The sequence below is a fragment of the Lagenorhynchus albirostris genome, chromosome 18, assembly GCF_949774975.1.
Source record: "Lagenorhynchus albirostris chromosome 18, mLagAlb1.1, whole genome shotgun sequence".
In the NCBI taxonomy this organism is placed as follows: domain Eukaryota; kingdom Metazoa; phylum Chordata; class Mammalia; order Artiodactyla; family Delphinidae; genus Lagenorhynchus; species Lagenorhynchus albirostris.
The window spans coordinates 56,652,345-56,724,433 of NC_083112.1; the positions used below are offsets into that span (position 1 = coordinate 56,652,345).

Here is a 72,089-nt window from a genome sequence, read left to right on the forward strand (position 1 = left end):
TTCATGTGGAATATAGCCATTTTCGGAAAATACATTCTGCCGCAGCTGCCTTCCTACTAAATGGGACGACAGACACCCTTATTAATTACACCTGATCTCTAAGTGTTGTTTTCTTGTTTTCCTTTTTTTGTTTCTCTGGGTTTTTTTAGTATGGTTCTTAGTTCCTAGCAGTTGGGCCATAGTATATTTTCTTCATTTGCTCTCTCCTAGCATTTTCATTTCTGTAGGCCTGTGATTTTCAAACCTGTATCCTAGTGAATTAAATTACTACATATTTGAAAGTTCAATATGACTATTTTAAAAACATTTTCAATCAGAGTATAATTCCCACGATTTTACTGTTCCATGTGATTTAATCAATTTTCAAGGATTTTTCCATATTTAGTATAATCCATAATCCACTAAAAATTGTTTTCTTAAAATTGCTATCTGTGGTTTGACAAATGTGTGTACATTATATACAAAAAGTGTATGATTATTGATGGTAAATATATCTGAATGTATCATCTAACCAATCCCTTAAATCAACAGGTTATTAAAATAAAATATTAATATACTAAACTAGTTGCAAAATGTTGCCTAGCTAGTTAATAGAAGAAAAAGAAAGCATTAATTAAGCACCTATTTTTGTTAAAGGGTCTGTGCTGTAAGCTGTGAACATAAATAACGCATAAATACTATTTATTCCCTTCCTTCCTTCCTTCTGTCCTTCCTTCCTTCTGTCCTTCCTTTCTTCTTTCCTTCCTTCTTCCCTCCCTCCCTCTTTTCTCCTCTTTCTTTCTTTTCTTTCTTTCTCTCATTCCTTCTTTCTTCATTCATTCATTCATTCAACAAGTATTTCTCTACTGCGTACTATTTGCCAGGTGCTCTCCTGGACACTCAGAATATAGCAATGGATAATATACACAATATTCTCTGTTCAAAGGGAGTGTATACATTTTAATAAATTAGAAAAAATACATATATACAGATTTTTTCATGATAAGTGCCATGAGGTAAATGGAGTAATATAAAACAGAAGATAAGGGGAAGCAATAGGGTGTGGGGGGACAATAGAGATTTTTATCCCTATGAACCTTATGTTCTTATGGGAACAAACACATGATCAATAATTTTTGTGTAGTATGGTTGGTGTAGGTATATTTGGTTTGTCACAGAAGCATACGAAACACAAAGAGCTAATTATGCTGTTTTATATGTTAACTTTTGTCAGCTTCAATGTATTTATCTGTAAAATAATATATCTGTCCTAACTTTCCATAATAATATTCCATCTCAAATATATATGTGACTAATTATAAAATAATTATTTGTTATTTAAGTTCTTAAAATGCAAAGTCTTAAGTACCAATGTCTTTGATACCAGGGTTTTTTGCAAGGTAGCTTAAAATAATCAGCACTTTACAGTTTTTAAAAATGCTAGATTATATTTTATTTAGTAGCAAGGAATTGTATCACAATACAACATTTTCTATTGCTTACTAGAAATAAAGTCATTCTGAATTTCCAATTGCACTTAATACTAACATCTAAAATCATTTTCTGAATATTAAACCAGTTCTTTTCTAAAGGCAGTAGTATACTATGTACTAGAAAAAAATGAATTTTTATTCTGTCACCCCTCTTTGGAAGATTTTCTTATACTAGAAAAAACAAGCAATCATAAATATAATTTTCTATGAGCATAATGTAGGTGATAATTTGTAAGCACCTTTGAAATTTTTCTTCAAATTTGTCTGTTGATTATACTCTCATTTGTATGACATTGCTATGTGAAATTATTTTTATATATACTTTTATAATAATAAAACTTTAAACAAAAGTAGTAAATTAACATAAGTACTGATATATAAAAAGGTAATTCTCAGTCTGTGCATACATGAGAAAAATTGTTTATTAATGCTTTCTTTGCAGATTATAGTTGAATAGATAATAATTAATAATATATTTCCTTCTAGTTCTGCTGGTGAAACAAAGTATTTATAATGAATCTACTGTGATGCATTAAATGTGCAGCACTGGTGCTATTTTAGATAAGTTAGCCTAGATCTATTTTGATAATTTATATTAAACATCTATTTATTCTCGGTTCTCTTCATTGTGTTATACATAATTGACTAAAGAGAAGGACTAGTTCACTGCTTGCAGAAGGAAAAACTATTGTTTGGAAACTTGAATCATGAAAGGAAAAATATTTGGACAAACGATAAATGCATATAGTGACTTTACAAAATTTATGTACACGATTCATTTATCTAATAATTCCATACACGCTTTTTTATTTATAAAAATTCCAAACCAATATATTTTGAGGCAAAGCCTTTTGAACAGTCACAAATAGTTGTTTCATGTTCTCTATGTTTAAGCCCTGAGGGAAATACAGAAAGATACATATTTTTTTCCTTTTAAGATATGAATTCTCCAGTTAAGGTAAGGCATAGTACAATTTTTAGCAAGGCTTTTAAAGTTAGCAGGATCTGCAAAGAGTCAAATTTTGGGAAAGTCACTTCACTTCTCTGAATTTTTGTTTTCTCATCTATAAAATGGGGATAATAATCATAACTATTTTACAGTGCAATGGAAGTAAATTGATAATCACTATGCCTAATACTTAATAATAGCTTAAAAAGTGTTTTATGTTATAAGCCATTGTTGTTGTTAGTAACACTGGATGCTCTACGGTCCAAAACAAATTTAAATTTAGCATAACAATGCAATTTTTCTATAAGAGGCAGAGAAGATGGCTATCAAATATTGAGTGTTAACTGTGTTTTAAAATATAACCCACTGAGGAGTCAATTGGAAATGTCATTTTACATTAAGCACAAGTATTTGCAGTGATGATGATTGTGATTATTTGGCCTAAGAATCAAACCAAAGATGGCTTTTAATCTAGAAAGAAATGAAACATTTTTGGAGATTATTCTCTTTAGCCATTATTGCTCCTTGACCATATTGTATGTATTTGCATGTTGGAGGATAAAAAGAAAAGAAAAATGGTTGAAAAGGGACAGAGTAAAGATGATTGTTCTTACATATATTTAGAAAACACTGGTTCAGGAAGGAACAGACTGATATACAGAGATGTAAGTAGTATGGACTCAATGACTTTTCACTTCAGGAAAATCAGTAGTTAAACCATTTTTTTTTTCTCTCTGTATGGAAAGGCATTTTTCAACTTGTCTAATTGATTAACATCCTGAAAATAATGGAACTACAGCTTTTCTGTAGAAAAGCTGGCTAAAGTTACTATGGCATAAACATTTTTTGCCTGGCAGTTTATTGCACTCCATGGGCCCTTTGAAACAATGAAATCATGACAAAGATGTAAAATAATGGAAGGACAGTTTGTTCAGTTTATAAATCTATGTAAATTACATAAATAGCAATGCTTTTCAAACCTTGTATTTATGAATCAACTGGAGAGGATGCTCAAATGCACTAGGGGTAAAATGTACTTCCCTGGTGGCACAGTGGTTGAGACTCGATGCTCCCAATGTAGGGGGCCCAGGTTCGATCCCTGGTCTAGGGAACTAGATCCCACATGCATGCCACAACTAAGAGTTCTCATGCCACAACTAAGGAGACCATGTGCTGCAACTAAGGGGCCCATCTGCCACAACTAAGACCTGGCACAACCAAATAAATAAATATTAAAATAAATAAAATGCAGTAGGTATGGTTTGGGACCTGAAAAATGTGCATTTCTTACAAGTTCCCAGTTGGTGTGGATGCTGCAGGTCTGTGAACCAATATTTTGATCAGCAAAACTTAGAAGATACCATCAAGAAGTAGAATCAGATTAGTCTGAGCCCCAGTATTCTTTTCATGTTTAAATACTTAGAATAAATATATTCTTACTTTATTCTCATATTCTCTTTTTTTAATCATTTACATTGTTTTTTTTTTTAGTTTTTGTATTTCTTAATTAAAAAAAAAAAGTAACCTAAAGTTGGTAACCTCCTGGGTTGCTAAAGATAATGGTAAGTGAACCACGTTACCAAGCACATTAACCAAGCACATCAACCAAGTGTATTTTAGAGTAAAAGTTATATGTAGCTGCCTCAAACACATTTTGGAATAAGCAGAACCTTATGTAATAAATAGAGTTACTTGCTGCATTTTTAAATAATTCAAATACACGTTTCCACTCTATTTTAAGAAAATCTGTGGTGATGTTTTAAATCCTACTAATTGACAGAGTTTGGAAGAACCAATGATACAGCTGAGCTGGAATTTGAGGAAAGACCATAAAAATAAGCTGTTATGTCCAGAAGAAGCTAATCTATAAAATGAATGCTTGGTCATGGTTTCCAGACATTTCAGTTCTAGGTCTTCTGCCAAATAGGCAATTGACAGTAGGGTTGTTTAGGTGGTATTTTTTCTTATTTTAGGACAAGGAAGCCTAGGCTTAAATACATTAAATTGTTTTTCCAAGTTCCCAAAGCTAGAAAGAACAAAGTTAGGATTCAAATCCAGGTTGCCTAATTCCAAGTCCCTCATTCTTTTGACAAATGTACCTGAGTTTATTAGAGAGACTTCCGATACGCTGATGCATTGAATTAGGCATTGGTAGCTTCCAATCTGATTTCTGTGAATAATTTGGGGCCAAAGTTTGTGCTTGTTTTAGGTATATTTCCTAAAGTTCCGCCTTCTGACACAACTCTTTATTTCTCTTAATTTGTGACCATTTGAATAATATAATTTATTTTTTACCAAAGCATTTTAATTTTATAGCCCTTTTATTGCATCCCACATCAAATCTTGGTAAATTTAATATTGGTTAGTAAATATTTGTTTTCAATTTTGTCTTCACAAGCAATGTATATAATAATACGTTTCCCTGAATTCTTGATCTCCTTTTGTACTATCCATAACAAATCAGTATTAACAAAGATAACTTTTAACTTCAAATGAAGTGAAAATTTAAAATAAATTCATTTTCTTTATATTTCATAATGCATCAGAACATTTTTGGAGTATTTAAAGACAATAACAATTCTAAGAATATTTTATCCCCCTTAGGTAATATATATGTATTTCATATATCTCAAAGTAACATAATAGTTTGCCTTCTCCTTTTATATCACATTAACAGTAATTGAATCAGAAATATGAATATTAAAATTCCACCCATTTATCAGTGTTCACAGTGATGGATTTTCCCCTTCCTCTCACAATGTAGAAACTTAGTGAAAAAGAAACTTTGCTGCAATGCAACAGAGCTCTACTTTTTTTTTTTCCATTTGTTCAAAAGGATTTTATTCAAAGATCTCATTTTCTAATGAGGAAAGGAAGAATATAATAGTCATTTCCCACATATCTGACCCAGAGGATTAAAAAGTTGATCTTTAGTGCGCAGTCAGGAAAAGAAAAAAAAAAATCTGTAGTCATTAGCAAAGCCAAAACCATTCGTAATTCATGCGTTTTTACATTGTAATTGGAGTCGTGACCTTAGCAAAAATTCAGAGATAAATTATTGACTTTCATCCATGGAAAATGTTGGCTTCTAATACAGAAATTTCTAAGTAAGTATCGGCTATCCTCAAATGCCCATTTTCTCTAGCAGCGGCATTAGCCCTGCTAGAAGTGTGCCTTAATATGGTCTAATTGACAGTCTGAATGTGAGGCCGGGAAACCTCATCGCCCCTTATGCTAACCATCAGGGCCGCTGTCCCTGGACAGAGAATAGTTGACGGTTTCAATTACACCAGGATCATAAGATCATTGGCTGGTTACTTTTCAAATGATCACGATCACGTTTCCAAAGGTTCATTCTTGTCACTTTATATGGGAAGTCATCACTTACATATGAGAATAAGACAAGAAAGAACTTAGTATTTTTATGAAGCTAAAATATCTCTAGAGAAATTAAGAACTTGATGAACTTATATAATGTGAGAAAACAGGAATCACATAAGTTATCGTTGTCTGTTTGGGGCAGCCCACAATTATATTTGATTAGGAAAACATATTTTAACCATAGTAAAATTTTCATTTTTACTGTATCCACCCTATTTGTATATCTACGTATGAATAAAAAAATTAGTTTTTAAGAAGGCAGCTTTTTCAAAGGTAAGTAATCTCTTTATACATAAATTAAGATACTTTAAAATTTTCTATATTATTGGATATATACACATAAATTAAACCCTAAAATTAAAAATTTAAACATAAGGTTTGAAAAATTTATGAGAAACATTTTAAAATAACCTTCATATTCTCTTTTTAGTTCAGTCTTTTTATCATATTATATTGGCAAAATTTTTTATATTGTTTTAATTAAGTATTGCAGGTTTTCTTAGTCATCACCAACAGGTAGTAGGGGAAATCTCACTTTGTATATGGGGAGAGGGGTCGATAATTTGTTTATTTCATATGATGAATTTCTTTATAAAATACAAGTAATGTACTTCTACTTGAAAAAACATATATCACAGTCTAAATTTAGAGTGCCATCTAGTGATGAATAAGAGTTCCATCAGCTATAGAATTTAGGAGATATTACTGCTTGTATAATGTTAACTTTAGTATAGATTTCTGTTTTAACCTGGGCAATATGGCTTAGCATATTCAATATTAATCTAGTGGACAACATGATAATTTAATGAACTCTATTTAAATTGGGAGACATTTTAATTTAAAAATGATTTAAAACGCATGCAATATGTTTAAACTTAGCAATAGAGAAATTATTTTCATGTAGATTAAGAATGAAATAGATTGCACTGGCATTTACACTAAAATATTTGCAGTTAATTAACACTCACTGATCATACTCAAGGTTACAAAAGGTCCCCCAAAAATGTTTGTTGATGGATTAAATCAGAGAACAAATAAAGAATGTTTTAGAACATATTATTTCAAATGTCTGTATAAAGCAGTAACAACGACAATTTTAAAAATAAAACTCCTATTTTACAAAATTGGTCAGCTTTGAGTATTTTCTCCTTTTACTGAGTGATTGATTTTTTTCTAGAGTATTAAGTCTTTGAAATTAAACATAATAATTTATGAAAAGGAAAGCAAGGAACATAAAAGTTGGCAAAGGAAAGGAAAGGTAAGGAAAGGAAAGCGGAAATAAGAATGAAATAAAGACTAAGGAAGAGAGAGCAGGAAAAGGCAGGGAAGGCAATACAGCTTTATTATCTGCTCTGTGACAGCTATTGTAACAGATGCTATAACACATATAACTCTATTTCTTTCCACCTCTTTTAGTAGGAGGGCAACTGAGACTTAGTTAGGTCAAGTAACCTACTCAACTGCTTCAAAATTTTATTTTTTATATTAATCTGATTATTCTTTGCAAGTGTTAAATATTGTTCACCTTCAAAATCTACACCATAAATGTTTTAACAAAGCAGTTGTAACAACGCTTTGCAAGTTTTACTTATTTAAAGATCTAGATTAGTTTCCAGAAGATCTACATTCAGATCATAAGCTTATTATTTATTTACTTTTCATGGGATTTTGGCAATTTACTAAAGCATTTGGGAAAAATAACAAAGGTGAGAATTTTCAATGAGGTTTACTTCAGATCTAGTTTACTATATTAAATTAGTATTTAAGCTCATTCATTGTGGTATGGCTGGCCTCATGTTGCTTGCTTATGATATTTATCCACAAACAAAATGATTCTTTTGCTATAGATTAAAATCAATGAACAAACCAAAGAAACCAAAAAGCAGGTAAATTACCCCGAAAGAGTCAGGACTGGTTTGCCTTTAAGCTATAGCATCCTCCAGTAACCAGTGTCTTCCCTTTATAATCGCTCAAGTTATTATGGGGAAAAGAACAGCAGGTTTCAGAGGACTTCTATGGTTCTAAGGGACTCTGGGGCCCCTTGATCCCACTTGACCCAGTAGCTGTGTTCTAAATCAGTATTCTGCCATAATCACTGAATTTAATGCTCCCCAATTATACTCATTCATGGATTCTGTTCAATGTAGAAGGCATTCTTCTTAACCAAATTAACATTTTTTAAATGACATGGATTCACATTATGTCCTAAATGAAAAAATAATCTTCTCTTTTATTTTTAAAGAGTTCCTTTATCTGACCAAGTTTCTGAAAGAATAATATAGTTGATGCTTTCAGGGCAGTTTCTTGAAGGGTACTGATATGGGATCTATTATATGACAGAAAAATGGCTTCAACTCCTATCAAGCCAAATAGCATTGTTCTAATTTAGTATCAACTTCAATGTGACGATATTTCTCTGGAGATTTGCCAATAACCTGCTGTCATCATAGGAAGCGACTTTGGCTCAGGCATTTAGTCAGGAAGCAAGTCACAGGGGACATTCCCAAATGAGCAAGGCAGTCTCTGCCTTCAAGGATATGGAGAATTTTCTGTAGACTATTAGTTTGTTCATTTCACATTGAGAAAAGGAAAAAGGAAGGTCATGCTAAATATGTTTTGTCTTAGAATGCACTGTTTTCAGTAAATGAATCAGGGATAACTTGTAATTGTCAGTAAAAATTGGCCTTGAGCAAATTTTATTCCATAGCAATAGTTGATATTTGCTGTCTTTCAGTTCTCATTTCTAACTCTAATTTCCTTTTGGAAAATCACTGCTTCCCAATTTCTGTAACCCTGATAGATTTGTAAATCTTGATGCCTATCCTTACAGTACAGAACCTTAGGGGAGTCCCCAGAAGGTTCTTCTATTGGATCAACGTTTTTCCAACCTTTTCCTCCACTTCCAGGACATAATTAACACTTAGTCAATCAGATGCTCTAGCTAAGGATCTTAAACGTCTACCATGTAACTGTGAACAGAAAAAAGGAAATGGCTTTGACTTCATTCTTTGCAAACAAGAAACTCTGAACAAGCTTTCCCTCTCAACTGCATGATCATGACTCCTTACTAATCACACAGTTGGGGTTTTTTAAATTAATTATTTATTTATTTTTGGCTGTATTGTGTCTTCATTGCAGTGCATGGGCTTCTCATCACGGTGGCTTCTCTATTTATGGAGCACTGGCTCTAGGAGCATGCGCTTCAGTAGTTGTGGCTTGAAAGCTGTAGGGCACCGGCTCAGCAGTTGTGGCACATGGGCTTAGTTGCTCCACAGCATGTGGGATCTTCCTGGCCCAGGGCTCGAACCTGTGTCCTCTGCATTGTCAGGCAGATTCTTAACCACTGCGCCACCAGAGAAGTCCCAGTAATCACACAGTTTTAACATGAGCATTGAGACTTGGGAATGAATATTTAATCAGAAAATAACTCACTAGAACCTATGGAACCTCACTTTGAATAATTTGTAGAATTCCTGGAAGCAGGCGATACACCTTCTAAGGGAAGGGAATGGATATTAACAAGAAAGCTATTTTCAGAGAGGTAGGTTTAACAATTGCCTGCCAAATATTTCTGACTTCCAGACTCCAGAAATATGATATTATTATTGTACTCCTTGGCCCCTTTAGAGTTGAATGGAGCCTTGTGACTAAGTAAGACTGAGTGTGAGCAGAAGAGATAAGTGCCATTTCTGGGCCACAGTATTTAATTGCTAATGCAAGATCCTCCAGGACATACTTTGCCTGTCACTTAGTAACCAGCAAAGCTAAAATGGTAGCTCTTCTGTCAATTCAGGTCCCTCAGGGACTGTGTTGAGCAGTGATCTGACACCCCATGAAGGATGTGTTAACTGGGTGAGGAGTAATCTTTTGCTGTTTTGGCTACTGAGATTTAGGGGTTGGTATTTCAATATAAAACATCATAACATAAAACAGCATATCCTGACAAAAACAATCAGCTATATTCACTAATAACGTATGTCAGGGCCTCAGCCGAGCTGGAGAGAAAGACATGAGTTGTCAGCTGTCAATTAAAACAACAAGCCAAAATGAGAGTAACAGTCAAGCCTTTAATCACTTACTGTGATATTTTAAGCAGGAGGTTAAACCAAAGAAAGCACGACTCCTCCTCTTCCATTTTCCCCCTGCTGGAGGTCCGTTGGATCAGCCCAGTCATGGGCATGACATCACCAGTGAGGGAGCCTGGAACAAAAGGTTCCTATAGTTTTATGAACCCAGGGGCCAGGGGCGAGGGAGAGGGAATGTCTAAGAGTGGAAAAGTACTGAGAACTGAGTCAGAATGGAGAAAAGTGTCTTCAAGTTTTCCCTCCCCTCTCCCCTTGTTAGAAGGCCTCAGCAGAGGCACCTGAGGAAGTTGTTGGCCAAAGGCCCCAGATAAAGAGGCTTCTGATTAATGCAACTGGGTTAAGAATGCAGATATGCATGAGTGTACGGCCCCCCAGGAGGTCTGAGTCCTTGACTGCACCTGCCTTCAGAGACTGCAGTGCACTGACTGTGCAACAAGCCAGTGTGGGGAGGGCAGCTTTCCTCTATGATGCTGCCGGGTGAAGACTTTGTAATGATCTATAGTTAGGTCTGAAAAATCACTCACAGGATTTTTGGCCAGGAGCCAAACTCTTCAATATATACTTACAAGACCAAGAATGTATCTGCTTTGACGGTAGAATTGGGGAATTGATAATCATTATTATTTTTTAATGATCAGAAATTTTTTTTAACTGATCAACTTATTTCAGTTATCTATGGCTGTGTAACAAAGTGCCCCAAAATCTAGTGGCATAAACAGTCATTTTAATTTGCTCACAGTTTGAGGTTAAGGAATTTGGAAAGGGCTAACCTGAGTAGTTTATCTGTGATCCTTTTGGTATCAGCTGGAGTAGTTGTGACTGAAGGATGCCTTCCAAGACGGCTTCTCCATTCACATATCTGTTGCCTCAGTATTTGTTAGTCTCTCCTCTCTCTGTAAATTAAATCCCATAGTTATGACGTCTCATCTTCCAGGGTCTTTGTATATGCTGGGATTTCTAAGTTTTCTCACAACTTGGTGATCCCAGGGTAGTTACATTTCTTTTATGGTGGCTGGCTTCCAAGAGAGAGGAAGTAGAAGTTAACAGGTCAGTTAAGGAGGACACCTAGAACTAACACAGAATCACGCCTGCCCTTTTTTTTTTTTTCTTTTTTTTTTGTCAGTACAGTCACAGAACCCACCCAGTTTTAAGTGGTTAGAAAATTAAGCTCTATCTCTTCCTGGAGGAATGGCAAATCACATTGTAGCAGCACATATGGAATGAGAGATACTGTTGTGGTTACCTTTGGAAATCAAATCTGCCGTGCATCCCATGTTGGTGGGTTTAGGAAGACTGGAATACTAAGTAGCTCAAAGAACATCTGTAGCAAAGCATTTATATTTCCTAAGAGCAAAAATATATACAAATTACCATAATGCAACATATACATATAATATGTTGTGTAAGAAAAAGTAGGATGAAATATTTCTTTTAAGGGATAATGTTTATTTCAAAGGGAGGCTTTATTTTAGTTTTCTATTGCTGCTATAACAAATTCCCACAAACTCAGGGACCAATAACATCTCCTATTTTTTATCTCACAGGTCTACAGCTCAGAAGTCCAGGTGGGTTTAGTTGGTTTCTCTGCTCCAGGTATTATAAAGCCAAAACCAAATTAACCACAGGTCGGGGTTTCCTATTAGAGGTTGAGGAAGGATCTGTTTCTAAGCTCATGCAGGTTTTTCACTGAATTCAGTTTTTTTGTAGTTGTCAGATTGAAGTCCCTGTTTCCTTGCAGGCTGTTATTTGGGACCAAGTTTTGCTCCTAGAGGCCACACATGTTCCTTATACTTTCTATGTGGATCCCTCCAGCAAAAGGAATTGAGTCATTGTGATTTCAATCCCTCTGACTTATTCTTGTGCCATCTCTCTCCAATTCCAGGTGGAGACGTGCTTATCTTTTAAGGGCTCATGTTATCATAGTGTACCCACCCAAATAATCCAGAATAATCTATTTTAAGGTCTGTAAACATTAAGTGCATTTGTAAAACCCTTTTGCCATGTAGCATAACATATTCTTAGGTTGCAGGGATTAGGGCATGGATATATTGGGCTGGCCAAAAAGTTCGTTTGGGTTTTTCCATAACATCTTACGGAAAAGCCTGAACGAAATTTTTGGCCAACCCAATACTTAGGGGGATATTCTATCTATCACAGAAATAACAAAAACACATTTGATTGTGTTTTGACAGATGAAGAGGATATTTTAGTGCTATAGAAGTTGAAGATATGGCAGAATGTGGACTGTCTTGAATTTATGTAAGGAAATTTGAACTAAATCTGTTTTTACTAGAGTTATAAGAATGGTATTGGAGCAGAAAATAATATGATTTTCTTTGTATTTTTCACAGATAAATTTACTGCAGATGTGGAAGAATCTTTAGAGGAAACTGATTCAAGGTTTAAATATCAGGAAGAAATAATAATATTATATATTTTGGCTTACTCCTAAGATTGAGAACAGAAAAAGAGAACAATTTCAAGGGGGTAGGAATGAAAGTATTTGGTGATCAACTTTTTCTTAGTTATAAAAGGATCTTGATTGACATATGTTTTGCAAGTTTACCTAAAAAGATGGGGAGGACATGGAAAAATTTGGTTTGAAATTTTTATAATATTATAATTTCAATTTGGTTGAAATTATGATTTTGAGATGTGGTTAGGCTATCTTTAAAGAAATATCCTTGAGGTAACCAGATGTATTAATAGGTCATAAGTTCAAGAGAGAGATAAAATATGCAGAGGTACTTGTGGTTTTCTATTGCCTTTTAAATAATATAAATAATAATTATATTTAGAAGACCCATGTCTTCTAGAAGTTTACAAGGACACCTTGGAAAGCATTTTCCACCTTGTCTTAGTCCATTTGGGTTACTATAAAGAAATACCACAGACTGGATAGCTTATAAACCACGGGAATTATTTTCTCACAGTTCTAGAGGGTGAAAAATCCAAGATCAAGGTGGCAGATTGGCAGGGTGAGGGCCCTCTTCCTGGTTCATAGCCAGCACATTTCCACTGAGTCCTCACAAGGTGGAAGGGGCAAGGGAAATCTGTAGGATATTTTTATTTAAAGCACTAATCCCATTTATGAGAGCTCCACCCTCATGACCTAATAGGCTCCCAAGGGCCTCACCTACCATTACCATCACCTTTGGGGGTTAGGATTTCAAGGAATGAATTTTCAGGAGCCCTGAATATTCAGACCTTAGCACATCTTTCCCCATAACATCCCCTCAGTGGCATATTATATACTTTTTCTTACTATAATAATTGTTTTTCTTCCAATTGGCTGTTGTTAATAATGCTTGAGCAAAAGCATATCTTCATGTTTTTATAATTTATCTTTTTAGCATTTAAATCCTCTTCTTAACTGGCAACTAAGATTTAGGTTACCAAATCAACGATGTCTCTAGATGTCTTATTTTGCAGCATAAATGGAACTTGTTGTCTATTGGAACTTATTCCAAAATGGAAATAGCACTGTTAAGTGGGATGAGGCTAGATCTGAAATAAATTTTGATATCTATACTTAGGAACACACACACACACACACACACACACAGACACACACACCTTACTTGAGTTTAAAATTATGAAGAGGTAGTAAAAAGAAGTCACAGAAGTAATGAAAAGCCAAATATATTTATGTGGTCAATAGAATTTTGCAGAGGGGAAATTATTTTAACCCTTTTAGCCTACTCAAACTGTCCTCTGACATCAAGGTTATTCTGGCATAGATGCTCAAAAGGAAATGTCCTAAAGGAGGCTGTTGCACTTTTATAACTAATACCATTGTATCCATGTCCCGTTATTCTTCTTGCTTGTTTCCATATTTGTGGAACAATTATTTTACGACTTTGTTAAACTTTTCCACAAGACTTTCTTTTAGAAAAGAGTATACTGAATAGAAATATGGTCTATGTTCTAAGACCTGATATATATATATATATATATATCTACATAAATAAAGATCTAAGCCATTATTGTATAGTTTTATGCCAGATAACAGATAAATTAAAGCATGGATTATTATGGTAATGAATTGTATAGTGGGACATTTGATTTCTTTTTATCATTGTTTAGGTTTGGTGAATTCTAGTTTTATTTTGATTTGTTTTATTTCTGGTTTTTGTATGTTTTTGTTTTTGAGAATTACTATTTTGCAATGTGAAGAATTTCAGAAAGACTTATGAAGTTTATAAATAACAATAAATAACTTGAATTAATATTAGAATTAATAAAGTTAATATTTGTAAAACTGGGACTTAATAGATAAAGTCTCTAGGGGCCCAGAAAAAAAACAATGTGGGCATCATCTACTGATAAACCCATTATTGTTTACACTGCTATTTGCTAAATGTCTCCAAATCTTAGGGACACCTAGAACAGACCTTGGCCTTGGTATACAGCCTGGTAATTGCATGAAAACTGTTGTAATATGCTTATATTGATTAATAACAATTATATAGCATAGAATAATATCAATTTTTGACACATTGCATGGCCTTCCTATTGGTTTTCACATAATGCCATCTAATTTTGACTGCAGATTTGCAATTATTGATCAAATGTTGACTGATTCTGTATCCACCTCCAAAATTTTCTTATATTTTTTTTCTATAATAGTAGGGTCTATTTTTGCATTTTTGCTCCCATTTCCTTAAAAAAAAAAAAAGGTTAAAAACCAGGTACCTTATTTTTGTTAACCAGGTAATCCTGCTTCCTGTCCTCATTCTTTGAATGAACTCCATTTATTTAATGAAGTAGTTTCTTAATCTCCTGCAAAAAAGAAAGAACAGAGGCAGAACTTGAATTATATTGATGTATTAATGTCACACTTGACATATGACAGTTTATTTGGTTTACAAATGGATACAAACAAAAATATCAAAATGCAGAGTATGGGCTTCCCTGGTAGCGCAGTGGTTGAGAGTCTGCCTGCCGATGCAGAGGACACGGGTTCGTGCCCCAGTCCGGGAAGATCCCACATGCTGTGGAGCGGCTGGGCCCGTGAGCCATGGCCACTGAGCCTGTGTGTCCGGAGCCTGTGCTCCGCAATGGGAGAGGCCACAGCAGTGAGAGGCCCGCGTACCAAAAAAAAAAGCAGAATTGGCTATTATTTATACTGAACAACAATGTTATTTAGAAGTTACGAAAAAAATCAATATGTTACTTGGAATTCAGTAGAATACATTAAATCTCTTTTTGTTTATTTTGGCAATAAAAGGTAGATCGCAGAAGATAAAAAACCCTGCAGTCAAACACTAATCCACTTCCTATCTAAACTTATACATATGCATTTACATAGGCACACAAATCAGTCACACATGTAAGATATCTAATGATTTTCTGTTGCTGAAAAGCTAGAATCTTATTTATTTCATAGAACATCAGAGCTGAGGGAACCTTAAACATTACATCACTGGAGCGGGTCTTTTCATTGCCAAGATCATAGAGTGAAAGCGATTTAAAGTAGAGTCAATTCATCTTCCAAGCCCAGTTTCCATTTTATAAGAACAGTTTGTCCCATCTATCTAGAAAACTCAAAGAGTATAATAAAAGCACATTTCTAAAATCCCAAGATCATTTTAAGGGATAATGCCCTCTCCCACCTTCACGTTCCAGAAGCTTGTTATCCTATTTTTGATCCTCAACATATTAGAGGCTTTGCTAATGGCTCTTTCTGGTGTTGAATCATCCAACACAAGAAAGTTTCTCCCTTTAGTGTGTGAAGAACCTAGAATGAGTTTGGAAACTTAAATTCATTTGATAAAAGTAACACTTATATTTTTAATATTTTTAGTATAGACAAATATATCTATATTTAATTTAGAGGGATATGGTTAGAAGAAAAACGTCCTTATTTTCTATCTATATTCCTAGAATGGAAACCACCAATACAAATCGCTGAATCATGTAGTACTATAGGAAAACAAATGATGAATGAACTCAGGCTCTATTTAAGAGTATTATACTTAAAACAAATCTAAGTCCACAACATTTTTAAATTCCTTCATAATATATTTTGAAGTTAAGAAAATTTTGTCAGATGAGCTCTATTTTCAATCACTCTAGAATTTATTACTCCTTAATTTATTAGTTTATTCAACACATATTTTTTAGTGCCTTCTATGTGCCTGACACTTTTATAGGTTATTTTATCTATTGAACAGAACAAATAATCTCTTTCCCACTGAGGATTCTGTTTCTATGTCTTGGAAACTCAAACCTACAGTCTTTGTAAACTAAGCAAGAGCTAGGTAAATCTGCAAATAAAATATCTTTTTAGTCAATTTACTTATTTTCTTTTCCAAAAGAGTATTCCATCTGGTGTAGACAGGGAATTAAATGAGCGTGTTTTACAAGTCAACGTAGAGTTGAGGGGATGCAGAGTGGAGCAATTAGAAATGAAGACTCTGGGGCCAATCTACTTGGGTTCAAATTCAAGGTCTGCCATTCCAGCTGTGGGCAAGAGATGATGTTGGGCATGAAGGAAGAGACCATATGACTTAGAGTATTATACCTTTATGGAATCATAAATTTATTTGACTATTACACAAATGAAGCACTTTAACTTGTAGCATTTCATAAATAGAACTGAATATTTGATCTAATATAACTGTGTGGAAACTGTTTTTTCAGAGGGGAGCACATTTTAGGCAGAGAAATTAGTCAAGAGTTCCTAATAGCCTAAGATAAAAATTCATGAGACTTTGCATAAAAATTTTAAAAATTATAATTGGAAAACACCAACAATTTTTGAGCCAGTTTTACTAAAACTTTATATGTATAGCGTCACTGAATCTACCCTATGAGCTATGAATTATTATTATTTCCCATAAAGATGAATTAGGGGGCTTCCCTGGTGGCGCAGTGGTTGAGAGTCCGCCTGCTGATGTAGGGGATGTGGATTCGAGCCCTGGTCCGGGAAGATCCCACATGCCACAAAGCGGCTGGGCCCGTGAGCCTGCGCGTCCGGAGCCTGTGCTCCGCAACGGGAGAGGCCACAACAGTGAGAGGCCCGCGTACCGCAAAAAAAAAAAAAAAAAAAAAAAAGATGAATTAGGGTTCTCCAGTCAATGGTAGTGGGATTGGGGGGGAGAAACAAACTGAGTTAACCCAACATTGAAAGAGATAGTTGATTCATTTTGGCATATAGTAATTCTTTGCTAGGTAGCTAGGTACCTAAGAGCTAGGTAGCTCCTGGATGCCCATGAGAGGATGTCAAGAATATAGTTGAATACATATGTGTAAAGCACATGGTGAGGTGAGAACAAGAAATAAAGATTATGAGTTTATGATGCACACAGAGTAAAAGCAGAAAAGAAAATGATACAAAATTGTCTAAGAGGCACCAGGATAATCTGAGCAAATAAAGGGAGTGTAGCCCTCCAAGGGGCTAGAGCTCAGCAGCATTGATGGCACCATAGAGTGATACAGTCTTACAAGGCCAGAAATGATTTTCATTAAATTTCGTACCTTGGAGACTTTTAATTTCTTTAGAGATAACATTTTTAATTCAGGCATGGAGGAACTGTTGGATTTAAAATGTCAGTAGCAAATGAGATCCAGGAAACTGGACTCATAAAATATAGAATATATTTTCTATAATTTGAATGAGAGGTAAAAGAGAAAGGCAGTTTGAGGGTCAGTAGCATAGAGAAATTTGTTCTATGTAGTTTTGGTTGTTATTGAAATGGATACATACACAAGAAATTGAAAGAGGATGAGTATCTAATAGACATAGGAAGGATCCTTTTCCTGGAGCAAATCCACGAGGAGAGAGGTGGTGAGATTATCAAGAACACTCGCATCTGGAATAAGTAGTAGACTAAGGGACCAATATCCCAAAGCAGGTAAATTCCTAAATTCTGGATCTGTTCTTTTCCATGCTTAACATAATTATCATTTCATAGATAAAATTCAATTCCCATCAGACTATAAATCCTTCAGATTTTCACTCTCCTTCTCATGACACTGAATGACTTGTCCAGAGCAGAGCCTTGCTTGTGTATTTAAATTCCACTTACCTTTTAAGAAAGTATTGCCCTAACCTTCTAGGCAATTAAAAAAATTCTTTTACATAATCATAATTTCCCTATCTTAATATCATGCATTTTAAATAAGTTTTCCTGTTTTATCTCTCTATAACAAAGGAAAAATAACTGGACATTATTCAATGCTCTAAATAAAAATATGAAAGTGATCTTAAGTCTTCTAAAGATGATAGGGGATAGACATTGAACACATTCTCACTGAAAGCATTTTTGAAATAATTTCTAATAAACAAAATGGCTAAGTATGCTCTCTCTGTCTTTCAATTAAAAAACAATTTCAGACGACAAACCATATGACAAGTCTGCAGTGTCCAAAGGATCAATCAGTCTAAGGACCTCTTCCTCTCTATCAACATTCATTTTAGTTAAGGTACTGCTACCTGCCTTAACAAATAAATCTTGATTTCTCAGACATTTCACAAGAGATCTTGTTGGAGACTTGGAAGGTAAAAATAGAGTAGAGGCCATGTAGTAGCTCACACATATTGTCGCTTATCTGCTGGCTTCATTGGCATGAGGCAGTGGATGGGCCTGGAATGCCTTCACTTTCCTCGGGATCCTTTCTTAGCTTCTCATAGTCCTGGGTTCAGTAGGAGTGTTTATCAGTACCACAAAGGAGTCAATTTCTACACTCCTCCATCAAGGTCAGAGGCAACAAGAACTGACAAGTTTCAGTCCATCTGCATGGGAATCCAGCTTATCCTTATAGGTTCCAGCTTGATCTTGCATGCCCTCCCCCACTGTACATCCAGCTTCCCTTCTTGACTTACCTGTCCTGTTTACTTTTACTTCCAGCATCACACTTGATTAGAAGAGCCTTAAGGAGACTATTTAACTAGTTCCTAAATTGCTTAAAGTCAAATTCCTGTAACCAAAAACAAACGAATGAATGTGTTATGTGTATACATACAATATAAATTATGCTGATTGTTCTGCTTCTCTAATTAAACCTTGAGAGATATACCCAGTTTTTATCTTTAACATGAACTCTCCTCTGTAATCTTCACTGATATACAACCAGCCTACTCCAATCAACACTTTAAATTTATCATATTCAGGTCAAAACTTCTAAATTTTACTCCAAAACTACTGTTTCACATACATGTTCATGTCAATAAAGGGATATTTCAACCTCTTTAGTTCCTCAGGTTTGGGAACATCTTTGATTTTGCTCTTTATCTCGCACTCACCATCCACCTATGACTTCTCTAGCAAATAAAATTTCAAGCTCATCCACGTATTTATTTCACTTTACATACTAATGAAACAATAGATTAATTAATGTGCTCCACAATGTTTCTTGACTACCAAAGGATCTTACAAGTTTACAATTATATTTTTAAAACTATAGGATATAATATTTCTCTTCAGCAGCTTAAAATCTAATTGTGGAAGAAAAAAATCCAAACAATAACAGTAGCAACATCTAGATTTTGAGTAAGTTTAATTAAAGATGAAGAAGAGGGAGGAAGAGGAGGATGAGGAGGGGTAAAGAAGAAAAGAGGAAGAAAAGGAGAAGATTTCAGACACAAAGCTATGTAAATAGAAACAGGCTGGAGTTTTAAAGGAGCATATTGTGGATTGTGAGCTAAACCTTGACCAACAAATATGGTTTGGGTGAAAAGAAAGACAGGGAAAAGGCATGCCAATCTGAAGCACTAAGGATAAAAGTGCAAGAATAGCAAGGATTGCCAAAGGACTGAACACATGGACAATGTGCAAGGTTAAATGATCAAGTTAACATAATACAGTTAATACAATCATGGTGCTAACAAGTACTTCAGTTAAAGATGACCTTTACCTACCACCACATATACCATTAAGTTGATCTTATCTTAGAAGCAATTATATACTAAAGGTCATTTTATTCTTTATTTTAAATGAACTTCTAATGATCAGTATATCTTAGTTTTATTTCTAGCAGCGCTTCTTTTCAGCGTATTATGGAGTATGCTAGTACTCTTAAAATAATCCTTACCTTGGTCATTCTAAATAGAGTCAACATGCTTATTTTGCTGTTTTGATATATTTTAGATGTTGGGGAATTGGATATTGAAACAAAATAGAAAGTTTATAAATGAATGCACTAGGCCTTTGTAAGCATAGGGGGTGGGTAAAACTGATAAGTTTGCTGATAAAAAAAGTAGTTATATGTAAAGTTGACTTCCAGAATGTTCACAGAATTATTTTTAAGTATCATAATAAAAGTTCATGAACTTGTGCCTCTATAAGTTAGAAAGCTGAATACAAGCAGCAAGGTATTCAAACAAACTTCTTTCAAACATAGTTTCATTAACTCAAATTTCACTTCACAAGTTTACAAGATAAGTTTTCCCAAGTCTTTTATTCAAAAAAATGAAAGCAATGACTTGGGATTGTTCCATTGGAGGAAAGAAAGCCAATATAGAAAACTTCTGGGAAGTAGCCTGTGCTTCCTATGAGCAAATGTGAAATTTGTACTTTTACATTACTTTATGATTTTGGATTTCATTAAATGCTTCGTTTTCTGACCAGGGCTAGTAAAGATTCTGATTCTGTGTAAGGCTGTGTAAAGCTGATTTAGTACACCTGGCAGGTGGTGTTCTAAGTTGGGCTAGCAAAACTGGCAGACTTTATGGCTGAATATTCAGAGCCTTCTTGACTTGAGAAAGTTGGGCTTTCATAAAAAATATACTGTTAAGTATTTCTCAGGAATTATATTTTCTTTGTGTATACAGTTTTTGTGAGAAATATATTATCCATTCAAAATTTGATTTGTGAACTTCTGCTCCAGTGATCAGTAAAAATTTTAAATTCTTAAAAAAAGTTTTTTCTTCGTCAATAAATGGATCTTTATAACAGAGATGAGGATGAGACAAGAGAGACGTATAAGTTAACATTAATTTATAATCAAATGAATTACAGTAAAGGAATTAGAGAAAGTCTCTTAATAATCCAAATAAGATATCAGACTACAGCTTTTCATGTTAGTAAATGGGGGATGGTGAGAAGGAAGAAAACAATAGTTGAGTTGTGACATAGAAAGAGAGAAGTCCTATACTTCTGAGTCCTTGATATGTGCCAGACACTTTACACATAATTTCTCATTGTTTGTTACATTGATCTTAATTGTATAAATAATTATAAAGTGGGAATTCTAAGTCATTATGACAAAAAGCCTAGATAAGAGTAGAGCCTTAAATCTACTTGTTTGATAATATTCTGAAGGGTACTCAATGAAAATACTGGAGGGTGCTTAAGAAGAAATGGAAACAGAAAATATATTCTCAACAAATTAGGAAAGCAGAATCAAAATCATAAAGGGAGAAGAAAAGAACAACTCCCTTCATTCTGTCCCATACAAAATATTTATCGCACATGGACTGGGCTAAAAAACATTAAAATATCAAATATATACCATATATAGATATACATATATAAAATGTGTGTATGGATGCATGTGCACGTGTGTGTGCATGTGCCCGTGTGAGAATTTAGGCAGGATGGCTGATATGTTTAATATTTCTACATTTTCTAATCATTTGGAATCAACTTAACATTATGATATTTGCAAAGCATAAGCTGAATTCTTTAAACTAGTGATTAGCATGTTTTCTGTTTTACTAGGCAGCAGAATATAAATGAGCAATTAATATAGTGTTGATATATAGCTAAACACATTATCTGGAATCGTTTCAACTAGGTGCTTCATGCACAATAATGAAGGCTATAGGCCTGACTCAGTCACTTCAAACAGAAAATGTTTTGCCCCAAAACACAAAATAGTATTTTGTAAAATGAATTTCTCTCCCTTTTTTTTTTTTTCTGCAATATCTCCTGTGCTTTGATATTTTGGGCTCACACATTTAAAACTGCACTTAAGCAATAGTGAAAGCTTTTGGAAAATTAGGAATTCAGTAATAGCCACTTGAAATATTTTCCACAGTATAAAAATATTTACAAAAATTTTACTAGTTCTACTTAAACTCTTTAAATACACACTTCTGGATTTTTATATAACTTTTAAGAGGGGGGAAAAAGAAAATTGCACTTTGGTACCTTTAGCTACAGTCAGATTTGGGGTATGATATAATCACTACAGAATTACTATCAGAAAAAACCTGACCAAAAATTTTGACTTAGATCTGAAGGTGTCTGTCAAGGGCACATATCCGAGAGATGCTGAGCCATGACAATATTAGCACATTTATTGAGTGTTTACTATGTTCTAGCTAGCTACCCACACACTCTACACATTTAACTTATATTACCTTGATTTTGGAAATACAGAAATGGAGGCAAAGTTGAGTTTGTAACTTCTTCAAACCAAAGTCACAAAGCTAATAAATGTTGGAAACTGGGTTAAAATCCAATCTCCAACATATTACATATGCTGCAGTGGTTGCCTTTCAAAAGGGATGTGGGGACCACACATAGATACAGTTTTAGCCAGGTTGAAGATGATACTGTCTTCTTTGTATTTCTTTTCCCAGTCTCTGCTTCCTGTTTTTATCCTGTCTTCCCAATTCACTCTAGGTAGATTTGCAACTAAAAACACACTGTAGGATAGCATCTTCAGAGTTCTGTTTTCATAGTAACTAGAATTGTGAAAGTTACCATTCCAATGAATACTTTAGTAGAAGTCGGGATGAAAAGAAATGAAAAACAGAAGTTCTGTAAAGATATTAATTTCTCCCAATGAACATAAACTGTGGCAGGAAATAACAGGAGATTCCCATTCTCTATATTGTCAATATCTGAATGGGGAGGAGTTTAAGTAAAAACAAGGCCATTCATTGTCAGACCTTCAATATGGCAAACTACCAGTACTTTTAGGATCTTAAAGTTCAGACATTTAACAACCTGCTCTCCATTTAGGCAATTTAGTCCTTGTGAAAGGAAGATTGGCAGGAAGGAAAGAAAGCAAAACCCTCTGTTAATCCAAAGAAAAATAGATCCTGGGCACTAAGTGCACAATCTTCTATCATGTTATCCTGACAAGACACTTTATACATGGAAAGAATCATTTACAGGACAAAGGGTAATTGAGATATTGACCTTAACCACGCCTTGATCTTAGAAACCTGTCTACTTGCTATACAGTCCCCATGGCAGCTGTGCCTATTTATTATTCTTTCAAAAAAAAAAAAACAAAGATCCCTCTGGATTGTCAAAGATTGAGTGTCTACACAATATAAAATTCATAAATACATACTTGGGATAAATTCTCAACTAGTGTTGACAGGCTTTTAACACCTTTTGTAGGTGTTAGAAATAAGGTAAAAGCAACATGGAGTTGCTACTTGTGAAGAAGTTACTTAAATCATTATCAGCTGATCCCTTACCGATCTTTTCACTCATGTTTTTGATCACAAGGTTACAAAGAAAGTGCAGTTCTAGTCCTATGTGGAAGTCCTTAAGAATAATTTAAAGATTGTGGGCCACTCTAAAGCCATATAACATTTCATTTTTAATCCTGAGTTGAAGGAACAATACTCTCCAGTATTTAAAACGGATTTCTTCAATGTTAACTATCCATTAAGTTAGAAGGAAAGAAAACATATGTATTTATTCTTTAAATATTAGACAGCATGTCCATTTCTAAAAGAGATGTGGATTTAAGTTTGACATAATAGCTTGAAAGCTTTCTTTAAAAAATCAGAAGATAAAGCTTTTTATAACAGACAGCAATCACAGATATCAATTATTTGTGTAATGTTTTTTAAAAGATTAAATAATGTGTGTGTGTGTGTGTGTGTGTGTGTGTGTGTGTGTGTGTGTGCTTGGGTGGGACTGGAAAAAATGGTTAATATACATGTGGTTGTGGTTAATATAAATGCAATGGCAAAGGACAACTGTTGATTAAGTTTTTTATATCATGTGCTAAGAAATTGAATGGAATTTTACATAGTTTTTTTCTCATTAAATCCTCACAGAAGAATCTTGGGGTATTGTGTATTACCTGACTTTTACTGAGAAAAAAGACACTGAATGATTAAATATATTTTTACACATCACAGATCACTGAAATTCAAAAATTCAAACTCTCACTTTAAAGCCTGTATTTTTCTCTAGGTCATGTATTGCTATCCGTGCCATGTAGCTTTCATGCCACTGCTTCAGTCACAGCCCTACATCATTGTTTAGCTAGTCCAAATCTCTGAATTGATATGTTAAAAAAAATCAATGAAATTGTATTTTAATCTCACCATTTTTCTTATTGTAAAATGGAAGTAATTATCCATAACCTGTCAATATCATATCTCTTTAAACAGCAATTGTGATAATAGTATGAGAAACTGTAAGCATTTTACAAATTCTAAGATGATAGGAAGTGTAAGATGTCATACTTAAATTATTTGTATTCCTTTGTTGTCATATTTGAAATTTTTTTTATTCTTTAACAGTATTATACAAATGATGTCTGACCTGTGTTCCTGATTAATATTCATAAAAATCTTCTTTGGGTAAGATATTGTTCACAACATAATAATCATAACAATAAGGCAATAAAGGAGAAAATGGTTATCTGGTATGATCAGCACTTTAAATCTCTTATTTAGAATATATGTCTTTTAGTTCCACTCCAACATGTCATAATGAGACTAAAAAGGATGAATTTTTCTGCCTTTTTCCAGTTTATGAGTATTTCTAGACATGCTAATCCTCTTTACTGTTAAGACTCCTATTGGATATCTGAAGGGCATTTTAAATCTCACTTTCTCAAAAGTTGAAACTCAAAAACGCTTTTGTTGATAGTATTTCTCACTTTACAAGGGAAAGCAGCATATTTCAGGTAGTGAAATCAATGTTTCTGGCATCCCAACTTCACAGATTTTAACTTATGTTTCATTGGCTCAATATTTAGAGTATTTATGAATCATATAGTCTTAATTCCCAATTTTTAACCTATGTTCTGAATAGTTGTAGTAACTGTATATAACAACAAATATGTAGCTACCATATAATAATATATGGAAATGTTTAAGGTTGCTTTATACCCATTATTTTTTGTGGGAGAAGAGGAGCTGTATGACACCAAATGATCAAGATTGCTTTATCATGTTTGCATATTTTACCTGCTGACATTTAGAGTTGATTTGTATGTTTAGAGATGAGAAAAAGAAATTAATAGAGATATTTGTGAAATTCTGATAGGGAAGTATGGCTTGTAGCTGTGCAGGGCTATCTTAGTGTAAGCTTTTATATGGAGGACCACAAGTGATAAACTTTTGCAGAATATCAGAGATAAAGCCATTCTTCCCACCTCTTCATAAAAGTTATCAATGTTTGAATACAAAGAATACTTAGAAATTTTAGCAGCATCAGTAAAAAATAGACGGTGCATGAAAGCTAGTATGCCAATCATGGACACTGGAAACAAGGAGGCTTCTCAAACAACTTTGTGAGCAGTAGACACAGATAAATGCAGTCAAAATTAGAAAGGAGAAAGAAAACTGACTTTAAGGTGAATATAAGGGACAGGCTGTTTTTTTGAGTGTACGTGAGACACTTCATTGTCAATTCTCATTAGAACTGGAAGAACACACTAAGAGATGTCTAATCCCCAACAATAAATTTCTGGAGGGCACCATAATTCGAACACAAAATGGACATATGACCTTGTTTTGTGGTCACAAGCAACATTCTAGTTAAAAGAGTGTTAACAGTAGTTACAACAATCATACAAGAAATTATTGAGGCACTATATTTAAGATTCAACATATACTTTCTGTTTTACAGACATTACCTAATGTCTGATTAATAGAAATTAATCATATGAAATGAATATTGTTATCACTATATTACAGAAGACTTTGAAATTCAGAGATATCAATTTGTCCATAGCAAATAAATGGTAGTCAGGATTAAAATCAGTTGCTCTTATTCTAAACATTGTGCTTTTAATAAGCATTACTATAAAATTTGGACTCGGTGCATTTTAACACATGAAAAGTACTTGTTTTGTACATCATACATTACAGCTTAAAGCAATTGACAAAACTGATGTAATGTATGCTGAAATTGGAATAAAGTAGAATATAAAGAGAATATTTATGTATATATCCTCTCTCATTAGAAACTATGTTTGATCATGTAAAATTAAAAAGAAAAAAGATTTTTACCTGAAGCTCTAACCAGTTGATATTTCATTGTCCAGACTGCATCATATGCCCACTTATATATGCAAGGAAGAATGAGAAATGTATTTTTCCCAAGTGACCACACTGGCAGCTAGTATTCTCTGCTACATAGTGCAAATGACAAGTGGGCAGGGGAAATATAGACAGAAGATAGATACATAGATACATAGATAGATGTAGATTCAGAAGCTATGAAGTATGAATGCTTAAAGTATATATTTTTAAAAATAAATCTCAATAGAAATAAAGCAAAATAAAATAGTGACATATTCTTCTCTTATGAAATTGCACAGCTTTTATTTTTGTCAATGTTGCTATTGTTGTTTTACTCTTAGTTTAGTTGTTGCTTGCTTGTTCAGAATATCCACTACTGGTTAACGTTTAAGGAATAGTATTTCATACAACATTGGTGAGAAGATGATGTGGGACACGCTTTGTCAATTTGGGAATTTGACAGTGTGTATCAAAAGCGCAAATTATTCACCATGGGATATAGTCTCCATGGGGACAGAAACCCTGGCAGTATCTGTCAGTGAGCTGAGATGAATACCAGCCTCCGTTCAGTTGGCCCTCCATATCTGTGGGCTCCACATCTGCAGATTTATCCAACCACGGATCAAAATTATTTGAAAAAATTCCAGAAAATTCCAAAAAGCAAGACTTGAATTTGCTCCATCCTGGCAACAATTCACATTGTATTGACAACTATTTACATTGCATTTACATTGTATTAGGCATTATAAGTAATCTAGAGATGACACAGTATATGGAAAGAGTACATAGGTTATACACACTATTTTATATAAGGGACTTGAACATGCACGGATTTTGGTATCTGAGAAGGTCCTAGAACCAATCCACCTCAGGACTCTGAGGGATAACTGTACACACATGCACTAAATGTTCTTTGAATGAGTTGAATACCCCTAATTCTAGTAATTCTGATAGTAGAAAAGCATCTTAAGGAATAAAACAGCTTTGCATAAAATATGTGTAAAATGGTGCTAAATTTGGCCTTCTTTCCAAAACTGAGAATGGAAACAATATACATATTCCAAAATATCATACTGTTTGATTAGGTTATGTTTTCCACATACAATGGGATAGTAGAGATTTATTAAAAACAGTGATATTTAGAAATATAGGGAAATGGTCATGCTAGAAGAAAGAGCATTTATGAGTTTAAAGCGGTAAAAACACCCTATTTTATATTGCTAATATAAAGTTAATGCCTACTGAGTGTTAAATAGTATTCTGAGGTTAATTTCATCCTCACAAATGAGTAACTAATCTTAGACATCTTCAAGTTTATGAGGTCACTATTGCTAATAAAGTGTTAATTAATTTTTTAAATCTCACATCAGCCCTATGAGGTCAGTATTATTTGATTCCCTTGGAGGCTGAATTGGAGAAAGCTTAGTTATGTTGCTTTAGAATATACATTAAAGGCTGGCAGAGACAGGGTTTGAACCCAGGCAATCAAGCTCCAGAGCCATTCATCTTAAGCCTTCTGCTCTATGCCTGAAACTATATGCATTATAATTTTTTGGGTTTCACCTCGTATGCTGAATTATAGTAATATTTATTTTTTATAATGCACATACATTACTTTCATAATAGGAAAACCAAAGCAGTATTTTTAGAGAGTTCTTGAGAAATGTTTGCTTAAAAACATAGGAAGTAAGGACTTCCCTGGTGGTGCAGTGGTTGAGAGTCTGCCTGCCGATGCAGGGGACACGGGTTCGTGCCCCGGTCCGGGAAGATCCCACATGCTGCGGAGCGGCTGGGCCCGTGAGGCATGGCCGCTGGGCCTGCGCATCTGGAGCCTGTGCTCTGCAACGGGAGAGGCCACAACAGTGAGAGGCCCGCGTACCGCAAAAAAAAAAAAAAAAAAAAAAGGAAGTAAAAAAGAAAAAAGGCATAAGGTAATATAAAGACCTTTGGGATAGAAGATGAATAGTTTGCCAAATGGATAATAACTGTCAAGGAATCACCATGGTTAGTAACATTATTAGAGTCTGAGGTTAACAGTGCTATGGTATCAGGGGGTATTGTGTCAAGGAACGTGAGTAAGAGGAGGAACCATTACTACTTTTGTGAGCTCTTATTCTGTGGTTAATGATTCAAGCTGTGGTTGACTCAACACTGTGTTCTCTCCTCTCCATGTCTAATAAATGCCAACTAGCATATGAGTATGAATTTCAGGTAACAGGATCAAACTTAATATGTTGTTTGATTTTGTTTTGTTTTGTTTTGTGGTTTTGTTTGGTTTTTTGTTATTTTATTTTAATGTAATTTTTAAAGTAAAGTGCATAATTCATTCATGGGTAAAAATATGAAAAGTGCCCTGCTGATTTTAAAAAAATACAGAAAAAGTTGAGAAGTATATTTATTATGTCTGCTGAAATTTTATTTAATAATGGGGTTACTAGAATGCAAAACCGCATGACTGAGCGTTCTTAACACCCTCTGCATTCAATAAAAAAAGTCAGATTAAATGTTCTTTATATTTCCTTCCAACCTTCAGTTCTCATTACGTTGTGCTAAACTTTAATTTTATAAAGATGCATCCTATATAAAGAATAAACAAATGTTCTATAAAAATGTTGCATATTCAAAAATTAGAAATCTATAGAATATATATCAATGTTTGTGTTAACAATAAATTTATTTCAACACTGATATTTTCCAGTGAGTAATTTTGCAACTGAAATATCAGTGACTTGTTAATATTTACATACTTATTTTGAAATTGAATTCCAACAAAAATACACTGTTTTTGGAAGTAAAATGCATATGATTAAAAAAATCATTGGTTCTGAAATTAGGATACTATTTATATTTATTTTAATTGACATACAATTATTTTATTAGAGGCTCTTTCCAAATGCAGTGTGTAGAACTGTCTTTATTTTATAATAATTTAAGTGATTGTAAAAAGCAAAATTCTTTTTTATCTGTAACTTAAATAAATGTCTCAGAGTTGACATAGGTTATAACAGAGACAAGATATCCCATTGAGAAAGGCATTTTCAGATTTCACTCAATCATTTATATCTTTCTATATATTTTAAGAGAGTTTATATATTTATATATACATACACATATATATATATATATATATATATATATATATATATATGAATGATGGAGTGAAACCTGAAACATATCTGGATACACATTCTTCAAAGTCCCTGAAAATGTTAGTTACTTCTACTCCTCCAGTGTAATGAAAAGGAAGAAAAGCCATTCTCAGCTATCAGGTGATTACAAAGAGCACTTTGCCCAAATCTCAATGGGGAAGCGTGAAATTCTTTAATACCTAGGTTTGCAACAGCAGAGCAGTATCAAATCTTGACAACAGTAACTAAGAACATAGAAAGAGAGTATCTTTGAACTCTAAAATTTATCACTTTCAAACAGAAAGATTGAAAATTAAAGGAGGAATATGAGGAGACACAGAATAATCTAGAACCAGTATAACAGAAATAAGCGGAATTTTGGAAGAAAAAGAAAGAAAAAATATAGAGCTCTTTCCCACACCCATGTAGAGCTAAAATTTTTATTATGAGCTCATGTTAGAGGATTTGCATTGTGACTAAAATCATCACATTTTCTTAAATTTAAATTTTGCTGTAAATAGTCATGGTAAAAAAAAGTTCATAAATTAATACAACACGATTCCTTTATCCACTCATCACTTAAAATGTATTTAGTTGTTTATAGGCTGTTACAATGGTAAAAATTGCTTCTTTGAACATTTATGTATATTGATCCTAGTGAACAAGTGCAAGGTATGAACTTTTTGATCTCAGGATATCTTTATAATTAAAAAAAAATTAAAAATCTCCCAAAGATTTTGTTTATGTGGTCTATAATAATCAATAATTACTCTATTAATAATTAAAATTAAGATATTTTAAAATATTTGCTTTTAAGGATTAAAAATTATTATTGTTTTATAATTATTATAATCATATGCCCATTATATGTTAATGCATTTTATTGAAACTAACACATTATTTAAAACAATTAGTGAGAAGAATACTATTGTTTTATACCTTAATAGAAAAGAGCTGGATTCTTATTTTCATTTCTGCATCCAATCTGTTGCAATAAGTTTTTCTTTTTTTTTCTGCTTGAAGAATATAAAGAAAAGCTAACTTTGTGCAGAAATAATGTTGGAAAAAATGAGAAATATTTTAGTAGCCTTTTTCATATAATTGTGTCTATTTTTGATACTATACTCCAACTTGACAAGTGATGGTTTCTTAAAGATTATTTATAATGTAGAAATCTGAAACCATATCAATAAATCTTTCATACTTTAATATAGTAAAAAAACATTACTATCTTTGAATGGATCTTTTACCCATATATGATTTTGTATTATCATATATTGTTCATTTGGAAAATATTTCTTCAATGAATTATACAAATCTTCCTAATATTGACACATTTTATTATTTGTTTTAAAAATAATTAAAATAATAAATTATAATTGTTAATATCTCCATTATCTTATCAGAAAAACTCTAAAGTATTGGGAAGATATAAAGCTCATGGAGATGGATACAGGCTTCTACATTTCTAATACTTGCTTGAAGTAACATCTTTTTTTTTTCCTAACTGTAAGTGTATATGGTGAAGAAAAGTGACTATTGGTATAATTTGGAGTCTCTACCTTGATTTGTGCTGACACCAGAAGTTTTACTCACTATTAGTTTTGCACCAACAGTGCAAATGTCAGTACAATTATTCTGGGATAAAAAGTGACCATTCAAAAGGTTATTCAGCACTTTGTATATTTCAGCATTGCTTGTGTTTATTGCCAAGTATTTCCATAAATTATCTTCTATGATGGCTAGTTTGCACTTATTCTGGACCAATGCAAGCAAACAACAAGTACAGCCACATTTGTGTATTAGTCCTTTCATAAGTCAAAAAGTACAATCCTAAAGACAAAATGCTGACTCAGTCTTCATGTTTTAAATAAATTATTAATTTGAAGATTTACTCTATCATTGAAAAGTACATTGACATGATTTCTTTACTAACTTTGCATCTGGCAGGCATTCACCAGTGTGAACTATTCAAGACTTTTTCAATCTCTCAGCTTTCATGTACACTTATCCAGCCAGTGAAATATGAAAATTTACCCTGTAAGAGACGACATGACTTCTTCAAATGACTTTCATCTTTAAAAGAGCTCATCATGGGCTTCCCTGGTGGCGCAGTGGTTGAGGGTCCGCCTGCCGATGCAGGGGACACGGGTTCGTGCCCCGGTCCGGGAGAATCCCACATGCTGCGGAACGGCTGGGCCCGTGAGCCTGGCCGCTGAGCCTGCGCGTCCAGAGCCTATGCTCCGCAACGGGAGGGGCCACAACAGTGAGAGGCCCGCGTACCACAAAGAAAAAAAAAGAGCTCATCACATTTACCTTTTAAAACATTCAAGTATTTTTTTTTAATTAGCATGATTGGTTTCAAAATGGTGTCACATTTTAACTGACACATAATATTATTCAAAAAAATCTGTGGTATAAGACATGAATCATATGATTAACATCTTATAAAGCTGAGAGAAAGATGGTCTTTGTCATATTTTCTTTTCTTAGTTACAGCTGGCCCAGTTTATTTGGACTAGTTTCCTTTTTCCATGAGTCAGAATACTCACTGAAATGTCAAATGCATCTTTTTCAGTATCTGCAATCATAGATGGTAAACCTGTGGGTTGAGAAAACAGGCTGCTGAATCTCCTTTTCTGGGCCAGTGTTTCAGCATTAACTATAAGAAAAATATATTGTAAATAAACTTTATTTTATTTAGGAGACAAAATGTTTTTATTCTAAAATATCTATTTCAGATGAAATTTAAGCATTTGGAAAAGTTTTTGAGTAACATTTAAAAAAAGATAAATGCAAAGCAAGAATCCAAAGTATTCTTAGTTGTGTTTCCACATATTTACATTTACAAGTGATTACTTAAATATTTGGAGGAATTTCTAGCATCTTACTATTCGTATTCTCTGTTTTGTCCTTTTTCTGATTCTATTTTACTCCTTCTATGGTGCCTTTTTTTTTTTTTAATGATTGAGATATTTTGCTGTTGTTTTATCTTCTCTCGCTTAATCAGTTTAGTATTTACTCTTAGACATTGCAAAGGTTTCTTTAGTTTAGATATTTGAGTAAACGTGACTTCACAGAATATGCTCATAAATAGGCTCTTTAAAGGCAAAATGGCTGTTGTGGCAGGAAGCATACAATGTAGGCAAGCATCCGAGGACTAAGTCTAGGAGGTGTAGACACTCCCAGGGAAGGCCATTTACTACTAGGCTTATTAAATCAGGCCAGGACCAAACCAGCAGTAATAAAACTGATCATCAGTGGATGTTTGGACCTTAAACAGCACATCATAGATCTGCGGTCCTTATCTTGGCCAATAACTGTACACTCAGACATCCTCAGATATGAAGATGGAACTTCATCAGTCCATTTGCAAATCAACTCTATCTTTGCATATGCTTTGTTTTACTCTTTAATAGTTGGCCTACTTTATCCTTCCCATCTAATTTAATAATATCTAAACTTAATATCATTATTCTCCTTTGAAAAAATATTTTTCTTTGTATTCTAGCCTCTTTCCCCCCTGCAACGGATAAGTCACTATTATTGTTCTTTTAATTGGTCATAAGCATTATACTTTTATTTAATATATTAGTTAAATATTCCTACAGCATATTTTTCATTTTATGTTATGCAGTTAGCAGTTTCCAATAAATCATTCTTGTTGAAATTAATTATTCTTTTCTAAACTAAAAAAAATTCTTCAGAAAATGCTGAAAATAGAACCTAAATAAGATGATCCCACACTAAGAGTTGCATTCAAGTTACTTTTATTATAAGAATAATATAATTTTTTAAAGTATTTCTAAAGAAGGATGCCTGAATATTTTCTACTCTACCATAGGATATATTATATTATTTATTTTTACTAAAGTGTGGATAAAAAAACTATAAGTGCCCTCTGACATTTCTTCTATGAGCATGTGTTGTTGGCTTCTGATTTGTAAAGAAAACTATTCACTTTTTGCTTGATATCAATGAGTATCATTAAACTAGCATTTTAAAACTGAAATTACTTTCTATTTTTCCTATTTGTTAGTTTACTTAAACATCTACATTTATTCTTGAAGCTTTTAAAATTCCAATTAATTATTTTCCCGCCTTATTAACTTTCATTATGTTTCAGATTGATGTATAGCAGTTTAACATAAAATACTTCATTTCAGTTATCCATACATGCATGAAACTTGACTATATCTATTTACCTTAGTCAACTACTTACTACTTATGTCTTCATACTGGTTACTCATTTGTCAGGTTGTGGTATAACTAAAACCACTTAAAAATCTACAGGTGAAATTTTCTTTATCGTATAAAGATAAATAATTCAAAATTTATGATTTTCCAAGACCAGCCTTAGACATAGCAAACCATCAACAGTCAGAAATATGTGTTATTTATGAAGTGCAAAAGAATAATGTTCACCTTATTTTTCTCTACATTATAATCAGACGTCAATAAACCATGGAGCATGATATCACCTAAAGCTATTTCTGTTGATAGTTTGACATGAGCAGCAGACACCTTGATGTGTAAGCTCTCCCCTTTCTTCTTTCTCAGGCAATTTTTAAGAGATAAATTGTGAAACTGTCAGGATGTATCTTGGATGGTTTCAATAGGCTTGAACATGAGATACTTTTCTAAAATGTTGTGCTCAGATGAGTTAAATGTCAACCATTAATTTAAGTAGAGAATTAAAACATCAGGATCATTCTATGATCAAGGTCATAAAATGAGTGGCTGCCAAAAACTCAGGAGAAAAAAAACAGATTGGGTTGTAGATTATGTAAAAGACAGTGATTCTAAAATTTGGAAACTGTTTTCACCATTGAGAATGATGTTGGCTGTGGGTTTGTCATATATGGCCTTTATTATGTTGAGGCAGTTTCCCTCTGTGCCTACTTTCTGGAGAGTTTTTATCATAAATGGGTGTTGAATTTTGTCAAAAGCTTTTTCTGCATCTATTGAGATGATCATATGGTTTTTACCCTTCAGTTTGTTAATATGGTGTATCACATTGATTCATATGTGTGTACTGAAGAATCCTTGCATTCCTGGGATAAACCCCACTTGATCATGGTGTATGACCCTTTTAATGTGCTGCTGGATTCCATTTGCTAGTATTTTGTTGAGGATTTTTGCATCTATGTTCATCAGTGATACTGCCCTGTAGTTTTCTTTCTTGGTGACATCTTTGCCTGGTTTTGGTATCAGGGTGATGGTGGCCTCGTAGAACGAGTTAGGGAGTGTTCCTCCCTCTGCTATATTTTGGAAGAGTTTGAGAAGGATAGGTGTTAGCTCTTCTCTAAATGTTTGATAGAATTCACCTGTGAAACCATCTGGTCCTGGGCTTTTGTTGGAAGATTTTTAATCACAGTTTCAATTTCAGTGCTTGTGATTGGTCTGTTTATATTTTCTATTTCTTCATGGTTCAGTCTCAGAAGGTTGTGCTTTTCTAAGAATTTGTCCATTTCTTCCAGGTTGTCCATTTTATTGGCATATAGTTGCTTGTAGTACACTCTCATGATCCTTTGTTTTTCTGCAGTGTCAGTTGTTACTTCTCCTTTTTCATTTTGTAATACTGTTGACTTGAGTCTTCTCCTTTTTTTCTTGATGAGTCTGGCTAATGGTGAAAAACTGGAACCATTTCCTCTAAGATCAGGAACAAGACAAGGTTGCCCACTCTCACCGCTATTATTCAACATAGTTTTGGAAGTTTTAGCCACAACAATCAGAGAAGAAAAAGAAATGAAAGGAATCAAAATTGGAAAAGAAGAAGTAAAACTGTCATTGTTTGAAGATGACATGATACTATATAGAGAGAATCCTAAAGATGCTACCAGAAAACTACTAGAGCTAATCAATGAATTTGGTAAAGTAGCACGATACAAAATTAATGCACAGAAATCTCTTGCATTCCTATACATTAATGATGAAAAATCTGAGAGAAATTAATGAAACACTCCCATTTACCAATGCAACGAAAAGAATAAACCTACCTAAGGAGACAAAAGACCTGTATGCAGAAAATTATAATACACTGATGAAAGAAATTAAAGATGATAGAAACAGATGGAGAAATATACCATGTTCTTGGACTGGAAGAAACAACACTGTGAAAATGACTATACTACCCAAAGCAATCTACAGATTCAATGCAATACCTATCAAATGACCAATGGCATTTTTCACAGAACTAGAATAAAAATCTCACAATTTGTATGGAAACACAAAGACCCTGAATAGCCAAAGCAATGTTGAGAAAGAAAAACAGAGCTGGAGGTATCAGGCTCTCTGACTTCAGACTATACTACAAAGCTACTGTAATCAAGAGAGTATAATACTTGCACAAAAGCAGAAATATAAATCAATGGAACAGGATAGAAAGCTCAGAGATAAACCCACGCACATATGGTCACCTTATCTTTGATAAAGTAGGCAAAACTATGCAATGGAGAGAAGACAGCCTCTTCAATAAGTGGTGCTGGGAATACTGGACAGCTACATGTAAGAGAATGAAATTAGAACACTTCCTTACACCATACACAAAAATAAACTCAAAATGGATTAAAGACCTACATTTAAGGCCAGACACTATCAAACTCTTAGAGGAAAACAGAGGCAGAACACTCTATGACATAAATCACAGGAAGATCCTTTTTGACCTACCTCCTAGAGAAATGGAAATAAAAACAAAAATAAACAAATGGGACCTAATGAAACTTAAAAGCTCTTTTTTTTTTGAAACTTAAAAGCTTTTGTACAGCAAAGGAAACCATAAATAAGATGAAAAGACAACCCTCAGAATGGGAGAAAATATTTGCAAACGAAGCAACTGACAAAGGATTAATGTCCAAAATATACAAGCAGCTCATGCACCTCAATATCACAAAAAAACCCAATCCAAAAATGGGCGGAAGACCTAAACAGACATTTCACCAAAGAAGTTATACAGATTGACAACAAACAGATTAAAGGATGCTCAACATCATTAATCATTAGAGAAATGCAAATCAAAACTACAGTGACGTATCACCTCACACCAGTCAGAATGGCCATCATCAAAATATCTACAAACAACAAATGCTGGAGAGGGTGTGAAGAAAAGGGAACCCTCCTGCACTGTTGGTGGGAATGTAAATTGATACAGCCACTATGGAGAACAGTATGGAGGTTTCTTAAGAAACTAAAAAGAGAATTACCATATAACCCATTAATCCCCCTGCTGGGCATATACCCTGAGAAAACCATAATTCAAAAAGAGTCATGTACCACAGTGTTCACTGCAGCACTATTTACAATAGCCAGGACATGGAAGCAACCTAAGTGTCCATTGGTAGATGAATGGATAAAGAAGATGTGGCACATATATACAATGGAATATTACTCTGCCATAAAAAGAAATGAAATTGAGTTATTTGTAGTGAGGTGGATGGATCTAGAGTCTGTCATACAGAGTGCAGTAAGTCAGAAAGAGAAAAACAAATACTGTATGCTAACACATATATATGGAATCTAAAAAAAAGAAAAAAAACCATGAGATTAAACTTATTCACCATCCTGATTAAACGTATTAATGAGTCCTTGATTTCACAAAATTTTTAAATCAATGCCATTCACTTTTCTTTTTCTTTACCTTTAAATTTTAGAAGCAGTAAGAATTTGAAAGTAATGCAAATATTTATTTAAATGTTTCATATGAAACTAGTCTCAGCACTTGTAGTTTCATCCCAAGTATGTTGTTCCTCATTTCAACATGTCATATTTCAAATACTCAATCAAAACTTACTTTTAGAATGGATTTCCTAAGGAAAGCTCTATGGATTCCTACTCTTTTCTGTAACAATAGTACTGCCCAGCCATTGAAACTAAAGAGTAACCTATACCTGTGGGTTCCTACAATGTACCTATATTTTCTTTCTGGGACATTATTTGTATGTATGTACATATGTATGTATGTATTTGCCCCAGATGATATATATCCAACCTCACAAACAAAACATTTTGAGGAAAAATTTTATAAAGAAATTTTTTACTTGCATATCAAGTGACCCTTGATATATATCCTTCATATATCAAATTACTACATCAAGTGAAAGAAGGGTCTCCTGTTGACATATGATATGTTTAGCCTCTATTTGAAAAATTCACCAGCAGTTCCTACCTAATGAACCCAGATAATGAAGAATATTTTAGGTTAAAGAGTGTCAACTTTAAATATTCAAACATTTTCTGGCAAAAATAGCTTTGGAATTATGATGATTCAGTTGAAAAAGTTACATTGTATTAAAATTCAAAACATTACTTATCAAAAGGTTACCTAGTCAACAATTAGCACATCTGAGCAGATTGGGAAAGAACTATTATTGAAAAATACTTTTGTATCAGAGTTAGGAGTAAAGAGATTGCAAGTATGTCTTCATTGCTATCTGAGTATATTACCTAATTTCCCTTCCTTCCTCCCTCTCTCCCTCCCTCTCTCTCTTTCCCTTTCTTTCTTTTTTCTTCCTTCCTTCCTTCCTTCCTTTTTTGTGTTATACATCTGTGGTTTGGTTTCTGACAAATTTTCACATTTTTAATAAGAAAGATGATTTGCCTATGGAAATCTTACATTATATTTTCATTCTATGTACAATACATATAACATTAAAAGCAAAATTATTTAAAAAGAATAGTCCTCACAATTGTTACTTTTCTTATAAATATAAAACCTGGGTGGCACCAAGAAAATTGTATTGCAAGCATTAATATAAACATCCCTTGTTCTTTTAGCAAAAGGATATAGAGTTCTCTGGTTTCTAACTCAGTCTCATCCCACCTGACCCCATTATAAACTCAGTGCAACAGATCTAAACATAAGGAACTGAAACATTTGCATTGGTTTGGAAAGAATATACACCCACATGGGGACAGAACAAGTGAGGTTTTTATAGTTCCAAATATGTTTTCTTATTGAATTTGCACCTGCTTAAAGCTCAGCCAAATTGTGGTACATGGGCCAGTTCTATTTTCCATTTTCTTTGTGAATTAAAAGTAAAATAAGTGTGCAGTTGAGCCTAGACAGCAGATGGTCCACGATAGGTATAAACACATTGTACCATATGTCTGAATGGCACTTTCAGAAGTACTTGGAACTGCTAAAATATTTCATTGTCAATAGACATATGAATATACATACACTGCTACAATTAAAGATAAAGTGACTGATTCACGTCTTACCATTTGGGAGAAGAGTGGCTTAGGAATAGGTGTGTACTACAACTGGGAAACAGCAGTTTCCTTTGTTGACCCCTGATGGGATGGAGAAAACAAAGCCAACATAAGGTGGTAAGTTTGTGGAGAATTTTGTACATTTAATAGCCATGAACAAGTAAGTATATGCAAGTGAGCCTCCCTCTGGCTTCAGAACTGTCTCTAGGGTAGCTGGATATCCTGGGAAGAAAGTTGAAGGTACTTGAAGTCCTTCTTTTTTCCTCATATGATTAACATTATCTTTATCCCATTCCCAGATATTTTCCTTTCTTCCTTGCAAAATGGAAAAGTAAGCAACTTTTAAAGTGACAAAGTTTAGCTAGATATTTTTACAGAGGGGAAAAACTGAAGTTCAGAAATGTTACTTGCCTTGACTCATAGGACATATCATGGCAACCAACAGCTGATTCAGGTTTTGAAGCCCATATTCAGAATGTCACATATGCTGTGTCTGCACTTTCTAAAGATACATAATATATAGCTTACCTCTATATTAAGGAGTGTTTTATTTTTTCTTCTTTTAGATGATAAGTGAATGCATAGGTACGGATTTCTTCCTTCTTTTTTCTTTTTTCTTTTTTTGTAATTTTACCCCTGGGTGAGTCTAACCAAGGAAATGGCTTCAGACATCACCTCTATGCAATCATCACTCATTTAAGATCCAGACCCAAATCTACAACTAACAGTTACACATTCACGTATGAATGTTCCATCACGGATGTCCCTAAACCAACAGGAAAACAGTGCATTTTACTACCACAGTATCCTGGTCAGCCTTATGCCAATCTAGGTTTCCGTGGTATAGATTTTGGCCCTAATATGTGCACAAATCATGAATAAAACTTTAGTCATCTTTGTCACTTACGTCTTCGCCAACTGCCTATTCAATTTATGGATAGTACTGTCACAGGCAAAGCCCACTTGTGTCCCAGGAAAAAATAAGATGTAATCCAGGTGATAAGTTCTAATCTCTTCCTTTGGGCTTAGTCTAGTTTCACTCACCTATAGTGGGTTGTGTGCAGAGGCCTTGCACCTAACACACTGAGTTAGAGTTTCTAGTGCAGAACCGCTGTGCCTGACACACCAGCACCATGTGCCCTGCGAAGTGCTATGCCCGACACCTCAATTCAACATGGCGATGGTGGGCCGTGTGCAAAGATGCTGTGCCCGGCACCTCAGTCTGGGGCACAGTGTGCAGCACGCCTGCGCCCCACAGGCGAGAACTCCACCCCCTCCCCGCTGACAGAAACCCTGAAAAGCAGCCCTACCCACAGCCTTTTGGGGAGTGCATGTGCTCTAGAGCAGGAGTATGCACTTCTCCATTCTTTGATAAAGAATAAAGCTTCCCTTTGCCTCTGAACCAAACTCGGTCTCATTCTATTGGCTCAAAGGACACCTGGCAGAAGCACTCTTGTTGGCGATCCACTCAAAAGGGTGGATAACAGTTCCTTCTGGTATTATTGTAATGGCTATCTAATGTTCATTTTCCTTAGCACTTCCACAGTCCTAGTTTGTGGCCTTGTCCTAAACTTTCTACTCTATCATATTAAATACCTAATTAATCTCCTAAATGTTTAATGCTATTTTTACATACTGTTTGTGTTTTTGCAATTGTGCTTTTGCTGATTTAAATTTTGTCTCCATATTACATAATACAAATTTTAAAATATACTTTAAAACATGAAACGTACAAGAGAATGTAAGTGAATGGCTACTGTATATTTCTTCACACATTTTAAAAATATTTGGTGGGGGGGACTCCAGTTCAAGAGGGGTGACATAGGAAGATCCTGGGCTCCCCTCTTCCCAGGGACACACCAAATCTGCAGCTAAATATGGAACAACTCCCTCTGGAAAAAAAAAAAAAAACACCTAAAAACCATCTAAGCAACTCCTACATGAGGGGCCAATGAAAGAAGACCCCTTATCAAAGTGGGTAGGGGAGGTTGGTACACAATCTCTCCATAAACTCCATCCTTGGCACAGAGACCCACAATCAGGAGGGGACTCCAAACTCAAAGTTTGTCCGTGAGGAGTGAAAGCTTTGAACCCCACATCAGACAACCCAGCTTTTCAGACCTGTTTCTGAGAGATGAGCTCCCAAAAGGTAGCTTTGAAATCCAAAGTGGCGGGCTCAAGACCACAAGACCACAGGCTGTAATAATCTGCGAAAGGGCTCTTAAAGCGCTTTCAGGGTCAGTCTCTACAGCTTTAGGGCTCAGCTTGGAGGCAACAGATGGAGAGGCTTATTTGGTATTCTTCAAACATTGGCCTGAGAGGGAGGCAAATAATTTAACACACGTTAGGAGGCTGGAAGGTAACATCTTCACAGTCTTCATCTACCTCACTACAGCTCTCTGATATCTCCCAGAAAGAAACTCATACGCTCATCTGGAGTCCCAGTTTTTGCAACTGACACCTGGGCATCAACTTCAGACCTCCAAATTGCCTGGCTCTGGTAGCCAGCCTGATTTATTCTTGTAGTCCCACAGGACTGTATATATTTGTACACTTTAAAAGCTGCTGCCTGAGCATCTGCTTCCAATCATGTTGAATCCAGGTAGTGAATGAGATCTCTTCTGGAACACTGAAAGTTCTTGGCACAACCTCAACTACTGGGGTCCATTAAAAATGAAATAGGCTGCTGGTACAATCACAAAGGTTTGAGAACAACCAAGAGATAGGCCAGGGTTGAATGATAAAGTTCATCTCCTGTGTAAGGCCACTACTTCAAGAGTAAGAGAGGCGGCTCTTACCTAATATACAAAAAATAACATAGAGAGTCAAGCAAAGTGAAGAAACAAACAAATATGTTCTAAACAAAAGAACAATATAAAACCTTAAACTATTGTTTTTGTATCATGCAATAAATATGTATTGTGTGACTACCTTAATTCAATTAAGATTATACCCTTAGAGAGAATTACATTACATAATATGACCCACATAACCTAGAAATATTGAAAAAATAAAGTTAGGTATGTCACAAATGCATAAAATGTATGTCAATGCCATTCTATCCTTATATAAGCATACCGTGAGTAATATTTAATATAAAATTAACAGTGTGTTTTCTTACTGTCTTATAACTTTGCTTTCAAAGAACTTAGAATAGGCCTCTCTCTCATAGTCTGAGAAACTGCATATCAGCCTATAATCACAGGTAAATTATTTTTTAAACAAATGTAACAATGTTCCCAATACTGTATTATGAATATGACTGTAATACTATATACCATAAAAATTTTATCATGATTCATTCATTAGTGTATAGGCTAGGCTACCATGAAGCAATCATACAGATTACACTAGCCTACCATAAAGAAATCATGTTGCTGCTTCTTCCATTATCAATGTATGAATTGTTTTACCTGTAAAAATATTTTTTCACATTATCTTTTTTAAAAATTTTAATGTCTAGTAGTGATACATATATCATCTACAGTGTTTTGCATCATATAAAACAATATTGATATAGGTACTGACAGACAACTCGTCTTATAAACAGATGATGTAAACTTACAGTATGCATAAATATAGTACGGTACTGTAAATATTTTCTCTTCTTTATGATTTGTTTAATAATGTTTTTCTTTTCTCTAGTTTACATTATTGTAAGAATAAAATACGAAATATACGTTAACTGTTTATATTATAGGTAAGAATTCCAGTCAACAGTAGGCTATTAGTAGTTAAGTTTTTGGGGAGTCAAAAATTATACATGGATTTTTGACTGTGCAGGGGGAAGAGGTCAATGCCCCTAATCCCTGTGTTGTTCAAGTGTCAACCGTACTTGAGAGATAATATAGTACTACTTTTTTTTCCATTGTGTAAAAAATACTTCACCAGTGGTGCCTTGGGTCATGGCTGGGCAGCTTCAACAAGACCACCCTTCCCATAGATAAAACCTATAAATTTTGGTAAACAAAAATGCACCTGAAGCCACTAAATATAACCAAAAGCACTTAGATACTGGTAAATAAAAATCAAACTTGAATAAAAAATAGCACTAAGTAGCATTCTCTCTTTCATAGATATTTTCTTGACCTTCAACCCCAGTCATCTCCATCAGGGATAATTCAAGTCCTATTAGAAAAAACAAAACAAAAACAAGCTTAAACATTTAAAGAGATAGAAGATAGAGTTAGCACTAACAGAACCAATGTAAAGTGAAAGGGAAAATCCTGGAAATGAGAGGGCCAGAGAGGAAGAGGTCCATATCTGTTTATAAAATTGCCAGTTTCTAACTGACTCTTGAACTCTGAATTGAGGCATACTCTAAGAACTACAGATAAGGTTAAAAAAAATAATTGAGATTTGAGCTCCTCTCCCCACAGGGATGACAAAACTGTGGTTCAGCCAAGATGAATGCTTGCTTAAAAAGCAGAATCAGACTCCCTCTTGTGAGAACACCAGGATCACAACTAGCTGCTGGACAATCATTGACAGGAAGACACTGTAATTCACCAAAAAAGATACCCCACATCCAAAGACAAAGGAAAAGCCACAATGAGATGGTAGGAGGGGCACAATCACAGTAAAATCAAATCCCATAACTGCTGGGTGGGTGACTCACAGACTGGAGAACACTTATATCACAGAAGTCCACCCACTGGAGTGAAGCTTCTGAGCCCCACATCAGGTTTCCCAACGTGGGGGTCTGGCAACAGGAGGAGGAATTCTTAGAGAATCAGACTTTGAAGCCTACCTGGGATTTGACTGCAGGACTTTGAAAGGACTGGGGGAAACAGAGACTCCACTCCTGGAGGGCACACACAAAGTAGTGTGTGCATCAGGACCCAAGGGAAGGAGCAGTGACCCCAGGGGAGACTGAACCAGACCCACCTGCTAGTGTTGGAGGGTCTCCTGCAGAGGCGGGGTGGGGGGCTGTGGCTCACCGGGGGGACAAGGACACTAGCAGCAGAAGTTCTGGGAAGTACTCCTTGGCGTGAGCCCTCCCAGAGTCTATCATTAGCCCCCAAAAAAGCGCAGGTAGGCTCCATTGTTGGGTTGCCTCAGGCAACCAGGGAGGGAAGCCAGCCCCACCCATCAGCAGTCAAGCGGATTAAAGTTTTACTGAGCTCTGCCCACCAGAGCAACAGTCAGCTCTACCCACCACAAGTCCCTCCCATCAGGAAACTTGCACAAGCCTCTTAGATGGCCTCATCCACCAAAGGACAGACAGCAGAAGCAAGAACTACAGTCCTGCAGCCTGTGGAACAAAAACCACATTCACAGAAAGATAGACAAGATGAAAGGCAGAGGGCTATGTACTGGATGAAGGAACAAGACAAAACCCCAGAAAAACAACTAAATGAAGAGGAGATAGGCAACCTTCCAGAAAAATAATTCAGAATAATGACAGTGAAGCAGATCCAGGACCTTGAAAAAGAATGGAGGCAAAGATCAGGAAGATGCAAGAAATGATTAACAAAGACCTAGAATAATTAAAGAACAATCTAACAGAAATGAAAAATACAATAACTGAAATGAAAACTACACTAGAAGGAATCAATAGCAGAATAACTGAGGCAGAAGAACGATAAGTGACCTGGAAGACAGAATGGTAGAATTCACTGCTGTGGACAGAATAAAGAAAAAAGAATGAAAAGAAATGAGGACAGCCTAAGAGACCTCTGGGACAACACTAAACACAACAACATTTGCATTATAGGGGTCCCAGAAGGAGTAGAGAGAGAGAAAGGACCAGAGAAGATATTTGAAGAGATTATAGTTGAAAACTTCCCTAACATGGGAAAGGAAAGAGCCACCCAAGTCCAGAAAGAGCAGTGAGTCTCATACAGGATAAATTCAAGGAGAAACATGCCAGGACACAGAGTAACCAAATTGGCAAAAATTAAAGACAAAGAAAAATTATTGAAAGCAGCAAGGGAAAAACAACAAATAAAATACAAGGGAACTCCCATAAGGTTACCAGAAGATTTCTCAGCAGAAACTCTACAAGCCAGAAGGGAGTGGCATGATACACTTAAAGTGATGAAAGGGAAGAACCTACAAACAAGATTACTCTACCCAGCAAGGATCTCATTCAGATTCCATGGAGAAATCAAAAACTTTACAGATAAGCAAAAGCTAAGAGAATTCAGCACCACCAAACCAGCTCTACAACAAATGCTAAAGGAATTTCTATAAGTGGGAAACACAAGAGAAGAAAAGGACCTACAAAAATAAACCCAAAACAATTAAGAAAATGGTCATAGGAACATACATATTGATAATTACCTTAAACATGAATGGATTAAATGCTCCAAACAAAAGACACAGGATTGTGGAATGGATACAAAAACAAGACCCATATATATGCTGTCTACAAGAGACACACTTCAGACCTAGGGACACATACAGACTGAAAATGAGGGGATGGAAAAAGATATGCCATGCAAATGGAAATCAAAAGAAAGCTGGAATAGCAATACTCATATCAGATAAAATAGACTTTAAAATAAAGAATGTTATAAGAGACAAGGAAGCACACTACATAATGATCAAGGGATCAATCCAAGAAGAAGATATAACAGTTATATATGCACCCAACACAGGAGCACCTCAATACAAAAGGCAACTGCTAACAGCTATAAAAGAGGAAATCAATAGTAAGAAAACAATAGTGGGAGACTTTAACACCTCACTTACACCAATGGACAGATCATCCAAAATGAAAATAAATAAGGAAACAGAAGCTTTAAATGACACAATAGACCAGATAGATTTAACTGATATTTATAGGACATTCCATCCAAAAACAGCAGATTACACTTTCTTCTCAAGTGCACACGGAACATTCTCCAGGATAGATCACAGCTTGGGTCACAAATCAAGCCTCAGTAAATTTAAGAAAGTTGAAATCATATCAAGCCTCTTTTCTGGCCACAACGTTATGAGATTAGAAATGAATTACAGGGGAAAAAACGTAAAAAACACAAACACATGGAGGCTAAACAATACATTTTTAAATAACGAAGAGATCCCTGAAGAAATCAAAGAGGAAATCAAAAAAATACCTAGAGACAAATGACAATGAAAACACGATGATCCAAAACCTATTGGATGAAGCAAAAGCAGTCGTAAGAGGGAAGTTTACAGCTATACAAGCTTACCTCAAGAAACAAGAAAAATCTCAAACAATCTAACCTTACACCTAAAGGAACTAGAGAAAGAAGAACAAACAAAACCCAAACTTAGCAGAAGAAAAGAAATCATAAAGATCAGAGCAGAAATAAATGAAATAGAAACAAAGAAAACAATAGCAAAGATCAATAAAACTAAATGCTGGTTCTTTGAGAAGATAAAAAAAAATTGATAAACCATTAGCCAGACTCATCAAGAAAAAGAGGGAGAGGACTCAAATCAATAAAATTAGAAATGAAAAAGGAGAAGTTACAACAGACACCGCAGAAATACAAAGCATCCTAAGAGACTACTACAAGCAACTCTATGCCAATAAAATGGACAACCTGGAAGAAATGGACAAATTCCTAGAAAGGTATAACCTTCCAAGACTGAACCAGGAAGAAATAGAAAATATGAACAGACCAATCACAAGTAATGAAATTGAAACTGTGATTAAAAATCTTCCAACAAACAAAAGTCCAGGACCAGATGGCTTCACAGGTGAATTCTATCAAACATTTACAGAAGAGCTAACACCCATCCTTCTCAAACTCTTGCAAAAAATTGCAGAGGAAGGAACACTCCCAAACTCATTCTATGAGGCCACCATCACCCTGATACCAAAACCAGACAAAGATACTACAAAAAAAGAAAATTACAGACCAATATCACTGATGAATATAGATGCAAAAATTCTCAACAAAATACTAGCAAACAGAATCCAACAACACATTAAAAGGATCACACACCATGATCAAGTGGGATTTATCCCAGGAATGCAAGGATTCTTCAATATACGCAAATCAAACAATGTGATACACCATACTAACAAATTGAAGAAGAAACACCATATGATCATCTCAATGGATGCAGAAAAAGCTTTTGACAAAATTCAACACCGATTTATGATAAAAACTCTCCAGACAGTGGGCATAAAGGGAAACTACCTCAACATAATAAAGGCTATATACAACAAACCCACAGCAAACATCATTCTCAACGGTGAAAAACTGAAAGCATTTCCTCTAAGATCAGGAACAAGACAAGGATGTCCATTCACCACTGTTATTCAACATAGTTTTGGAAGTCCTAGCCACGGCAGTCAGAGAAGAAAAAGAAATAAAAGGAATACAAATTGGAAAAGAAGAAGTAAAACTGTCACTGTTTGCAGATGACATGATAGTATATGTAGAGAATCCTAAAAATGCCACCAGAAAACTACTAGAACTAAGCAATGAATTTGGTAAAGTTGCAGGTTACAAAATTAATGCCCAGAAATCTCTTGGAGATCATTTTCAATATTTCCATCTTCATAAAGAACTTGTGTATGAGGTAAGTGTTGCTATTTTATATATATTTCTATGTAAGAAATGATTTTCAGATTGATGAGGTGAATAAATAAATATCCTGATTCCAATGACTGATAGAGTTAACATATTAATCGTTGTACACTGATTTATATAGTCTAACAAATGATTTTTTTACTGAATGTGACTGGTTATATTTTTTGGCTTCTTTTCCTAATCATGTTGATAAAGTTTGCAATTAATTCAGTGATAGAGAATATGCCGATCTATATGAGCTGATATTTTGTAACAAATAGTACAGCTAAAACCTAAAGTGACCTTGCATTCATATGCAAAATATTCTCCTTACACTTCTGTATGTGACTGAAAAGCTTTGAGTTTATGAAAACAAAATAGCAGAATTAAAGATGAGTGAAGAACATCAGACTTAGTTATATTTTGATGAAATATTCCTGCTATTAATAGGTATTTTTTAATAGGTATTTTGATTTGCCTTCAAAATGGGATTTGTGACAGTTGAGAAGAATTTTTTCTCACAAATTATTGAAGAGAGATGAGTATGCACATCTCCATCCTATTGAATAGGTCACCAAAGCATGGGCCTTGAAAGTCTGAACAAAATATCAATATTACCCAGGATTTAGAGTAGGGAAGAAAAGGTAGAGATGATAATTTGTGGCTGAGAATTAAAAAACAAAATAAAATGCATCATATCAAGTCCTGAATAAAAGATCTACTTGCTTCTGGGTGTGCAAAGGTGGTAAACAATTCTGTTATGTGCTTACCCCAGATCCCCCAGCTGTTAACATCTCATCTGCTTTGCCAGTATCTATATATTTATATCTACATCTGTATCTATATCTGTCTGTTTGTCTATTATCAATCTTTTTGGGGTTTTTTGAGAGCAGTTTGCAGAAATGATGAACCATTAGCCTGAATAAGTTAGTGTCTATAATTTATGAACAAGGATGTCTTCTATAACAAGTATACAAACATCCAAATCAGGAAATTAAACATCAATACACTTCTAGTGACAAACCACAGACTCCATTTAAGTTTCACCAGTTGTCCCAATCACGGCCTCTATAGCAAAGGATCCAATATTACATCACACATTTCATTCACTTGTCGACTCTCTCTAATCACATTCAATGGAATGCTTTTGTAGTCTTTTCATTACTTTCATGATCCTGAGTTTTTTAAAGTACTATACTACAGGTAGTTATTTTACTGAATGCTGTGTCGGTCTTTGTTTGACTGATATTCATCATGATTACTTTTTTTAGCTGTTTTAACAGGGATATTGAAGATGAAATGTATATTCTTTTTATTCCATCATGTCAGTTGGTACATGATAAAAAATTGCCCTATTGTGGGTCATGTTAACTTTGATCACCAAATTATAGGAATATCTGTCAGGTATCTTCATTCTTTTTGTCTTTGTAAATTATGAGTATTTTGTGATGACATACTTTGTGACTAAAATTACACTTTGTGTAAAATTGTGTAAATTTATATTTTGTGTGAAAATTTTTCTGTTTCACATTTTTACCCATTACTTTTCATATTCATTGATAGTTGTCTATATCAGTTATTGCCAGGAGGGTTACCAAATCATGATTTTCTAATTCCATAACTTCTTCTGCATTTGTTAATTGGCATTTAACTATAAAGATGAGTTTTTCTTCTCCATATTTATATATTTATTCATTTATTTATATTGGTATGGACTTATGAATTCTTATTTAATCAATGAGCAACAATCTGTTACAATATTTTTGTATGTGTGTGTTCACTTTTACTTGTCTCATATTTGTCCAGTGGGAGCCTCTTAAAATTAGAACTCCTGACCTTTCAGGATGTCTCTCATTCCTTGAGAATTTGCTTATTTTCCTTATTTTACTGGGTTTTTTAAAAATGTTATTTTATTTATTTTTTATACAGCAGGTTCTTATTAGTTATCTATTTTATACACATCAGTGTATACGTGTCAATCCCAATCTCCCAATTCATCACACCACCACCACCACCCACCCCCAGCCACTTTCCCCCCTTGGTGTACATATGTTTGTTCTCTACGTCTGTGTCTCTATTTTTGCCCTGCAAACTGGTTCATCTGTACCATTTTTCTAGGTTCCACATATATGTGTTAATATACGATATTTGTTTTTCTCTTTCTGACTTACTTCACTCTGTATGACAGTCTCTAGATCCATCCACGTCTCTACAGATGACCCAATTTTGTTCTTTTTTATGGCTGAGTAATATTCCATTGTATATATGTACCACATCTTCTTTATCCATTCATCTGTCAATGGGCATTTAGGTTGCTTCCATGACCTGGCTATTGTAAATAGTGCTGCAATGAACACTGGGGTGCATGTGTCTTTTTTTTTTTTTTTTTTTTTTGGCAGTATGCGGGCCTCTCACTGTTGTGGCCTCTCCCGTGGCGGAGCACAGGCTCCGGACGTGCAGGCTCAGTGGCCATGGCTCACGGGCCTAGCCACTCTGCGGCATGTGGGATCTTCCCGGACTGGGACATGAACTCATGTCCCCTGCATTGGCAGGCGGACTCTCAACCACTGCACCACCAGGGAAGCCCTGCACGTGTCTTTTTGAATTATGGTTTTTTCTGGGTATATGCCCAGTAGTGGGATTGCTGGGTCATATGGTAATTCTATGTTTAGTTTTTTAAGGAACCTCCATACTGTTCTCCATAGTGGCTATATCAATTTACATTCCCACCAGCAGTGCAAGTGTGTTCCCCTTTCTCCACACCCTCTCCAGCATTTGTTTTTTACAAGTTTCTGATGATGCTCATTCTAACAGGTGTAAGGTGATACCTCATTGTAGTTTTGATTTGCATTTCTCTAATAATTAGTGATGTTGAGCAGCTTTTCATGTGCTTCTTGGCCATCTGTATGTCTTCTTTAGAGAAATGTCTATTTAGGTCTTCTGCCCATTTTTGGATTGGGTTGTTTGTTTTTTTAATATTGAGCTGCATGAGCTGCATCTCAATATTAAAATTGATATATCTTGGAGAGAGAATTTGCTTATTTTCTGACACAGCAAAATATTCCAGGTTTATTTTATTCTTTGTTTTTTCCAGATTTTTATTGGTCATTTTTTCAAAGAATCTGTATTCCTTGCAGTGGAGAAAGATATTTGGAAATATTTCTAATTATTTAGGAATGCAAGATCTGAGTACTAGATTTGCTCATCGTTACAGGGGTGTCACTGCTTCCAGGATTTTTCAGAGAATAGATCCCAAAATATATGAATGTTTATACATGCATAAACACACACACACATAATCCACACAGGCATACATATGTTTCTTTCTATACCTATCTCTATATTGAAAATTATTAGTTTACACCCAAAACTATTCTGACACCAATTATTCTGACACCAATTATTATAGTTCATGTTGCCTTTGACTCTTTCTCTCCTTATAACTCCTCTCTCTGACAGTGAGAAACCTCATTTCATTTTAGTTAAAAATCATTACGTTTTGGCTCAATCCCTCCCTATATCACAATCTGCAAGGCTATTCTTCACTCATACCTAACAGTCATACTTCTGTTTACTGGACTGTCTGTAACATTACTGAGACCTGAAACATAGCTTGGCCATGGGCTTGCAGCTCTAAACCAGAAGGCCACCTTCAAAAAATACATTGTGAAACAAGTGGGGCTATAATGGCTTTTTGCTTCACTTTTTTTTGTACATATTACTTTTGTCCCTAATGTTTGCTTCATCTTTACTGTGATGGAGGTACTTGTATAGATGGAGATAGATAAATTGCTAACAAAGAAGGAAAGGGCCATCAACAGCAAGACACAGTATATGCTGTAGGATGTTCATTTATTTATTTAGCTAATATATATAATATTATAGATATATTTTATACATGAAATATAATATATAATTATATAAACATGCATATGCCTGTCTATAATCATATATTTTTGTGTATGTACATATTTTATATAGAAACATTATATACATATACACACATAGAGCAAGAAAGAGAGAAAGAGAGTCAGAGAGACAGAGAGAGACATATGGACCATCTTCTATTTGCCAGGATCTATGTTAAGGCTTATAAAAGAATACATATCTTGCCTACAATCAAAAAGCTAAAGAACAGGGAAATGAATATGAAAAAGAATATATTTATATGTGTGTGTCTGTATAACTGAATCACTTTGTTGTGCACCTGAAACTAGCAAACATTGTAAATTAACTATACTTCAATGAAAAAAAGAAAGTTGAAGATTTAAAAAAAAAAGCAAATGTGTGCCTATTAAAATAGTTTTTTCAATTAAAAAAAAGCTAAAGAGCAATCTACTTAAATTCAATATAGATGTCATACTCTTACTACTCTATAAAGTTTGAAAATTTATAATAATATTTTAATATTTATTTTATAATATTTTTCTCTAATAGTTTTATAATATTCATACAATATCATGTATATTATAATAGTTATATCTTATTGTGCCTAAATTAATTTCAGGGATCACTTTAAAACTGCATACAAAATTACTTCACTACCCAAAATATATTTGATTTTTTTATGTGTTTGGTAAAAAAGGGGTAAATAGAACAACAGAATTATTGTTGAGACAAAGTAAAATAACGATAATGGTAATGATGATGATAATAATAAAAACTTTATACAGATTCTCTATAGAAATTAATTGAATTGACTGCAGTTTTCTTGAGAAGAGATCTACTGAGCACCTTTGTGTAAGAACACATAAGTATAGCTTATTGCCTTCCTGATTGTTCACTTCCTCTTTCAATAGGCAGAAAATTGTTATCAATACAGAACTCTGTCTTTGAAGATAATTTTAATCACCAATCACACATATAGTTTGTAAATTACCCTGAAGTACAATTCCACAGTGCATAAGAATTTAATAGAACTCACAAAGGCAGGTCCTTAGTGTCAGCTAAAATAGAATACTTTCAGATGAAATTACTTTCTAAGCCATAGTTGAGGAAAGGCTAAACAATTTTCTACAAACAATTATTATTGACTACTCTGCTGGTAGCATGATGTTAAAAAGAAATTTATTACTCTGTTTTAGGTTTCTGAATTTTCAGTTTATAGTCTAACATCATGTCTATATCCGATTTCTATTAAGCTGGGAGATGAAGGAGACTGTATGTTTTCAGAGGCATTAAATAGGAGTTTAGATTTTGTTGTTAATTCAGGCTTGACATATTACAATACGTATACTAAGAAAGGCAATTTATTTAGAATGCTTACTGTGTTTTTCTGCCTTGTTTTTTAATTTGGGGAGATTACGGGTTTTTTTAATTATTGATCTGATGTAATTATGTAGTTCCCATGTTAATTAAACTATAATGCCATAAAATAACTAGATATTATAATCTATCATGCTCACAGAATTTTGAAATTTTCAGATTGAAGACTGAACAGTGATCTAGAAATTTGTCACAGTTTATATGTTATATTTTACAAATATAGCTTTTATTTGCAAGGTATGTAATAAGATGTAATAATAACCAGAAACAAATAGATGAGTAGCATTTGTTGATTGTTTATAATGTGTGAGGTACTGTTCTAGCCCTTTTCATAAACATTTTGCTCATTTTATAGAAAAGGAATCTCAGGCTTATCTAAGGTCACATAAAGTGGGGCTGAGGTTCAGAAAGGATCTGTCAACATGATTAAACATTACTCAATACCTAGTTGTTTAGCATTAAGTAAAGGAATATTTTTATAGAATATAGTTTTTGTTCAGGATAATGCTTTTATGTTTTATATATGTTTTTCTAATTAGAAATTAACTTTCTAATTTTCTTTATTCCACTTACGAGGACTTATTTTGATTAACTATATGTATTAATTATTTGTTGCTGTTGTGAAATACTACCACAAACATAGTGGCTTAAAAGAACTCAAATTTATTAATATTTTCTTTCACCTTTATCTTATAGTTCTGGAGGGCAAAAATCTTAAATGGTTTTCACTGGGCTAAAATCTAGAACTTCCTTTCAAAGGCTCCAGGAGAGAGTCTGTTACCTTGCTTTTTCCAGGTTCTAGAGGCTGACTGTAATCCTTGGCTTGTGGTCACTTCTTCTATGTGCAAGCCAGCAGTTATGACATTTCGATCTCTGCTTCCTCTGCTTCCAGTGTTCCATCTTCTCTGACTTTGACCTTCCTGCTTCCATCTTATTAGGATCCTATAATTACACTGAATTTGCCTGAATGATTCAGTATAATTTCCCTATTTCAAGATCCTTAATTTATCTGTAAATTCCTTCATTTGTAACAGCAGGAGGGCAACACGTGATATCACTGCAATGTGTCAACTCAAAGTACACGATACAAATATTTACAATGGAGTGATATTCTTTCTAAATGTTCAAAGATTACATTTAAAAATGTGAGTCAAACAAATAAATCATAATAAGTGTATTCTTTTCCAAAGAATCACAGAAAAATAACTTTCTTATCTTAGAATTTTTGTTTGTTCTTTTAGAACTTAGTAATAAAATTTTCTTCTGAGGAAAAATTGAAGGTTTTGAGAATCACCATAACATATGCCAAATTCCCCAAAGAACACAGAACCAATGATTCAAGGAAGATTGTGAGGAGAGGTAGTTGTTGAAGGATTATTTAAAAGAAGCCCTGCATTTTATGTTCTGTGTCCATCCCTATTCAGAGAAGTAAGATGGCCAAAGATTTTTACTATTTTTGGTATTAAGTATGTATCTATTGAGATGGGTACATATAGCTAATCTACACACATAGGGCCCTATAATAAAGTCTAATTTCATGGGAAGAATAAATTAGATAAGGTTATCCTACATCCATAGTTATTACATTTCTCATTGTGAATAGTTAAACTTGAATTCTGGTATAATTATTTCTGAGGTTGCTGGTGTGAGGTCATGCATAGTTAATACAGTCATTCTCAATGTATCTTGAAATTAACTTTTTTAAGCCTTCAACCCTTAAAGCTAGACTTTACAAATTTGTGAATTCATGATGTTAAAACTTAGAATGTTAGCTAGAGATGACTTCTAACATCATATTTATTTTACCAGTTACCATTTATCAAAAATCTATAACCTTGCCCTTTGCTCAAGCTGGTCTCAGGAGTGGGCAAGCAACTAAGAAGATTGTCAACAAAGTATAGAACAGAAAAGATTTATACCACAGCCACTGGAGAAAAAGAAGAAAATGTTAAAAAGAACAGATATAAGGACATACTGCCATTTGACCACAGCCGAGTTAAATTGACTTTAAAGACTCCTTCTCAAGATTCAGACTATATCAATGCAAATTATATTAAAGGTGCTTATGGGCCAAAAGCATATGTGGCAACCCAAGGACCTTTAGCAAATACAGTAATAGATTTTTGGAGGATGATATGGGAGTACAATGTTGTAATCATTGTAATGGCCTGTCGTGAATTTGAGATGGGAAGGAAAAAATGTGAGCACTATTGGCCTTTGTATGGAGAAGACCCTATAACATTTTCACCATTTAAAATTTCTTATGAAGCTGAACAAACAAGAACATACTACTTCATTAGGACACTCTTACTTGAATTTCAAGATGAATCTCATAGGCTATATCAGTTACATTATGTGAACTGGCCAGACCATGGTGTTCCCTCATCATTTGATTCTATTCTGGACTTGATAAGCTTAATGAGGAAATATCAAGAACATGATGTGCCTATTTTTATTCATTGTAGTACAGGCTGTGGATGAACAGGTGCCATTTATGCCATAGATTATATGTGGAATTTAATATTTTTAACTTAATACAATGTTTAAAACATTTTTTAATGCCATTGCTGTGTCAATTTTTAACTGAAGTATGATTGACTTACAATATTATATTAGTTTCAGGTGTACAACATAGTGATCCAATATTTTTGTACATTACAAAATTATCACCACGATAAGTCCAGTTACCATCTGTAATCATACAAAGTTATTATAATATTATTGAACTATATTCCCTGTGCTGTACATGACATCCCTGTGACTCATTTGTAACTGGAAGTTTGTACCTCTTAATTTCCACCTAGTTCACTCATCCCCCCACCCCTGTTCCCTCTGGCAAAAACCAGTTTGTTCTATGAATCTCTTTCTGTATTGTTAGGTTTGTTCATTTGTTTTGTTTTTTAGATTCCACATATAAGTGAAATCATACAGCATTTGTTTTTCTCTGTCTGACTTAGCATAATACACTCTAGTTCCATTCATGTTGTTGCAAATGGCAAATTTTCATTCTTTTTCATGGCTGAGTAATATATATTCATCATATGTACATGCCACATCTTCTTTATCCATTTGTCTATTAATGGGCACATAATTAAACTAAAAAGAGACAATTTGTGCTAAATGAGAAGGAAAGCAATAAAAATAATGCAATTCACAATCTGAAGCTTTTGAGAGAAATTCAAGTGAAGAATGACATCTTAAGTATATTTAGGTTTAAATTGTGGTCTGATTATAATATTTTTGTTGAAGTACATTTTTGGTGGTCTTGATTGCAATCTGTGAAGTCATTCAATTTTAATCCTAAATATAGAATTAAGTTTAATTAAATCACTGTTGTGCTAGTTTTGGAAAAGTTTTTGCTGTTTTTGTTTTCTTGCGCAGATGTCTCCTAATTGCCTGCTTTTAGTGACGTTATTTTAGATATCAAAAATTCACATTCACATTTAACAGCTTTCTAAATAATCAGATGTGAATTAATTTCAGTTTTTTAATACTCTATTCTCCAATTTTGGATCTTTGTTACACAGCTCTTAAAGGCCAGAAGCTCATATTTTCAATTCTGGCAGATGGAGAATTTGCGAAAACTTTAACAAAAATGTTGGCACATATCCATTCAATATATTATGCTAAAAGTAGCTCTAGTTTTTAATATAAACTGTATTTTCTTAACAGATTTGCTGTTTCCCCCACTCTCTGTCTTTAAGGTGCACAAACCTTGTATGATATGCAAATGACCAATTAGATCATGAACAATTTATTTAGTGAAAAGCAGCTATGCTTGGGTAGCTCAAGAAGATGTGTCTCAGTGTTTTAAGCTATAACAAATCTGAGTTTTGTTGAGTTAGTGGGTGAAGGGAATTCCAAAGATTCCAGCCATTTTTCCTGGCCTATGTACTATAATCATGATTTAATGTAATAGTATTTGTTGCCTTATGTATTGCATTGCTCCTATGTTGGGTGCATATATATTTATAACTGTTATATCTTCTTCTTGGATTGATCCCTTGATCATTATGTAGTGTCCTTCCTTGTCTCTTGTAACATTCTTTATTTTAAAGTCTATTGTATCTGATATGAGTATTGCTACTCCAGCTTTCTTTTGATTTCCTTTTGCATGCAATATCTTTTCCATCTCCTCACTTTCAGTCTGTGTATGTCTGTAGGTCTGAAGCGGGTCTCTTGTAGACAGCCTATATATGGGTCTTGTTTTTGTATCCTTTCAGCGAGCCTGTGTCTTTTGGTTGGAGCATTTAATCCATTCATATTTAAGGTAATTATCAATAGGTATGTTCCTATGACCATTTTCTTAATTGTTTTGGGTTTGCTTTTTTAGGTCCTTTTCTTCTCTTGTGTTTCCCACTTGTAGAAGTTCCTTTAACATTTGTTGTAGAGCTGGTTTGGTGGTGCTGAATTCTCTTAGCTTTTGCTTGTCTGTAAAGCTTTTGATTTCTCCATCAAATCAATGAAATCCTTGCTGGGTAGAGTAATCTTGGTTGTAGGTTCTTCCCTTTCATCACTTTAAATATATCATGCCACTCCCTTCTGGCTTGTAGAGTTTTTGCTGAGAAATTAGCTGTTAACCTGATGGGAGTTCCCTTGTATGTTATTTGTCATTTTTCTCTTGTTGCTTTTAATAATTTTTCTTTGTCTTTAATTTTTGCCAATTTGATTACTATGTGTCTCAGTGTGTTTCTCCTTGGGTTTATCCTGCCTGGGACTCTCTGTGCTTCCTGGATTTTGGTGGCTATTTCCTTTTTCATCTTAGGGAAATTTTTGACTACAATTTCTTCAAGCTTTTTCTTGGGTCTTTTCTCTCTTTCTTCTCCTTCTGGGACCTCTATAATGCAAATGTTCGTGCGTTTAATGTTGTTCCAGAGGTCTCTTAGGCTGTCTTCATTTCTTTTCATTCTCTTTTCTTTATTCTGTTCTGTGGCAGTGAATTCCACCATTCTGTCTTCCAGGTTACTTATCTGTTCTTCTGCCTCAGTTATTCTGCTATTGATTCCTTCTAGTGTTGTTTTTTATTTCAGTTAGTGTATTGTTCATCTCTGTTTGTTCTTTAATTCTTCTAGGTATTTGTTAAACATTTTTGAATCTTCTTGATCTTTGACTCCATTCTTTTTCCGAAGTTCTGGATCATCGTCACTATCATTATTCTGAATTCTTTTTCTGGAAGGTTGCCTATCTCCACTTCATTTAGTTGGTTTTCTGGGGTTTTATCTTGTTCCTTCTTCTGGTACATAGTCCTCTGCCTTTTTATTTTGTCTGTCTTTCTGTGGATGTGGTTTTTGTTCCACAGGCTGCAGGATTATAGTTCTTCATGCTTCTGCTCTCTGTCCTCTGGTGGATGAGGCTATCTAAGAGGATGGTTTGTGCAAGTTTCCTGATGGGAGGGAGTGGTGGTGGTTAGAGCTGGGCGTTGCTCTGGTGGCCTGAGCTCAGTTTAACTTTAATCTGCTTGTCTGCTGATGGGTGAGGCTGCATTCCCTGCCTGTTGATTGTTTGGCCTGAGGTGACCCAGCACTGTATGGTTCTTTGGTGGGGCTAATGGCAGACTCCAGGAGGGCTCATTCCAAGGAGTACTTTCCAGAACTTCTGCTGCCAGTGTCCTGTCCCTGCGGTGAGCCACAGCTGCCCTCTGCCTCTGCAGGAGACCCTCCAACACTAGCAGGTAGGTCTGGTTCAGTCTCCTATGGGGTCACTGCTCCTTCCCCCTGGGCCCTCATGTACACACTACTTTGTGTGTGCCCTCCAAGAATGGAGATTCTCTTTCCCATAGTCCTGTCGAAGTCCTGCAATCAAATCCTGCTGGCCTTCAAAGTCTGATTCTCTGGGAATTCCTCCACCCATTGCTGGACCCCCAGGTTGGGAAGCCTGACGTGGGGCTCAGAATCTTTACTCCAGTGGGTGAAATTCTGTAGTATAATTGTTCTCCAGTTTGTGAGTCATCACCCAGCAGTTATGGGATTTGATTTTATTGTGATCGTGCCCCTCCTATCATCTCATTGCAGTTTCTCCTTTGTCTTTGGAAATGGATTGTCTTTTTTGGTTAGTTCCAGTGTCTTCCTGCCAATGATTGTTCCACAGTTAGTTGTGATTCTGGTGCTCTCGCAAGAGGAAGTGAGTGCACGTCCTTCTACTCTGCCATTGTGAACTGAGAACTGTTTCAATTTTATATTTTCTGTTTTAATTATTTGGGTGTTTTAGATCCAGTTCTTTTTATTAATAATATAAATTTCTACAATCTCTTGACATTACAGTATCTTTACAATTAGTATCATTCTAGGCTATAAGTTACATGATAAAGGCACAACAACTGTCTTTTGTGCACCATTGTGCATCTACAAATGGATAACAGCTGCTCAATTAGTAAGTGATTAATAATACTATATATATTATTCAGATATATATAATATACTAGGTATATATGTAATTAGGTGTATATTTTATCTGATACATATTAGATTTTATATATATATATATAAAAAGTTAATATTCCGTGTCCATTTATTTGCTAATTCATACATCAATCATTCATTATCCATTCATTCATTCATTTATATATATATGAATGAAAATGATTAAAAGAGAGAATGTTTTCAATTGCAGACCATTTCTTAGGAGAAAACCATCCTTTGAGACAGATAGAGAATGCATCTGTAAATTTAGATCAATCTCTTATTCTCTGCAACTGTTCAAAATCCACCTAAATCTTCAACTTTAGATTGCATATAAATTTAAGGCATTCATATTGATTTTAGAGGCTTCTGGGTTACATGTAAATATAAGGTGTGTATATTGATTTGAGGGTACTCACTTCACTGCCAGTAGCATTTGATTTCAAAGGCTAGAAGCAATTTTGCTTTGCACTTATCAAAATAAGAAATGGATTTCTTTTTAAGTCTCTATTATGTGTCCTTGAACTAAAAGACTTCAAGTTGTTTAGGCATCTACATTACTGATCAGTTCCACTTTCTTTATTAGGATAATTTTAGGAAGTGTGCTCTGTAGCTTATTCTTTAGAACACTGGCATTTTTTGTGCAATTTATTTGACAGCAAGGATTTCAACCTTATGATCAATTTTATCTCAAGTGGAAGTTAACACACAGGAGTAATAAAACTAAATCAACACATTAAATTTTTTATGGGTTAGCAGCATTTATCAAAAAAAAAAATACTTAGTGGTGACAAGATGCTCTGTGGTGTAAGGGATACTTGCATGTACTTGATTTCCATTTCCTTCTTATATAGGAACTCCACATCTGCTTATATCTTTGATTCTTGGATATATTCTTAATATCTCAAGTCAAGATTTTCCTGGAGTTTGGATGATTTAATATCTTATAGCTAAGCCTGATGCCTTGCCAGAATACTGCTTCCAAGTTGTCAATAAAGCTGGACGGTTCTAGTACTCAGATATCACAGGTAATAGAACTCCATTTATTATGTTGTCCTCAGGGATAATGTTATTATAAACTGATGTAACGATCTCTTTAAAATATGCGAGTTTTATATGTTTGTTTTTAAAATGCAATCATCAGTTTAACACAAAATTTATTCAGTGCCAGTAACATTAATTTTAATATTTATTTTATAATTTATTTATAATTACAGGTAAATTAAAAAGAATTAAAAACAATGGTTGATATATGCTTATAAAGAAAATTCTAAATTAATATTATTATTAAAATAAATGTCTTTAAATATTTCTGTAATTTGAAGCTTGATATAAAAATATTTGTCCTATACTTCTACAGTAACCTTGATGTTCAAATATTTTATTATTCACCTAACAAATGGAAACTATTAGGAACTAAATGGAAATTAAATAAACTATTAATGTTTCTTTGTTAAATCATGTTTAATGGGCAGACTTTATGGAATCTAAGAATGCTAGGGAAATCAGTTATGTTGGTAGCATGTAGTAATATATTGCATTCCAGATATTCTCATCACACTATATAATACTTACAAAGTAATGCAAAATACAACTGACAAAACACACTATAATGGCATACTTTAAGTTTATGAGAAATTGTAATGCTTCACTTCCATCAGAATAAATATAATCATGAAGTTTAGGAACATTGATGTATTGACATTAATGTGCAACTTCCACATTTAGAGGAATAAATAATTTTTACAGTAGTTCTAAGATTCATACAAATATAGGCAATCTGAAAATAGAATATTAAAACAGTTTAAGGAAACAAAAAAATCCAAAGAATTACAATCATCTTAAATAAACCGTAAGGTACTTAAAGATGCTATTATTTTGCAAACATTTAGAATATTTGAGAGAGTCATTGAAAGTAGACAAAAAATTCTCAACATCTACTTGATCATGAGTCAATAAAGCACCAGGAAATCTAGCTTTATTGTATGCTATTTCCCACTAACAAAAGCACTTTGTAGGCTGGGAATGAGTTGTGGTGCATTGGCTGCCTAAACAAATTGCAGAAGCAATAATCCAAGGTTCACCTTTGAAGATATTGGTGCTTTTTCTGAAGTTAAATGCAGTGAAGCCTATTACATTTGTGTCTTATTAACCAGCTTCAAATAGAGCTATGAAGCACTTTGTCCTCACTTTACGGGAAGCCCTAGAGACATTATTTTGCTGCTAAATGATTTGTCTTTGAAACATTGTTTGGTAAATTTCCACTTACTACAATGAATGAAATAAGGGGGTTTTTGGCATGTGTTCAAAAGGAAAGAAAGCAATTGTACAGTGTGTTTTTTCCCCTAATTGGACAATGAGAAATGGCTTAAAACATAAATGTTATGTGTCTATTTGCCCCTGGGGATTTTGGGATTTAGAACAGAAAATTGGGATTAAAAACTAAAACTCTGTAAGTCAAATGGAATTTTTAAAATAATGAATTTGCTTCACATTTGGTAAACAAAAGTTGAAATATGAAATGGTCTATATAACTGTGATAATTGTCTATAATACAATGTGGAGATAATAATATCTTTAAAATTGAACCATTTTAAAATAATATTTAATTGATTCTTTTGAATCAGGATTGAAAGCACCCATTCCACTGCCCAAAAAACAAAATACCTCATTGGAAGTGTTGACATTGATTCCTAAGAGAACTAGTAAGCCAAAGTTTGGAAAACAAAAACCACCTTTTATCAGTTGTTTTAGGCTTCATGAGGTACAAATAAAGTGTTAAAAGCATCAAAGTAAATTCCTTTCCACAGGGGCACATTAATGTATTTAAGAAATTGGTAAATTTTTAGATCAGAATTATCTGGCAGAAACTTCAAAGTCAACAGCTTCTTAAACACAACCCAGAATAAATTATTCACTTCTTTTAAGTTGCAGAAATTCTTATTGGTTAAATAGCCATGCTCCTTGTTTAGAGAGTTTCTAGAGGATTGAGATGTAAAGTACTACATTATATATTTCATTGCAACCTGTATCTCCAGAGAAGGTATTCAGGTACATCATTCTCTCCTTCTGTGCACTATAATGTATCTTCACTCATGATATTTCCAGAGTATTCCAAATTTGGGAGCCATGCTTTATTCATTTTTATATCCCTAATATTAACAAATATATTTTCTTTAATTATGTACTGAATGAACAAGTAAATGAATCCATTGAATGAATGATCAAAATTAAAATCTCTTTGATCTTTAGAATACAATGTAAAATACCTTAGGAATAATTGGTGCAGTAATTAGTACATTTACATTTGCTTCCATTAATTCTTCAAACAACAGTAACAACAAAAATCCAACTGAGGTCTGGTATCACAAAAAGTACATTTTGTGTCGAACATGTTTATATTTCTACAGGCATTCAGTAATACTTACTAACTTAAAAAAATACTGACACCCATTCTGTTACTTCCGTGTTCCAAAAAATGAAAACCACTGACTTAGACAAGCCTCCTCATTTAGTAGCTGAAGCTATTAGGATCAAGAGACATTAAATCCCTTTGATTTTTTCACACAGGTAATGAATGTCCGAGCCAGGAACTGGTCCCCAGCTTCCTGGAATCTAATCTGGTACATTATCTTTTAGAGTGCTCTACTTCCCTATTTGGACCATTCTTCTCAGTGAGAGCAAATACAAAAATGAAGAATGAATGGGACTCGGTGGGTTGGTTGTCAGAGTTTAGTGAATAACTCAGGGGTTCAAAGCTTTCAGAACAGTTCTGGTGAACATTCCCTGAGAGTTAATGACATGTTATTTTGTTCCCTTATGAATTCTTGAAATTCTAGCATACAATAGTCAGGAGCTTAGTCACAAAAGCATAATGTAGACATAGTTATACTAAGGCAACACAATTATTAGTAAGAGGGCTTAGTGTGACCAGTTTAAAAAGCAACACACAATAAAATTGGTGATGTTGAGTTTGTACTTTTAAACTTCTGGGTATTATGAAAGGGGAAAAGAAACAATTTCAGATAAGGAGGGGAAAGAAAATAAATATAACTTTGTAAGGAAAAGAGCATATTTCAAAGATCAAATGGTAAAAACAACAACAAAACAAGGAATTTTGATAGAATTTGTATTATTTACTGCAGCATAAAAAACTAAATAAAAAGTTATTGATGTCCTTGGAAGCAACCCGAGTGTTCATCAGCAGATGAATGGATAAAGAAGATGTGGCACATATATACAATGGAATATTACTCAGCCATAAAAAGAAAAAAATTGAGTTATTTGTAGTGAGGTGGATAGACCTAGAGTCTGTCATACAGAGTGAAGTAAGTCAGAAAGAGAAAAACAAACACCATATGCTAACACATATATATGGAATCTAAAAAAAAAGGTTCTGAAGAACCTAGGGGCAGGACAGGAATAAAGACGCAGACATAGAGAATGGACTTGAGGACATGGGGAGGGGAAAGGGTAGGGTGAGACGAAGTGAGAGAGTGGCATTGACATATATACAGTACTAAATGTAAAATAGATAGCTAGTGGGAAGCAGCCACATAGCACAGGGAGATCAGCCCGTGCTTCGTGACCACCTAGAGGGTTGGGTTAGGAAGGGTGGGAGGGATATGAAAGAGGGAGGGGATATGGGGATATATGTATACGTATAGCTGATTCATTTTGTTATACAGCAGAAACTAACACAACATTGTAAAGCAATTATACTCCAATAAAGATGTTAAAAACAACAAAAAAGTAAAACAAAAAAGTTATTGATGTCCTCAACATGTTTACTATTCAAAGGGGAGAATAAGTACATGATAACATGTCATATGTTTGGTAATGATCTAAGTGTTTTGTAAATATTGTATCTTTTAATCCTTACAATAGCCCACTGAGGTAGCTGTTATTATTGTCCCCATTCTTTCTTGGGGAACCTGATGAAAAGACTTTAAATAAATTGTCTGTAGTATCATAGGTAATTAACAACCTTGACAAGGTTGATAATTGTGGTTATTCTGACTTCAGGTAAGTACTCCCTAAACATTATGCTCTACTGTCTCTGAACCACTATGCTATACTCTGTCAAGATGTAAAGCTAGCATGATAGAAACTATGATGTAAAACAAATAGAAATTAAATAGTAAAAGAACACAGGAAGGTGTCAGTTATTTTAAACTGGGAATAGTGAAAGTTTAACTAAATTAGTGGCACTTAAAATTGGCTTAGGAAGTCCACAGATAGAAAAGAGAGAAAAAAATGTTGTATGTACAAGTACACAAAAAAGTGATTATTCGTGAACTGCCTCAATCCACATTGTAGCTGCAATATTTTTCCATGGATTCTTTTCTAAACTTAACATTTGGATATTTCACCTGCTAACTCTTCTTGTCTACCACACTGAAGATTCAATATAACTACCTAATTATTAATTTATACTGTCAGCCCAAATATGGAGAATTTATAGTATGTTCCAAGTCCCTTTCCTAAGTGAATAGGAAACAGAAATCAAGATGTAGTCCTTACCAACACAAAGTATGCAGTACTGTGTGGGATGCAGAAAAATAAAAATTTATCTGTAATTTACATGTTATTTGGTAGAAGTAAGCCCAGGAGTTAAGAACAATCAAGCCAAGTCTACTAAGGTTCAGGGAAATATTCCTGTAGAAAAAGATGCTGAAGCAAGTACTGAAAGATAACTAGGAATAAGAATTGGAGTAAAATAACATTCTAGGTCAATGAACAAAATATGAAGAATTATGGCGGAGAAAAAGACATACACCATTCTCTAAACCATGTGATATATCACTCAAAATTTCCCTAACTCTATCTGTTTGAGACAAAGATTTTATAGCACATAGGGTCAAGTGGTACTACTGCTAATTGAGTCTTCCATCTGCTAATTCTTATTATTTACAAACTGTAATAAGACTTGAACTCTGCAAGAAACATCAACATGCTTAGGAGAGACTGCCATACTTTATCCTTAAAATATTTAAAAATACGAAAAACTGCAAGTGAGGCACTAAAAAGGAACTGTGATCAAACCAGGGACTGAAATAAGTGGGAATAAACGTACCTTGCATCATATACCTTGCTAAACAAAGAGAAACAAAATCAAAAGCGATATGGTTGTATATGAAGGACAGAATAGTCCCTGGTAGACCACGGGGTTGGCATGATAACCCAGGTAACCTCGCCACCCAGTTAAATGCTGCAAGTTGCATATAGAATGTGGCTTAAAAGTAAAAATAAAAGGTCTAGTGAAAAGTGAAGTGATATTGTGAAAAATAATTTGCTAAAATCTTAGTATCATCTCTTCTTACAAAGCTTTCTTCAATTTGTGCAGCCAGAGTAAATTACTCACATTTCCATGCTCCCCTAACATTCTGTACAAATGATGATTACAGCTCTTACCAAATTTTATCACACATTCCATATTTATTTCTTTTTGTTATACAATAAGTTTCCAATTATTCCAATGAATGATGTATGAATTAATTTTTTAACTAATTAACTGATGAGAAAATTGAATACATATTTTTGGAACCTGTTCATATACATAATTTGCTTTTATACATTATTATTTTGTGAATGGCTAATTTAGAAGAGGAAAATCAGCTCAAACACTTGCTATAAAATATTTCAGATAAAGTATGTATAAATATTGAATAGAAGTTTAAAGGAAAGAAATAAGCTAGTGAAACTTCATCTGTGAGATCCAAAGTCTTTTTAATATTTTATTTTCAAATTAAATAATAGGCATTTGTATTTTCTTTTTTATATCAACTAAAGTACAATATAAAATATAATGCATGTAATCATATAGATATTAATTTAGTATATAAATATTATACCCTAATAGATTTTTGTTGTGATTATTTTGATTTTATAAATTTTTATCATATTCCAGTAAAATGATATAAGGTGGTACATGCTACTATATTTTATCATTTTACATATGTATCAAGTCATTTTTCTATAACAAGTTACTCAACAAATAAGTACTGAGGCCCTTCCACTGAGAGTCCAAAGATTCTGGGAACACAATAAATTAGACTGGCAAAGCCTCACTATTACACAATGTATATTCTAGTTCGGAATTATATCAGTAATTAAGCTCTTGTCATTCAGCTTCCAATCAACCCCTTGATATTCTACTTTGCAATACTTGGACTAGGATTCTTCAAACCAATTTTTTTTTTTTTCTCGTCAGCTGACTTCTTTTATCTTCTGCCAAATGGACACACTATAGGAAGGTAGGAAGGAAAAAGATGGGTGTACTTTTTCCTTTCTCTTTGGTTGCTGTTTCAGTTGGCACCTCTATGTCATTGGATCTTTGCCTTGGAAGTAACACCACTTTGATCCATTTTCCAACTTCCTTCAGCACTCACAACCAATCTTGTTATACTTTCTCAGAACTATCTGAGAAATTACTATTACTAGCCAGACAGTGACCCCTGCTCAGAGCCCAGATCTGTAGGTTTATCGCTCCTGATGTATCAGCACCAGCCAGGAAGTACCCCTCCTCAATGTCTGACCCCAGGTTGACAGGGACTCTTCCTTTGAGTGTCTATACTTGGATAACCCAATATTATCTCTGTTTTACTTAAGTGTTTTCAGTTCACTTTTCCAGACATCCCAAAATTACCTAACTAATATCCTATACTAAATTTTCTCTGTTGAAATACTTACTGTGGCTTCACTTTCCCTGACTGGGTTCTAATTGGTATTAGATTCAGTACTTGCTATTAGAAATGGTCCAAAGAAAACAGAACCATACACATGTGATTATGAAACTGCTTGGTTATGTTTTGTCTTAAGGCAGTAATGAATTCCTTGACAATGAAAAATGGAATATTAGTGGGTTTCCCTGAAAATAAAATTTATTAAATTAATATGTGTTATTGACTGTGAAGTAATGATTGCTGAAGCAAGTGCACTGGGGAGCAAGAGGCTGTTGTACATGACCATTACATTTATAATGATGACTACAGGATCTGATCAGTGCAATCTCTGATTCCGAATGCACCAAAGTGTTTATGTAAAGAAAATCCAAGCTTACAACTTTGCATTCTCAGCTCACATAATTGAGAACCAGAGAGCTTCCATGGAAGCCTCAAAAGAATCACCTAACAATCTTGTATTCCTTATAGTTTTAAGACAGAGCTCACAGAATACCAGAACCAAATTGTAATCGTATAGCTTTCAGAATCACAGCATATGCTGAATTCATAGATCTCTCCTCTCTCTCAGTGAAGTATTTATTTTGAAAGAATAAGACTCTAAGATTATAGTCATATAGATAGAATCAGATGAGCTGAGAATATTTAATACCCAAATCTCTCTGAGCCACATTTGCTAGCAGAAGGATACCCACTCTAAAGAGATCTATGCTCTCCAATGTCTATGGAGACAAGTTTTACTTGCTATTGCCTGACAGGTACAATAGTATACCTTCATGGTCTTTTTTCAAGGCGATATCAATTTTCCTGCTTTTTACCATAATCTAGTCTGCAAGCATCTTGGTAGTATCAAAAAACCACAGAGCAATTTACACTGTTCCCCTATATTTATGAGACTTTCCTTATTAAATATAATGGCAGGAAGTAGCAATGGCCATAAAACGCTTAGTAAGAAAATTGTGAACCAAAGGTTGGAGTTAAACCCCACAAAAATGAGGGTCTTGCCATCTCATTAAATGATGTGAGTATTCACTGAAGTAGAGCATATAAATATAACCCCTCCTATGGCACTTTGCATCATCTACTTTGAAAACAATATGTTATACATACTTTGTATAACAAATAAAACTGACAATGTTCAGTGAGTGAGGCCAAGGGCAAGAGAAAACTCTTTAGAAAGTCCCATCTGCAATAAAAGTTATGATGTCATATGAACTTTTTGCAAAGCAGTTCCACTGTTATATAAAATATCTGTGGCCAAAAAAAAGGGCTGTTCTGTGAAATATTTAGGAAGGCCAATAGGGCACTGAGAACTTCTAGGACTGTTATGAAGCAACATCTTTCCCTCTTCTGAATATAACATTTTTTAAATTTCCTTATAAGAAATACTTTCTGGCTTGTTACTGGGCCCTGTATAAATTGAAAAATGATCACAAGACATCAAGAGATCATGCAGCTTGACCTAACAATTTGGTTGGGCATCTTCTGGCTACCAAATTGTAAGACAGAACATTCACAGAAGCCATCAATCATCCTATGTAAATGATGCATTAGAGATCACGTTCCAGCAGGTAAATAAGATACAAAGAAGTTTAATGAGAAGCTGGCTCAGATTCCTTTAATATCTTCTCTCAAAACATTACCACTCCTCTTCTCATGGCCTCTTGCAGAGTTCCTTATGACAAATTGACTGAAGAGGAAAGAGGAAATATCTTAGGCCTTTTGTCCATACAGTGTATCTAACCATAAACAGACTACTGCAGTAATAGAACTTCGATCTGAAGTGTGTCCTTGAAAGTCAACGATAAATGAAAATCATCTCAGTTGGCAGAACGTCAATCTACAATATTTTTGTAGATCCTTTGTCTGGATCAATAAATACATAGATGTATAGATCTATATGCATTTGTATGTGGGCAGTAGATAGTGGTTTGGCTGTATGATCAGAAATTTGGAAAATGAGTAGAAAACAGAATCGAAAAATTAGTGACAATGGGTTCATAGGACTATATAAATACACCTATTGGAATGAGAAGAGTATGAAGCTATTTGTCTACCATTGAATGCTGACCTGACAAACATTCATCTAATTCAGAGGAGGCTTTCAATAATCGGATGGACAACATGACCTCTCTTTTGGATAACATTCTGTCTCCAACCAACTTGATGCTTGATACTGACTTATAAATTGGCCATGGTAGAAAGGATAGCGGCTCTGCATGGGCTAAACAATGTGGAATTTCCTCACTAAGACTCATTTTGCTATTTCCACTGCTAAATACCTAACTTTGCAACATCAGAGAAAAAATTACTGAGGCCCTGATACGGCACCGTTCCTAGGGATGATTTCATTGGTTACCATCTCATAGGAAGGGCAGTGATTTGTCCTAACGGGTTTAGAAAGATACCTTATTTATGGATTTGCTTTTCCTGCACATAATGTTTAATAGCACCACCACCTATGGACTTATTACTTCTGAACAAAGGAATTATTTGCAGCAAATAAATGTGGAAATGGGCATGTGCCATAAAATTCAGGGTTTTTTTTCACATACTTTATCATCCCAAGCAGCTGCCTTCATAGAAAAGAGGAGTGACATACTAAAGGCTCAGTTATAGTGTCAGTTGAGAATTAATTCCATGAAAGTTTACTGTTCTATCTTACAGATATGTGATCTATGCTTTAAGATAAGTATCGAAATATGGACAATATTTTTCCGTTGCCAGAAAATATAGATCTTAGAATCAAGGGGTGAAATGAGGGAGGATCAAATTACTATTGCTTTAGTTTTCTATTGCGGCCATAAAAAAATGTCACAAACTGAAACATTCACTTAAAATAGCGCAAATTTATTGTCTCAGAATTCTGTCAGTCAGAAGTCTGGTGGTCTTGGCTGGTTTCTTGGCTTAGCTTATAAGAGGACTGAAATCTTCTGGTAGCAAGATTTTCTACCAATTTTCTATGCAATCTTTTCTGGAGGCTCCGGAGACAAATCCACTTCAAAGCGCATGCAGAATTTTTTGGTCAGAATCCAGTTCAATTTGGTTGTAGGACTAAGGTCTCCATTTTCTTTCTGGCTGTCAGCCAGGGTTTCTTCTTATCTTCTCATCTCAGGTTACCCCCATACTCTATCTCATTGAATCTCTCCTCCATCTCAAAACCAGCAATGAGTTGTATTCTCATTCATAAAATTTCAATCTCTCTGACCTCCCCTTATGCTTCATTTCTCCTCTGCACCTGTCTGAATGATGCTTCTGCCTTCATTTTCTGTTTTTAAGGATTCACATGAATACATGGAACCCACCTAGATGATCTAAGATAATGCCACGTTGAGGTCATCTGATTAGTAATCTTAATTCCATTACCAAAGTCCTTTCACAGAACTACCAAGATTAATATTTGTTGAATAACTAGGGGATGAGTATCTTGAAGACACTTTTATAATCCTGCCTGTCACACTACTGCACCTAATAATTCATTTAGAAATCTTTCCCTGTACCAAAAATGTTTGTTGTGCTCTTACCACTAGGGCACAGAAAAAAGGCCCACTGAACTGGAGGTTGAAGTCATCATTTGGCCATTTTGATCTCCTCATTCCACTGAATATGCAAAGAACATGATAGTTATGGGGTGATGTTAATGATTGTGATACCTATGAGGTAAATACGTTACTGATACACATTAGGGATAAAGAGGAGTGTGCTTAGAACCCACAGATTTATCTGAGGTGTCACTTAGTACTTCCATGTTTAAAAGTAAACGTTAATGAAAACTACAGCAACCAATAAAAGCCAGAACAAAAAAATGTTAGATCTTTCAGAAATGAATTTTGAAAAAAAAAAGAAATGAATTCTGTGGTCACCCCATAAGGTAAAGAACTTGAACCTGCCTAGAACAATGAATTGGTAGTTAAAAAAAAAGAATGAAAAAAATATCAGCTTTGTTGATTATGGGCTTACATTTAGAGAAAAAAAACAGGATTGTAGCAGGTATGCATATTCCCCCCTCTACTTGTTACACACACACACACACACACACACACACACACACACACACACTAGTGAATATACTTTCCAATTTTTTTGTTTCTACCTCCTATTTTTCTTTTATTATTGTGTAAATGGAACATTGTCTGTTAGTTAACTTTTTGTGTAGCATTTAGATTTCAATATATTCATATGTGGGGGGGAGCTGTAACACCATTAGTGGACTATTTAAAATAAATCAGAGGTGGATGATATGATAGTTTCTGTGAGTTGAATAAAATGAGTCTTAGCATCTTGCCCTGTCTTTTGGAAAGAGGGTAATAACTTCTCTGTTTGCATGAAAAATAGTTACATCTTATTAGGCAAAAGGATAAAGTTGTATTTGTTATTGGATGGAAGTTTATTATAATAAATGTATGTGTGGATACAGTGTACAAAAATGATGAGATATACTGGTTGTTAAATATTTTCTCTCTGCTGCATCATATCATTTGCTCCCCAGCTTTTTAACCACTAGCCAGATAGCATCCCATGCTTATCAGTCTAAGTCTCATTTCCATTGGGCCCATTTCTCCAAGTTCTTAAAGCACTACCAACAGCCAGTTTAGTGTCTTCCTCGGAGTTTGAGCCTTTCTTTGCAGGGCCCATTCTATGAGTTCTTAGGTTCTCGTACTCTCTGCCTCTTTTTTTTTTTTTTAATTTTTAATGTCAGCTGTAGGGGTAGTAGTCTGATGCCTGCAGTTGCAATGTCTATGTTACTTCAGTGTTGTCTTTTTGCTTTTCCAGTTCTCCAATACCTACGAAATAATTCCTTATATTTAATTCTCTACTGAAATAACCAGTATGGTTTCTGTTTTTCCTTGAAAGTACCCCCTCAGAGAGAGGGAAAGAGTTAATAAGCAAGTAAAACAGTATAATATTAGTTAAACATGATGTTAGAGAAAGTGAATCAGAGAGAAACAGAGGTAAAGACAGAGAAAAGAAGGCAGGAAGAAAACCAGAAGAAAGGAGGTAGGAAGGAAAGAGAAGAGAAGGAAGGAATTTCATACAGTAGAATTATGAAGGAAATAAAGAAAGATAATAGGATGGAAGTTGACTGAGGTGAGTAGTGAAATTTCATACAGTATGATTGAGGAAAGACTCTAGGAATGGGACACTTGAATGAACACCTAACATAATAGCCTGGTGTGATACTGATAAATGTTACAGCAATTTTCCCATCAGCTTAGTAATGACATACGATTTTCAGCATGGAGCATAACACAGTGTAGTGCATGCGGCAAAGCAGAATCAGTATGAGGATTTGAGCGATGGGAGAGCTGTTATGGAAATGTTTAATTCCCCATTCAAAGTTTTGACCCTAAATATTGTTGAAATCCAGATGGCTGACCTAAAGCATACCACAAAGGAGAAGTGTGGAATGTCCCTAAAGTGTTGGAATGTAATTGAAGTATCATCTGACTTTTCATTTGCAAGGTAAGCAGTTTTTCATGGTTTCCTTTTTATATTTACATAAAAAGGATTTCTTAGTGAGACCAGAAGGCTTAGTAATGAAATAGAACTTTTGAAGCAATAGCAGTCAAGTTGAGAAGTTGTTTTCCAGAAAAGACAAGAAGAACAAAATAAAATAGATAGGAGGATGAAGATCTCTAGCAAAATAAACCAGTTTCTTCTACTTTGGAGGGAATTTGTTCAGTGAAGTTTAAGTCCCTGGTGAGTATTAATCCATATAATTTTGCAGTGTGTATGATATACATGCTTCATTGTGTCAGTGCAACCACTGCATTTTTGAGAGATAAATTGAAAATATTAGAGATTGATGATCCAATTAATGAGATTAGCAGCAGCAGAGGAGAGAGC

The 72,089-nt window shown here is 34.3% G+C and overlaps 1 pseudogene; it reads left to right on the forward strand.

The window, feature by feature from the left end:
* The first annotated feature begins 39,576 nt into the window (after positions 1–39,576).
* LOC132508730 (tyrosine-protein phosphatase non-receptor type 12-like) lies at positions 39,577–54,679 on the forward strand (annotated as a pseudogene).
* Positions 54,680–72,089: the final 17,410 nt, after the last annotated feature.